At 39.0% G+C, this 65,188-nt stretch overlaps 1 protein-coding gene across 1 annotated transcript; it reads left to right on the top strand.

Moving 5' to 3' along the window:
• Nucleotides 1–30,140: 30,140 nt before the first annotated feature.
• On the top strand, nucleotides 30,141–60,447 carry LOC123394209 (phosphatidylinositol 3,4,5-trisphosphate 3-phosphatase TPTE2-like; the record flags this gene model as incomplete). The annotated part of the gene is made up of 9 exons (XM_045087973.1): nucleotides 30,141–30,454; nucleotides 31,432–31,488; nucleotides 33,826–33,894; nucleotides 53,647–53,697; nucleotides 55,182–55,346; nucleotides 57,025–57,144; nucleotides 59,348–59,447; nucleotides 59,589–59,652; nucleotides 60,377–60,447. Coding segments are annotated over exons 2-9 (687 nt in total), but the record flags the coding sequence as incomplete, so codon positions are not given.
• Between the last annotated feature and the right edge of the window lie 4,741 nt (nucleotides 60,448–65,188).

A 65,188-nucleotide genomic window follows, 5' to 3' on the forward strand; every position in this document is an offset into this window, starting at 1 on the left:
CCTTTTTGATTCTTTAGCCCTGCCCAGAGTGAGTGGACTTTGGAAACCTATGAGGAATCCACCAGTGAAATGTGAGATATGCATATATAAATTTAAAATGATATATATAATCTCAACATATACATGCATGAAAGAATAAAGAGAGAGACTGAGATTTGTAAAAGTCACTCTCAGGAGTATCTGTGGCAGTAGAGAGTCTTCAAAACTGCTTCTGAGTCTTCTCTGTAATGTATATATGTAACTGTCTTTTTTTTTTTTTTTAGATTTAGTTGAATAAAAGAATTCATAAGACAAATGCTTTTCCCCTAAGTAGGTTTGTCTCCTTTAGTAGCAGCCAAACCCTCAGATGAAAGTAAGGAGAAGAGAGAAAGCCCTGAGAACCAGGAATTTAAATGGATAAGAGGGATGGGTGCTTCCAAACTGAAACTGAATTTGAAATAGATTCTACCAGAAAAGGCTATTACACACTGGGAATAGGGTGACAGTATAGAACTTCTTATAAATTGATACATTATTAATAAGCCTAAGTCATTGGCATCTTTTATATAAAGCCTCATTTCTAATAAAGAATGAATTACTTGGTTCATTTAGGTGATAAGTAAATAATTTTTAAAGATTGACTGTTCATAAGTATAGAGCAATTGTAGGTATTTAAATGGAAAAAAAGTCAGTCTGACATTACATGTGGTGTCTATGTGCCTTTCTAATTCTTTAGCCCTGTCCCGAGTGAACGGACATCAGAAAACTATGAGGATTTCACCACTGGAATGTGAGCTATGCATGCATAAATTTAAAATGATATTTATAATCTCAACATACACTCATGGAACAGTAAAGAGAGAGACTGAGATTTGTAATAGTCAGTCTTGGGCATCCATGGCAATAGAGTATCTTTAATACTGCTTCTAAGTTCTTACTGTAGTGTATGTAGGTAACTTTCTATCTTCTTCTTCTTCTTTTTAAGATTTAGTTGCATAAGAGTGGAAGCCATAAGAGGGATGCTACTTTGCTTGAGTACATTTGTCTCCCTTAGTAGCAACCAAACCCTTAATGAAAGTAGGAAGACAGAAAGCCATGAGTACTAGGAATTTAAATAAATAAGAGGGATGGGTGCCTCCAAAATGAAATTGAATTTGAAATAATTTCTACAAAAAAGGCTGTTACACATTATAGTATAGAACTTCTTATGGATTGTATAGAACTTTTTATGGATTGATGGATTATTTATTTGTAGGTCTAACAAAGTCATTAGCATCTTTTTATTTTATTTTTTTGTGTTCCAAGATTCATTGTTTATACACCACACCCAGTGCTCCATGCAATACATGATCTCCTTAATGTCCACCACCAGGATCACCTAGTCCTTCACTCCCCTCCCCTCTAAAACCTTCTGTTTCTCAGAGTCCACAGTGTCACATGCTTTGTCTCCCCCTCCTATTTCCCCCAATTCACTTTTGCTTTCCTTCTCCTAATGTCCTCCATGTTATTCCTTACGTTCCACAACTAAGTGAAAACATATGATAATTGACTCTCTCTGCTTGACTTATTTCACTCAATATATTCTCCTCCAGTCCCATCCATGTTGATACAAAGGTTGGGTATTCATCCTTTCTGATGGAGGCATAATACTCCATTCTATATATGGATCATATCTTCTTTATTGATTCATCTGTTGAAGGGTGTCTTGGCTCTTTCCACAGTTTGGCAATTGTGGCCATGGTTGCTATGAACATTGGGGTACTTATGGCTCTTCTTTTCATTACATGTGTACCCTTGGGGTAGATACACAGTAGTGCAATTTGCAGGGTGATAGCGTAGCTCTATCATTACCATCTTTAAAAAAAGCCCCATGTATAATAAAAAGTGACCTACCTGGTTCATTTAGGTGCTATATACATGAATTTATTTTAAAGATTTTATTTATTTATTTGAGAGAGAGAAATCACAAGTAGACAGAGAGGCAGGCAGAGAGAAAGAGAGAGAGAGGGGGAAACAGGCTCCCTGCTGAGCAGAGAGCCCGATGTGGGACTTGATCCCAGGACCCTAGATCATGACCTGAGCCAAAGGCAGCAGCTTAACCCACTGAGCCACCCAGGCGCCCCTATATACATGAATTTTTAAAGGTTGACCAGATCAAATGTATACAGCAGTTGTAGCTATTCATATAGAAAAAAAGTCAGTCCAGAATTACATGTGGTATCTGACTATGTGCCTCTTTATTCTTTAGAAATGCCCTGACAGAAGTGAAATCAGATGGCTATGAAGTCAGCAGTAAATTGTGAGCTATAAATGAATAAAGATAAATATATATCCCTATGCACTCATATGAAAATATTTATATATTAAAACAGACACACACAAACATAAATGCACTGAGAGAAAGGGAAGTAAATGTCAACATTCACATGAACACCCATGACAATACAATTTCTTTGACTCTTTCTGAATCTTTTCAATGTAGCACCTATTGACAACTGTTTATCCTTTTTGGCTCCAGTTGCATTAAAGAAGAACAGGTCCTAGGAGGATCCTTCTTCCGCCTAGTGATGACCAAACAAAACCTTTCAGAGATTTCCAGAATGCCTGTGTATGAGACTTAGTTGATTGGGTGAAGAAGGGACAGAATGCTATTAAAGACAGGAGGAGGTAGCAGTAGGCAGGGGGCAGAGGAGGTCTCAGCATAAAGAAAGGAGCTAATGAATCCTGGATCCTTCACCCTCCAGAGCTTTGCCACCATGTGAAGCCACTGTCCCAAAGCCACAGTCACGTGGAAAGAGCCCCTGTTCCAGACCTGCCAGTTTCTTGACACCATCTGAGAGCAGGGAAGGCAAGCTTGAGAGGTGAAAGGTGGTGAAGGAGGGACTGGAGAAGCAGGAAATTAGATGGGAAAGAAGGAGGTATACCTGCAAATTGAGGGTGAATTTGAGATCAGTTCCACCATAACAGGCTGTTCCACACGGGCCAAGCTGAGTAGTTCTGTATTTGATCCTGGAATCATCTGTGTTTTTCTAGGTCCATAATACTTATTAAAAACATGTAAATCTTCATTTCTAGAGCAAACAAGATATTAGGTTTCAAATAATTGATTCACACGTGAACTTTCTAAGTGTCAGTGAGTTTATAAGTTCAACTAAGAAAGTAAGTCTGGAAGTCATGTGATGTCTTACCCTGTCTGTTTTTAATCCTTTAGTCCTGGCCAGAGTGAATGGACAGCCCCATCTACCGAAGGACTCTGCGAAGTGATGTGAGCTATGATGAATACATACATAAATAAGTACCTCTACACACACAAATACACACACACACACAAAAACATACACACACACAACATACACTGAGATTTGGGATGTTTGGTCTCAGGCTCACACATAGGAATACAGAGATCCTGTGATACTCTTTGTAACGTCTTCTCATGGTAAGGCACTCTATGTAATATTCTTTGTCTTTTGAAGGTAGGTGGAAAAAGGAAGAACAGGCTCTAGAGAGAGTCATTTCGATTCCTGGGTTTGTTCATATTTGTCCACCCTTGACGACTGTGGATAAGAGTGTACTAGATTGGGCAAGGGAGGAGGAAAATTTATTTGGATGTAGGATGAGTCAGCAGAAAGGATGCAGCTAATGGATCCTGGATTTGTCCCTCACCCTCCAGGGCTCGGCCCCCATGTGAGGCTGGTGCTCTAAACCTACCACCAAACTGGAAGGAACCTCTTCCTCGGGTCTTTAGCCACTAACCCTGCCTGAGGGTCAGGAAAGGCAACCAGGAAGCATGAAGAGTAAGCAGGCGATGGAGGAAATTGAGGGTCATGAAACGAGTTGGGGTCAAAGAGATCTGTACCTCTCAACTGCAGCTGAATTTGAAATAAATTCTACCAGAAAAGGCTGTTACACACTGGGATTAGGGTGACAGTATAGAACTTCTTACCGATTGATACATTGTTTATCTGTAGGCCTAACATAGTCCTTATCCTCTAAAATAAAGCCTCATTTCTAATAAAAGTGACCTACCAAGTTAAATTAGATGATATATGCATGAATTTTTAGAGATTGACCAGTTCACACGTAGAGAGCAGTTGCAGCTATTTAAATGGGGGGGATAAGTCCGTCTAGCATGACATGTGGTGTCTGACTATGTGCCTCTTTATTACTTTAGCACTTCTGTGACTGAATTGAAACAGGACATGGATGAGGAAATCACCAGCACATTGTGAGCTATAAGTGCATAAAGATAAATATATATTTATATGGACATATATGCACGTATATACTTATATACTTGTATGAACACAGACTAAAAAGACAATAAACAAGCAATAAAAATTTATCAAAATCATAGAGGAGAAGAGAGGCAGCAACCTCTTTGACCTTGGCCACAGCAACTTCTTGCTAGACACATCCCCAAAGGCTAGGGAAACAAAGGCAAAAATGAACTGTTGGGGCTTCACCAAGATCAAACACTTTTGTACAACAAAGGAAACCACCAACAAAGCTAAAGGGCAACATACAGAATGGGAAAAGATAATTGCAAATACCTTATCAGATAAAGAGCTAGTATCCAAAATCTATGAAGAACTTACCAAACTTAACACCCCAAAATCCAATACATGATATCCAGAAATGGGCAGAAGCCATGAACAGACATTTCTCCAGAGAAGACATACGGATGGCCAATAGACACATGGAAAAAATGCTGAGCATCACTCAGCCTCAGAGAAATGCAAATTAAAACCACAGGAGAGACCATTTCATACCAGTGGCAAGGGCTAAAATTTAACAACTCAGGGAACAACAGATGTTGGTGAGGTGGTAGAGTACGGGAACCCTCGAATGCTGTTAGTGGAATAATGCAAACCAGTCAGCCGCTCTGGAAAAGAGTAGGGAGGTTCCTCAGAAAGTTAAAAAGCATAGAGCTACCCTATAACCCAGCAATTGCACTAGTAGATATTCATTCAAAGAATACAAACATAGTGATTTGAAGGGATACAGGCACCCTAATGTTCCTAGCAGCAATGTGTCCACAATAGCCAAACTATGGAAAGATGCGAGACGTCTATGAACAGAAGAGTGAGTAAAGAAGATGTGACATATATATACTCAACCATCAAAAGGAATGAAATCCTGCCATTTGCAATGACGTGGGTGGAACTTAAGGGATATTTTACCCAATGAAATAAGTCAGTCAGCGAAGCACAAATACCATCCGATTTCACTCATACGGAATTGAAGAAACAAAACAGATGAGCATGGAGGAAGGGAAGGAAAAGAGGAAAACAGAAAAACCATAGGAGACTCTCAACTAGGGGAACAAACTGGGTTGCTGAAGGGGGAGCTTTTTGGGGGATGGGGTAACTGGGTGATGGGCATTAAGAAAGGCACTCAAGGTAATGAGGACTGGGTGTTTTATGCCACTGATGAATCACGGAATTCTTCCTCTGAAACTAAAAATACAGTATATGTTAATTAAATTGAATGTAAATAAAAAAAGAAATAGATGAAGTTTCCTAATATATTCTTTTTTTCCCCCATTTCATCGTTTCTTTTCAGTGTTCCAAGATTCATTGTTTATGCACCACACCCAGTCCTTACAATACGTGCCCTCCTAATACCCACCACCTGGCTCACCTAGCCCCCGAACCAGCTCCCCTCCATAACCCTCAGTTTGTTTCTCAGAGTCCACAGTCTCTCATGGGTATTCTTAAGAACATCTGCAACAATACCGTGTCTTTGACTCTTTCTTATCTTTCCAATGTAGCACCTATAGGCAACTGTTTATCCTTTTTAGCTCCAGTTGCATTAAAGAAGAACAGGTCCTAGGAGGATCCTTCTTCTGCCTGGTGTCTACTAACCAAAACCTTTCAGAGATTTCCAGAATGCCTGTGTATGAGACTTAGTTGATTGGGTGAAGAAGGGACAGAATGCTATTAAAGACAGGAGGAGGTAGCAGTAGGCAGGGGGCAGAGGAGGTCTCAGCATAAAGAAAGGAGCTAATGAAACCTGGATCCTTCACCCTCCAGAGCTTTGCCACCATGTGAAGCCACTGTCCCAAAGCCACAGTCACGTGGAAAGAGCCCCTGTTCCAGACCTGCCAGTTTCTTGACACCATCTGAGGGCAGGGGAGGCAAGCTTGGGAGGTGAAAGGCAGTGAAGGAGGGCCTGGAGAAGCAGGAAATTAGATGGGAAATAAGGTATACCTGCAAATTGAGGATTAATTTGAGATCAGTTCCACCATCATAGGCTGTTCCACACTAGCCAGGCTCAGTAGTTAAGATCTGTACTTGATCCTGGAGTCATCTGTGTTTTAGCTAGGTCCATAATACTTATTACAAACATGTAAATCTTTATTTCTAAGGAAAACAAGATATTAGGTTTCAAATATTTGATTTGCACTTGAACTTTCTAAGTGTCAGTGAGTTTATAAGTTCAACTAAGTAGTCTGGAAGTCATATGATGTCTTACCGTGTCTGTTTTTAATCCTTTAGCCCTGGCCAGAGTGAATGGACAGCCCCATCTACCGAAGGACTCTGCGAAGTGATGTGAGCTATGATGAATACATACATAAATAAGTATCTCTACACACACAAATACACACACACACACACACACACACACACACTGAGTTTTGGGATGTTTGGTCTCAGTCTCACACATAGGAATACAGAGAACCTGCGATACTCTTTGTAATGTCTTCTCTTGGTAAGGCACTATATGTAATATTCTTTGTCTTTTGAAGGTAGGTGGAAAAAGGATGAACAGGCTCTAGAGGGAGTCTTTTTGATTCCTGGTTTTGTTCATATTTGTCCACCCTTGACGACTGCGGATGAGAGTCTACTAGAGTGGGCAAGGGAGGAGGAAAATTCATTTGGAGGAAGGAGGAGTCAGCAGAAAGGATGCAGCTAATGGATCCTGGATCTGTCCCTCACCCTCCAGAGCTTGGCCCCCATGTGAGGCTGGTGCTCTAAACCTATCACCAAACTGGAAGGAACCTCTTCCTCGGGTCTTTAGCCACTAACCCTGCCTGAGGGGTAGGAAAGGCAACCAGGAAGCATGAAGAGTAAGCAGGCCATGAAGGGATTGAGGGTCATGAAACGAGTTGGGGTCAAAGAGATCTGTACCTCTCAACTGCAGCTGAATTTGAAATAAATTCTACCAGAAAAGGCTGTTACACACTGGGATTAGGGTGACAGTATAGAACTTCTTACCGATTGATACATTGTTTATCTGTAGGCCTAACATAGTCCTTAGCCTCTTAAATAAAGCCTCATTTCTAATAAAAAGTGACTTACCAGGTTAAATTAGATGATATATGCATGAATTTTTAGAGATTGACCAGTTCATATGTAGAGAGCAGTTGCAGTATTTAAATGGGTGGGAAAAGTCAGTCTAGCATGACATGTGGTGTCTGACTATGTACCTCTTTAATCCTTTAGCACTTCTGTGACTGAATTGAAACTGGACATGGATGAGGAAATCACCAGCAAATTGTGAGCTATAAGTGAATAAAGATAAATATATATTTATATGGACATATATGCACATATGTACTTATATACTTATATCAACACAGACTCACAAAGACACATACACAAGCAATAGGAATTCATCAAAATCCTAGAGGACGAGAGAGGTAGCAACCTCTTTGACCTTGGCCACAGCAACTTCTTGGTAGACACATCCCCAAAGGCCAGGGAAAAAAGGCAAAAACAAACTGTTGGGGATTCACCAAGATAAAAAGCTTTTGCACAGCAAAGCTACTGGGCAACCTAGAGAATGGGAGAAGATACTTGAAATACCTTATGAGACAAAGGGCTAGTATCCAAAATCTATGATGAACTTACAAAACTTAAGCCCCAAAACCCAAAATATGTAGTCAAGAAATGGGCGGAAGCCATAAACAGACATTTCTCCAGAAGACATACGTATTGCCAATAAACACATAGAAAAAGTGCTGAACATCACTCAGCCTCAGAGAAATGCAAATCAAAACCACAAGGAGAGACCATTTCATACCAGTGGCAATGTGTCTACAATAGCCAAACTATGGAAAGACCCGAGACGTCTATGAACAGATGAGTGAGTAAAGAGGTTGTGGTGTATATATACTCAACCATCAAAAGGAATGAAATCCTGCCATTTGCCATGACGTGGATGGAACTTAACGGATATTTTACCCAGTGAAATAAGTCAGTCAGAGAAGGACAAATACCATACGGTTTCACTCATGTCGAATTGAAGAAACAAAACAGATGAGCATGGGGGAAGGGAAGGAAAAGAGGAAAACAGTGAGACAAACCATAAGAGACACTCAACTATAGGGAACAAACTGGGTTGATGAAGGGGAGGTCTGTGGGGGATGGGGGAACTGGATGATGGGCATTAAGAAAGACACTCAAAGTAATGAGGAACTGGGTGTTGTAAGCAACTGATGAATCACTGAATTCTTCCACTGAAATTAAAAATACAGTATATGTTAATTAAATTGAATGTAAATAAAAAAAGAAATAGATGAAGTTTCCTAATATATTCTTTTTTTCCCCATTTCATCTTGTTTCTTTTCAGTGTTCCAAGATTCATTGTTTATGCACCACACCCAGTGTTCCTTGCAATACGTGCCCTCCTAATACCCAGCACCAGGCTCACCTAGCCCCTGAACCAGCTCCCCTCCAAAACCCTCAGTTTGTTTCTCAGAGTCCACAGTCTCTCATGGTTATTCTTAAGAACATCTGCAACAATACCGTGTCTTTGAGTCTTTCTGAATCTTTTCAATGTAGCACCAATAGGCAACTGTTTATGCTTTTTGGCTCCAGTTGCATTAAAGAAGAACAGGTCCTAGGAGGATCCTTCTTCTGCCTGGTGTCTACTAACCAAAACCTTTCAGAGATTTCCAGAATGCCTGTGTATGAGACTTAGTTGATTGGGTGAAGAAGGGACAGAATGCTATTAAAGACAGGAGGAGGTAGCAGTAGGCAGGGGGCAGAGGAGCCCTCACAGAAAGAAAGGAGCTAATGAAACCTGAATCCTTCAATCTCCAGAGCTTTGCCACCATGTGAAGCCACTGTCCCAAAGCCACAGTCACGTGGAGGGAGCCCCTGTTCCAGACCTGCCAGTTTCTTTACACCGTTTGAGGGCAGGGAAGGCAAGCTTGAGAGGTGAAAGGCGGTGAAGGAGGGACTGGAGAAGCAGGAAATTAGATGGGAAAGAAGGAGGCATACCTGCAAATTGAGGGTGAATTTGAGATCAGTTCCACCATAATAGGCTGTTCCACACTGGCCAGGCTCTGTAGTTAAGATCTCTACATGATCCTGGAGTCATCTGTGTTTTTGCTAGGTCCATAATACTTATTACAAACATGTAAATCTTCATTTCTAGGGCAAACGAGATATTAGGCTTCAAATAATTGATTTGCATATGAACTTTCTATGTGTCAGTGAGTTTATAAGTTCAACTAAGAAAGTAAGTCTGGAAGTCATGTGATGTCTTACCGTGTCTGTTTTTAATCCTTTAGCCCTGGCCAGAGTGAATGGACAGCCCCATCTACCGAAGGACTCTGCGAAGTGATGTGAGCTATGATGAATACAGACATAAATAAGTACCTCTACACACACAAATACACACACACAAACACATACACACACACAACACACACACACTGAGTTTAGGGATATTTGCTCTCAGGATCACACATAGGAATACAGAGATCCTGTGATAATCTTTGTAACGTCAATTTCTTGGTAAGGCACTCTATGTAATATTCTTTGTCTTTTGAAGGTAGGTGGAAAAAGGATGAACAGGCTCTAGAGAGAGTCTTTTTGATTCCTGGGTTTGTTCATATTTGTCCACCCTTGACAATTGTGGATGAGAGTCTACTAGAGAGGGCAAGGGAGGAGGAAAATTTATTTGGAGGAAGGAGGAGTCAGCAGAAAGGATGCAGCTAATGGATCCTGGATCTGTCCCTCACCCTCCAGAGCTCGGCCCCCATGTGAGGCTGGTGCTCTAAACCTACCACCAAACTGGAAGGAACCTCTGCCTCGGGTCTTTAGGCACTGACCCTGCCTGAGGGGTAGGAAAGGCAACCAGGAAGCATGAAGAGTAAGCAGGCCATGAAGGGATTGAGGGTCATGAAACGAGTTGGGGTCAAAGAGATCTGTACCTCTCAACTGCAGCTGAATTTGAAATAAATTCTACCAGAAAAGGCTGTTATACACTGGAATTAGGGTGACAGTATAGAACTTCTTACAGATTGATACATTGTTTATCTGTAGGCCTAACATAGTCCTTAGCCTCTTAAATAAAGCCTCATTTCTAATGAGAAGTGGGGGAGGAGTCAAGATGGCGGAGAAGTAGCAAGCTGAGACTGCTTCAGCTAGCCGGAGATCAGCTAGATAGCTTATCTAAAGATTGCAAACACCTAAAAATCCATCGGCAGATCGAAGAGAAGAAGAACAGCAATTCTGGAAACAGAAAAACAACCACTTTCTGAAAGGTAGGACCGGCGGAGAAGTGAATCCAAAGCGACGGGAAGATAGACCCCGGGGGGAGGGGCCGGCTCCGGGCAATTCAGGTGACCTCTGGAAGCTGAGAATGACCTCCAGAGACAGCCAGCAAGAAAAACAGGAACTTCAGACCTACAACTACCAGGATCTAAATCCTGCCAACAACACAAATGATCAAGGACACACAATTCTCTCTTAGAACCTCCAGAAAGGACCACAGCCCTGCTGATGCCTTGATTTTAACTTAATGAGATCCATGATGGACTTTGAGCCTAGAGAATGGTGAGGTAACAAATTTGTATTTGAGTCAGAGTTCCAAGTAATTTGTTATGAGGGCAATCGAAAACTAATACTGATATTGGTATCAAGAGCAAAGTACTACTGTAGCAAACTCTAAAAATATGGGAACGGCTTTGGAATTGAGCAGTGAGGAAAACCTGGAAGAAGTTCAAGGAGCATAATGGAAAAAGCCCAAACCGCCTTCAACCATTAGCGGAAATCTCTTGACTTTAAAACTGCTGCCCATGAGGGCTCCGAAGGAAACAAGGAACATGTTACTAGAGACCAGGAGGAAACAGGAGGCTAAGTAGCTGTAGAGAGCTTAGTGGAATTGTTGGTGGGTAGAAAACAACTTGTAAATGATAAACATGGACATTAAATAGAAGAGATTTCCAAGTAAAATGGAAAACACAGCCTCAGCTCTTGTTATTTATGGTAAAATGCAAGAGGAGGGAGGAAGATTGAGAAGAAAAGGGTTAAAACAGAACCAGGATATTGATACCAGAAACTCTCTGACGACTGTCCCCCAAATCATTGGCATTGATACACTTCTAATCAATCCATGCTAGCAGGTTAAATTAGATGATATATGCATGAATTTTTAAAGATTGACCAGTTCATACGTAAAGAGCAGCTGCAGCTATTTAAATGGGGGGAAAAAGTCATTAGGGCATGACATGTGGTGTCTGACTATATGCCTCTCTAATCCTTTAGCACTTCTGTGACTGAATTGAAACTGGACATGGATGAGCAAATCACCAGCAAATTGTGAGCTATAAATGAATAAAGATAAATATATATTTATTTGGACATATATGCACATATGTACTTATATACTTGTATGAACACAGACTCAAAGGACACATACTCATGCAATAGGAATTCATCAAAATCCTAGAGGACAAGAGAGGCAGCAGCCTCTTTGACCTTGGCCACAGCAACTTCTTGCTAGACACATCCCCAAAGACCAGGAACCAAAGGCAAAAATGACCTGTTGAGACTTCACCAAGATAAAAAGCTTTTGCACAACAATGAAACCATCAAAAAAGCTACAGGGCAACCTAGAGAAATGGAAAGGATACTTGCAAATACCTTATCAGATAAAGGGCTAGTATCCAAAATCTATGAAGAACTTACGAAACTTAACACCCCAAAACCCAATACATGATGTCAAGAAATGGCAGAAGCCATGAACAGACATTTCTACAGAGAAGACATACGGATGGCCAATAGACACATGGAAAAAATGCTGAACATCACTCAGCCTCAGAGAAATGCAAATCAAAACCATAAGGACAGACCATTTCATACCAGTGGCAAGGGCTACAATTTAACAACTCCGGGAACAATATATGTTGCTGAGGTGGTAGAGAAAGGGGAACCCTCGAATGCTGTTAGTGGAATAATGCAAACCAGTCAGCCGCTCTGGAAAAGAGTAGGGAGGTTCCTCAGAAAGTTAAAAAGCATAGAGCTACCCTATAACCCAGCAATTGCACTAGTAGATATTCATTCAAAGAATACAAACATAGTGATTTGAAGGGATACAAGCACCCTAATGTTCCTAGCAGCATGTGTCCACAATAGCCAAACTATTGAAAGACCCGAGACGTCTATGAACAGATGAGTGAGTAAAGAGGTTGTGGTGTATATATACTCAACCATCAAAAGGAATGAAATCCTGCCATTTGCAATGACGTGGATGGAACTTAAGGGATATTTTACGCAGTGAAATAAATCAGTCAGAGAAGGACAAATACCCTCCGGTTTCACTCATGTCGAATTGAAGAAACAAAACAGATGAGCATGGGGGAAGGGAAGGAAAAGAGGAAAACAGTGAGACAAACCATAGGAGACTCTCAACTAGGGGAACAAACTGGGTTGCTGAAGGCGGAGGTTTTTGGGGGATAGGGTAACTGGGTGATGGGCATTAAGAAAGGCACTCAAGGTAATGAGGACTGGGTGTTGTATGCAACTGATGAATCACTGAATTCTTCCTCTGAAACTAAAAATACAGTATATGTAAAATAAATAGAATGTAAATAAAAAGAGAAATAGATGAAGTTCTAAATATATTCTTTTTTCCCCCATTTTATCTTGTTTCTTTTCAGTGTTCCAAGATTCATTGTTTATGCACCACACCCAGTGTTCCTTACAATACGTGCCCTCCTAATACCCACCACCTGGCTCACCAACCCCCCGACCCTGCTCCCTTCTAAAACCCTCAGTTTGTTTCTCAAAGTCTACAGACGCTCATGGATATTCTTAAGAACATCTGCAACAATACCGTGTCTTTGACTCTTTCTGAATCTTTCAATGAAGCACCAATAGGCAACTGTTTATGCTTTTTCGCTCCAGTTGCGTTAAAGAAGAACAGGTCCTAGGAGGATCCTTCTTCTGCCTGGTGACTACTAACCAAAACCTTTCAGAGATTTCCAGAATGCCTGTGTATGCGACTTAGTTGATTGGGTGAAGAAGGGACAGAATGCTATTAAAGACAGGAGGAGGTAGCAGTAGGCAGGGGGCAGAGGAGGTCTCAGCATAAAGAAAGGAGCTAATGAATCCTGGATCCTTCAATCTCCAGAGCTTTGCCACCATGTGAAGCCACTGTCCCAAAGCCACAGTCACGTGGAGGGAGCCCCTGTTCCAGATCTGCCAGTTTATTGACATCGTCTGAGAGCAGGGAAGCAAGCTTGAGGGGTGAAAGGCTGTGAAGGAGGGACTGGAGAAGCAGGAAATTAGATGGGAAAGAAGTAGGTATACCTGCAAATTGAGGGTGAATTTGAGATCAGTTCCACCATAATAGGCTGTTCCACACTAGCCAGGCTCAGTAGTGAAGATCTGTACTTGATCCTGGAGTCATCTGTGTTTTTGCTAGGTCCATAATACTTACTACAAACATGTAAATCTTTATTTTAGGGCAAATGAGATGTTAGGCTTCAAATAACTGATTTGCACATGATCTTTCTAAGTGTCAGTGAGTTTATAAGTTCCACTAACAAAGTAAGAGTGTAAGTCACATGATGTATTACTCTGTCTGTTTTATATCTTTTAGCCCTGGCGAGAGGGAACGGACAGCCCCATCTACCGAAGAACTCTCCGAAGTGATGTGAGTTATGATGAACATACATAAATAAGTATCTCTACACACACAAATACACACAAACACACACACACACACACACACTGAGATTTGGGATGTTTGCTCTCAGGCTCACACATAGGAATACAGAGAACCTGTGATACTCTCTGTAACAATTTCTTTTGGTAGGGCACTCTGTAATATTTTTTTGTCTTTTGAAGGTAGGTGAAAAAAGGAATAACAGGCTCTAGAAAGAGTCTTTCTGATTCCTGCTTTTGTTTATATTTGTCCACCCTTGACAACTGTGGATGAGAGGCTACTAGAGTGGGCAAGGGTGGAGGAAAATTTATTTGGAGGTAGGATGAGTCAGCAGAAAGGATGCAGCTAATGGATCCTGGATCTGTCCCTCACCCTCCAGAGCTCGGCCCCCATGTGAGGCTGGTGCTCTAAACCTACCACCAAACTGGAAGGAACCTCTTCCTCGGGTCTTTAGCCACTAACCCTGCCTGAGGGGTAGGAAAGGCAACCAGGAAGCATGAAGAGTAAGCAGGCCATGAAGGGATTGAGGGTCATGAAACGAGTTGGGGTCAAAGAGATCTGTACCTCTCAACTGCAGCTGAATTTGAAATAAATTCTACCAGAAAAGGCTGTTACACACTGGGATTAGGGTGACAGTATAGAACTTCTTACAGATTGATACATTGTTTATCTGTAGGCCTAACATAGTCCTTAGCCTCTTAAATAAAGCCTCATTTCTAATGAGAAGTGACCTAGCAGGTTAAATTAGATGATATATGCATGAATTTTTAAAGATTGACCAGTTCATACGTAGAGAGCAGTTGCAGCTCTTTATATGGGAGGGGGAGTCAGTCTAGCATGACATGTGGTGTCTGACTATGTGCCTCTTTAATCCTTTAGCACTTCTGTGACTGAATTGAAACTGGACACGGATGAGGAAATCACCAGTAAATTGTGAGCTATAAGTGAATAAAGATAAATATATATTTATATGGACATATATGCACATATGTACTTATATACTTGTATGAACACAGACTCACAAAGACACATACACAAGCAATACAAATTCATCAAAATCCTAGAGGAGAAGAGAGGCAGCAACCTCTTTGACCTTGGCCACAGCAACTTCTTGTTAGACACATCTCCAAAGGCAGGGAAACAAAGACAAAAATGAACTGTTGGGGCTTCACCAAGATAAAAGGCTTTTGTACATCAAAGGAAACCATCAACAAAGCTAAATGGCAACCTACAGAAAGGGAGAAGATACTTGCAAATACCTTATCAGATAAAGGGCTAGTATCCAAAATATTTGAAGAACTTACCAAACTTAACACCCCAAAACCCAATACATGATGTCAAGAAATGGGCAGAATCTGTGAACAGACATTTCTCCAGAGAAGACATATGGATGGCCAATAGACACATGGAAAAAATGCTGCACATCACTCAGCCTCAGAGAAATGCAAATCAAAACCACAAGGACAGACCATTTCATACCAGTGGCAAGGGCTAAAATTTAACAACTCAGGGAACAACAGATGTTGGTGAGGTGGTAGAGTAGGGGAACCCTCGAATGCTGTTGGTGGAATAATGCAAACCGGTCAGCCGCTCTGGAAGAGAGTAGGGAAGTTCCTCAGAAAGTTAAAAAGCATAGAGCTACCCTATAACCCAGCAATTGCACTAGTAGATATTCATTCAAAGAATAAAAACATAGTATTTGAAGGGATACAGGCACCCTAATGTTCGTAGCAACAATGTGTCCACAATAGCCAAACTATGGAAAGATGCGAGACGTCTATGAACAGATGAGTGAGTAAAGAAGATGTGGCGTATATATACTCAGCATCAAAAGGAATGAAATCCTGCCATTTGCCATGACGTGGATGGAACTTACGGGATATTTTACCCAGTGAAATAAGTCAGTCAGAGAAGGACAAATACCATCTGATTTCACTCATGTGGAATTGAAGAAACAAAACAGATGAGCATGGGGGAAGGGAAGGAAAAGAGGAAAGCAGTGAGAGGAACCATAGGAGACTCTCAACTATAGGGAACAAACTGGGTTGATGAAGGGGAGGTCGGGGGGGGGGGGATGGGGTAACTGGGTGATGGGCATTAAGAAAGGCACTCAAGGTAATGAGGACTGGGTGTTTTATGCAACTGATGAATCTCTGAATTCTTCCTCTGAAACAAAAATACAGTATATGTTAATTAAATTGAAAGTAAATTAAAAAAGAAAAAGATGAAGTTTCCTAATATATTCATTTATTCCCCATTTCATCTTGTTTCTTTTCAGTGTTCCAAGATTCATTGTTTATGCACCACACCCAGTGTTCCTTGCAATACGTGCCCTCCTAATACCCACCACTAGGCTCACCCAGTCCCCCACCCCACTCCCCTCCATATCCCTCAGTTTGTTTCTCAGAGTCCACAGTCTCTCATGGTTATTCTTTTTTTTAAATTTTTAATTTTTTTTAATTTTTTTAATGTTTTTATTTTTTATAAACATATATTTTTATCCCCAGGGGTACAGGTCTGTGAATCACCAGGTTTACACACTTCACAGCACTCACCAAAGCACATACCTTCCCCAATGTCCATATCCCCACCCCCCTTCTCCCAACCTCCCTCCCCTCAGCAACCTTCACTTTGTTTTGTGAGATTAAGAGTCACTTATGGTTTGTCTCCCTCCCAGTCCCATCTTGTTTCATTGATTCTTCTCCACCCACTTAAGCCCCCATTTTGCATCACCACTTCCTCATATGGGAGATCATATGATAGTTGTCTTTCTCCACCTAACTTATTTCACTAAGCACTAGTTCCATCTATGTTGTCACAAATGGCAAGATTTCATTTTTTAGATGGCTGCATAGTATTCCATTGTGTACATATGCCACATCTTCTTGATCCATTCATCTGTTGATGGACATCTAGGTTCTTTCCATAGTTCGGCTATTGTGGACATTGCTGCTATAAACATTCAGGTGCATGTGCCCCTTTGGATCACTACGTTTGTATCTTTAGGGTAAATATCCAGTAGTGCAATTGCTGTTTCATAGGGCAGTTCTATTTTCAACATGTTGACGAACCTCCATGCTGTTTTCCAGAGTGGCTGCACCAGCTTGCATTCCCACCAACAGGGTAGGAGGCTTCCCCTTTCTCCGCATCCTCGCCAGGATCTGTCATTTCCTGACTTGTTGATTTTAGCCTTTCTGACTGGTGTGAGGTGGTATCTCATTGTGGTTTTGATTTGTATTTCCCTGATGCCGAGTGATATGGAGCACTTTTTCATGTGTCTGTTGGCCATCTGGATGTCTTCTTTGCAGAAATGTCTGTTCATGTCCTCTGCCCATTTCTTGATTGGATTATTTGTTCTTTGGGTGTTGAGTTTGCTAAGTTCTTTATAGATTTTGGACACTAGTCCTTTATCTGATATGTCATTTGCAAATATTGTCCCATTCTGTCAGTTGTCTTTTGATTTTGTTAATTGTTTCCTTTGTTGTGCAAAAGCTTTTGATCTTGATGAAATCCCAATAGTTCACTTTTGCCCTTGCTTCCCTTGCCTTTGGCAATGTTCCTAGGAAGAACAGCTGAGGTCAAAGAGGTTGCTGCCTGTGTTCTCCTCAAGGATTTTGATGGATTCCTTTCGCACATTGAGATCCTTCATCCATTTTGAGGCTATTTTTGTGTGTGGTGTAAGGAAATGGTCCAATTTCATTTTTCTGCATGTGGCTGTCCAATTTTCCCAGCACCATTTATTGAATAGGCTGTCTTTTTTCCATTGGACATTCTTTCCTGCTTTGTCAAAGATTAGTTGACCATAGAGTTGAGGGTCTATTTCTGGGCTCTCTATTCTGTTCCATTGACCTATGTATCTGTTTTTGTGCCAGTACCATGCTGTCTTGATGATGTCAGCTTTGTAACAGAGCTTGAAGTCTGGAATTGTGATGCCACCAACTTTGGCTTTCTTTTTCAATATCCCTTTGGCTATTAGAGGTCTTTTCTGGGTCCATATAAATTTTAGAATTATTTGTTCCATTTCTTTGAAAAAGATGGATGGTACTTTGATAGGAATTGCATTAAATGTGTAGATTGCTTTAGGTAGCATAGACATTTTCACAATATTTATTCTTCCAATCCAGGAGCATGGAACATTTTTCCATTTCTCTGTGTCTTCCTCAATTTCTTTCATGAGTACTTTGTAGTTTTCTGAGTGAAGATTCTGTGCCTCTTTGGTTAGGTTTATTCCTAGGTATCTTATGGTTTGGGGTGCAATTGTAAATGTGATTGACTCCTTAATTTCTCTTTCTTCTGTCTTGTTGTTGGTGTAGAGAAATGCAACTGATTTCTGTGCATTGATTTTATATCCTGACACTTTACTGAATTCCTGTACAAGTTCTAGCAGTTTTGGAGTGGAGTCTTTTGGGTTTTCCACATACAGTATCATATCATCTGCGAAGAGTGATAATTTGACTTCTTCTTTGCCGATTTGGATGCCTTTAATTTCCTTTTGTTGTCTGATGGCTGAGGCTAGGACCTCTAGTACTATGTTGAATAGCAGTGGTGATAATGGACATCCCTGCCATGTTCCTGACCTTAGCAGAAAAGCTTTCAGTTTTTCTCCATTGAGAATGATATTTGCAGTGGGTTTTTCATAGATGGCTTTGATGATATTGAGGTATGTGCCCTCTATCCCTACACTTTGAAGAGTTTTGATCAGGATGGGATGCTGTACTTTGCCAAATGCTTTTTCAGCATCTATTGAGAGTGTCATATGGTTCTTCTTCTTTCTTTTATTGATGTATTGTATCACATTGACTGATTTGCGGATGTTGAAACAACCTTGCAGCCCTGGAATAAATCCCACTTGGTTATGGTGAATAATCCTTTTAATGTACTTTTGAATCCTATTGGCTAGTATTTTGGTGAGAATTTTTGCATCTGTGTTCATCAAGGATATTGGTCTATCGCTCTCTTTTTTGATGGGATCATTGTCTGGTTTTGGGATCAAGGTGATGCTGGCCTCATAAAATGAGTTTGGAAGTTTTCCTTCCATTTCTATTTTTTGGAACAGTTTCAGGAGAATAGGAATTAGTTCTTCTTTAAATGTTTGGTAGAATTCCCCCAGGAAGCCATCTGGCCCTGGACATCACAGATATATTCAGAACATTTCATCCCAAAGCAACAGAACACACATTCTTCTCTAGTGCACATGGGACATTCTCCAGAATAGATCACATCCTCGGTCCTAAATCAGGACTCAACCAGTACCAAAACATTGGGATCATTTCCCAATTTCAGACCACAATGCTCTAAAGCTAGAACTCAACCACAAAAGGAAGTTTGGAAAGAACCCAAATACATGGAGACTAAACAGCATCCTTCTAATGAATGAATGGGTCAACCGGGAAATTAAAGAAGAATTGAGAAAAATCATGGAAACAAATGATAATGAAAATACAACGGTTCAAAACCTGTGTGACACAAAAAAGGCAGTCCTGAGAGGAAAATATATAGTGGTACAAGCCTTTCTCAAGAAACAAGAGGAGTCTCAGGTACACAACCTAACCCTACACCTAAAGGAGCTGGAGAAAGAACAAGAAAGAAACCCTAAGCCCAGCAGGAGAAGAGAAATCATAAAGATCAGAGCAGAAATCAATGAAATAGAAACCAAAAAAACAATAGAACAAATCATCGAAACTAGGAGCTGGTTCTTTGAAAGAATTAATAAAATTGATAAACCCATGGCCCGACTTATCAAAAAGAAAAGAGAAAGGACCCAAATAAATAAAATCATGAATGAAAGAGGAGAGATCACAACTAACTCCAAAGAAATACAAACTATTAAAAGAACATACTATGAGCACTCTACGTCAACAAATTTGACAATCTGGAAGAAATGGATGCATTCCTAGAAACATAAACTACCACAACTGAACCAGGAAGAAATAGAAAGCCTGAACAGACCCATAACCAGTAAGGAGATCGAAACAGTCATTAAAAAAAAAAAAAAAAAAAAAAAAATCATATGGTTATTCTTAAGAACATCTGAAACAATACAGTGTGTTTGACTTTTTTTGAATCTTTTCGATGTAGCACCAAGAGGCAACTCTTTATGCTTTTTGGCTCCAGTTGCATTAAAGAAGAATATGTACTAGGAGGATCCTTCTTCCCACTGGTGACTACCAATCAAAACCATTCAGAGATTTCCAGAATGACTGTGTATGAGACTTAGTTGATTGGGTGAAGAAGGGACAGAATGCTATTAAAGACAGGAGAAGGTAGCAGTAGGCAGGGGTCAGAGGAGCCCTCACAGAAAGAAAAGAGTTAATGAAACCTGGATCCTTCACCCTCCAGAGCTTTGCCACAATGTGAAGCCACTGTCCCAAAGCCACAGTCACGTGGAAGGAACTCCTGTTCCAGACCTGCCAGTTTCTTGACACCGTTGGAAGACAGGGAAGGCAAGCTTGAGAGGTGAAAGGCGGTGAAGGAGGGACTGGAGAAGCAGGAAATTAGATGGGAAAGAAGGAGGTATACCTGCAAATTGAGGGTGAATTTGAGATCAGTTCCACCATAATAGGCTGTTCCACACTGGCCAGGCTCTGTAGTTAAGATCTCTACATGATCCTGGAGTCATCTGTGTTTTTGCTAGGTCCATAATACTTATTACAAACACATAAGTCTTCATTTCTAGGCCAAACGAGATATTAGATTTCAAATAATTGATTTGCACGTGAACTTTCTAAGTGTCAGTGAGTTTATAAGTTCAACTAAGTAAGTAAGTCTGGAAGTCATGTGATGTCTTACCGAGTCTGTTTTTAATCCTTTAGCCATGTCCACAGTGAACGGACAACCCCATCTACTGAAGGACTCTCCGAAGTGATGTGAGCTATGATGAAAACATACATAAATAAGTATCTCTACACACACAAATATACACACACACACTGAGATTTGGGATGTTTGGTCTCAGGCTCACACATAGGAATACAGAGACCCTGTGATACTCTTTGTAATGTCTTCTCTTGGTAAGGCACTATATGTAATATTCTATGTCTTTTGAAGGTAGGTGGAAAAAGGAATAACAGGCTCTAGAGAGAGTCTTTTTGATTCCTGGGTTTGTTCATATTTGTCCACCCTTGACGATTGTGGATAAGAGTCTACTAGAGTAGGAACGGGAGGAGGAAAATTTATTTGGAGGAAGGAGGAGTCAGCAGAAAGGATGCAGCTAATGGATCCTGGATTTGTCCCTCACCCTCCAGGGCTCGGCCCCCCATGTGAGGCTGGTGCTCTAAACCTACCACCAAACTGGAAGGAACCTCTGCCTCGGGTCTTTAGCCACTAACCCTGCCTGAGGGGTAAGAAAGGCAACCAGGAAGCATGAAGAGTAAGCATGCAATGAATGGAATTGAGGGTCATGAAATGAGTTGGGGTCAAAGAGATCTGTACCTCTCAACTGCAGCTGAATTTGAAATAAATTCTACCAGAAAAGGCTGTTACACACTGGGATTAGGGTGACAGTATAGAACATCTTACAGATTGATACATTGTTTATCTGTAGGCCAAACATAGTCCTTATCCTCTAAATAAAGCCTCATTTCTAATGAGAAGTGACCTACCAGGTTAAATTAGATGATATGCATGAATTTTTAAAGATTGACCAGTTCATACTTAGAGGGCAGCTGCAGCTATTTAAATGGGGGGAAAAAGTCATTAGGGCATGACATGTGGTGTCTGACTATGTGCCTCTCTAATCCTTTAGCACTTCTGTGACTGAATTCAAACTGGACACGGATGAAGAAATCACCAGCAAATTGTGAGCTATAAGTGAATAAAATAAATATATATTTATATGGACATATATGCACATATGTACTTATATACTTGTATCAACACAGACGCACAAAGATACATATACAAGCAACAGGAATTCATCAAAGTCCTAGAGGAGAAGAGAGGCAGCAACCTCTTTGACCTTGGCCACAGCAACTTCTTGGTAGACACATCCCAAGGGCAGGGAAAAAAAGGCATAAAAGAACTGTTGGGGCTTCACCAAGATAAAAGGCTTTTGTACAACAAAGGAAACCATCAAAAAAGCTAAAGGGCAATCTAAAGAATCGGAGAAGATACTTGCCAATACCTTATCAGATAAAGGGCTAGTACCCAAAATCTATGAAGAACTTACCAACTTAACACCCAAAAACCCAAAACATGATGTCAAGAAATGGGCAGAAGCCATGAACAGACATTTTTCCAGAGAAGACATACAGATGGCCAATAGACACATGGAAAAAATGCTGAACATCACTCAGCCTCAGAGAAATGCAAATCAAAACCACAAGGACTGACCATTTCATACCAGTGGAAAAGGCTACAATTTAACAACTCAGGGAACAACAGATGTTGGTCAGGTGGTAGAGTAAGGTAACCCTCGAATGCTGTTGGTGGAATAATGCAAACCGGTCAGCCCCTCTGGAAAAGAGTAGGGAGTTTGCTCAGAAAGTTAAAAAGCATAGAGCTACCCTATAACTCAGCAATTGCACTAGTAGATATTCATTCAAAGAATACAAACATAGTGATATGAAGGGATACATGCACCCTTATGTTCCTAGCAGCAATGTGTCCACAATAGCCAAACTATGGAAAGACGTGAGACGTCTATGAACAGATGAGTGAGTAAAGAAGATGTGGCGTATATATACTCAACCATCAAAAAGAATGAAATTCTGGGGGGGAGGAGTCAAGATGGCGGAGAAGTAGCAAGCTGAGACTGCTTCAGCTAGCCGGAGATCAGCTAGATAGCTTATCTAAAGATTGCAAACACCTGAAAATCCATCGGCAGATCGAAGAGAAGAAGAACAGCAATTCTGGAAACAGAAAATCAGCCACTTTCTGAAAGGTAGGACCGGCGGAGAAGTGAATCCAAAGCGACGGGAAGATAGACCCCGGGGGGAGGGGCCGGCTCCCGGCAAGCGGCAGAGCAACCGCGCACAAAATCAGGACTTTTAAAAGTCTGTTCCGCTGAGGGACATCGCTCCAGAGGCTAAACCGGGGCGAAGCCCACGCGGGGTCAGCGTGGCCTCAGGTCCCGCAGGGTCACAGAAGGATCGGGGGTGTCTGAGTGTCGCAGAGCTTGCGGGTATTGGGACGGGAAAGCCGGCTACAGAGACAGAGCCGACAGTAATCTCGCAGCTCCGTGTTACCTTGAACCGGTCGCAGGCTCGGTGAGCTCGGAGCGCGGCCGGAGGTCAGGCAGATGGGAGTAACTGGGCGCTGTTCTCTGAGGGCGCACTGAGGAGTGGGGCCCTGGGCTCTCGGCTCCTCCGGGCCGGAGACCAGGAGGCCGCCATTTGTATTCCCGTCCTCTGGAACTCTACGGAAAGCGCTCAGAGAACAAAAGCTCCTGAAAGCAAACCCGAGCGGATTACTCACCCCAGCCCCGGGTAAGGGCGGTGTAATTCCGCCTGGGGCAAAGACACTTGAGAATCACTACACAACAGGCCCCTCCCCCAGAAGATCAACAAGAAATCCAGCCGAGACCAAGTTCACCTACCAAGGAGTGCGGTTTCAATACCAAGGAGAGCAGCAGAATTCCAGAGGAGGAGAAAGCCAAGCACGGAACTCATGGCTTTTTTCCTGTGATTTTTTTTAGTCTTGCAGTTAATTTAATTTTTTCTTTTTCATTTTTTTTTTTTTTCTCGCCTTCGGGTAAAATTTTTTTTTTTTTTAACTGTTACCTTTTTCTTTTTTAACGATTTTTTACTAGTTTATCTAATATATATATATTTTTTTTTACATTTTTCTTAGGTGTTTTCTTTTTTTAAAATTCTTTTCTTATCTTTTCTTTTTTTTTTTTTTTTTTTTTTTTTTTCTTTTTTCTCTCTTCCTTTTTGAACCTCTTTTTATCACCTTTCTCCCCACTCACGATTTTGGATCTCTTCTAATTTGGTTAAAGCATATTTTCCTGGGGTTGTTGCCACCCTTTTAGTATTTTACTTGCCCCTTCATTTACTCTTATCTGGACAAAATGACAAGACGTAAAAATTCAACACAAAAAAAAGAACAAGAGGCAGTACCGAAGGCTAGGGACCTAATCAATACAGACATCGGTAATATGTCAGATCTAGAGTTCAGAATGACAATTCTCAAGGTTCTAGCCGGGCTCGAAAAAGGCATGGAAGATATTAGAGAAACCCTCTCGAGAGATATAAAAGCCCTCTCTGGAGAAATAAAAGAACTAAAATCTAACCAAGTTGAAATCAAAAAAGCTATTAATGAGGTGCAATCAAAAATGGAGGCTCTCACTGCTAGGATAAATGAGGCAGAAGAAAGAATTAGTGATATAGAAGACCAAATGACAGAGAATAAAGAAGCTGATCAAAAGAGGGACAAACAGCTACTGGACCACGAGGGGAGAATTCGAGAGATAAGTGACACCATAAGACGAAACAACATTAGAATAATTGGGATTCCAGAAGAAGAAGAAAGTGAGAGGGGAGCAGAAGGTATACTGGAGAGAATTATTGGGGAGAATTTCCCCAATATGGCAAAGGGAACGAGCATCAAAATTCAGGAGGTTCAGAGAATGCCCCTCAAAATCAATAAGAATAGGCCCACACCCCGTCACCTAATAGTAAAATTTACAAGTCTCAATGACAAAGAGAAAATCCTGAAAGCAGCCCGGGAAAAGAAGTCTGTAACATACAATGGTAAAAATATTAGATTGGCAGCTGACTTATCCACAGAGACCTGGCAGGCCAGAAAGAGCTGGCATGATATTTTCAGAGCACTAAACGAGAAAAACATGCAGCCAAGAATACTATATCCAGCTAGGCTATCATTGAAAATAGAAGGAGAGATTAAAAGCTTCCAGGACAAACAACAACTGAAAGAATTTGCAAATACCAAACCAGCTCTACAGGAAATCTTGAAAGGGGTCCTCTAAGCAAAGAGAGAGCCTACAAGTGGTAGATCAGAAAGGAACAGAGACCATATACAGTAACAGTCACCTTACAGGCAATACAATGGCACTAAATTCATATCTCTCAATAGTTACCCTGAATGTGAATGGGCTAAATGCCCCTGTCAAAAGACACAGGGTATCAGAATGGATAAAAAAAAACAAAACCCATCTATATGTTGCCTCCAAGAAACACATTTTAAGCCCGAAGACACCTCCAGATTTAAAGTGAGGGGGTGGAAAAGAATTTACCATGCTAATGGACATCAGAAGAAAGCAGGAGTGGCAATCCTTATATCAGATCAATTAGATTTTAAGCCAAAGACTATAATAAGAGATGAGGAAGGACACTATATCATACTCAAAGGGTCTGTCCAACAAGAAGATTTAACAATTTTTAAATATCTATGCCCCCAATGTGGGAGCAGCCAACTATATAAACCAATTAATAACAAAATCAAAGAAACACATCAACAATAATACAATGATAGTAGGGGACTTTAACACTCCCCTCACTGAAATGGACAGGTCATCCAAGCAAAAGATCAGCAAGGATATAAAGGCCTTAAATGACACACTGGACCAGATGGACATCACAGATATATTCAGAATATATTTTCATCCCAAAGCAACAGAATACACATTCTTCTCTAGTGCACATGGAACATTCTCCAGAATAGATCACATCCTCGGTCCTAAATCAGGACTCAACCGGTATCAAAAGATTGGGATCATTCCCTGCATATTTTCAGACCACAATGCTCTAAAGCTAGAACTCAACCACAAAAGGAAGTTTGGAAAGAACCCAAATACATGGAGACTAAACAGTATCCTTCTAAAGAATGAATGGGTCAACCGGGAAATTAAAGAAGAATTGAAAAAAAAATCATGGAAACAAATGATAATGAAAACACAACGGTTCAAAATCTGTGGGACACAACAAAGGCAGTCCTGAGAGGAAAATATATAGCGGTACAAGCCTTTCTCAAGAAACAAGAAAGGTCTCAGGTACACACAACCTAACCCTACACCTAAAGGAGCTGGAGAAAGAACAAGAAAGAAACCCTGAGCCCAGCAGGAGAAGAGAAATCATAAAGATCAGAGCAGAAATCAATGAAATAGAAACCAAAAAAAACAATAGAACAAATCAACGAAACTAGGAGCTGGTTCTTTGAAAGAATTAATAAAATTGATAAACCCCTGGCCCGACTTATCAAAAAAGAAAAGAGAAAGGACCCAAATAAATAAAATCATGAATGAAAGAGGAGAGATCACAACTAACACCAAAGAAATACAAACTATTATAAGAACATACTATGAGCAACTCTACGGCAATAAATTTGACAATCTGGAAGAAATGGATGCATTCCTAGAAACATATAAACTACCACAACTGAGCCAGGAAGAAATAGAAAGCCTGAACAGACCCATAACCAGTAAGGAGATTGAAACAGTCATTAAAAATCTCCAAACAAACAAAAGCCCAGGGCCAGACGGCTTCCCGGGGGAATTCTACCAAAACATTTAAAGAAGAACTAATTCCTATTCTCCTGAAACTGTTCCAAAAAATAGAAATGGAAGGAAAACTTCCAAACTCATTTTATGAGGCCAGCATCACCTTGATCCCAAAACCAGACAAGGATCCCACCAAAAAAGAGAGCTATAGACCGATATCCTTGATGAACACAGATGCGAAAATACTCAACAAAATACTAGCCAATAGGATTCAACAGTACATTAAAAAGATTATTCACCACGACCAAGTGGGATTTATTCCAGGGCTGCAAGGTTGGTTCAACATCCGCAAATCAGTCAATGTGATACAACACATCAATAAAAGTAAGAACAAGAACCATATGATACTCTCAATAGATGCTGAAAAAGCATTTGACAAAGTACAACATCCCTTCCTGATCAAAAACTCTTCAAAGTGTAGGGATAGAGGGCACATACCTCAATATCATCAAAGCCATCTATGAAAAACCCACCGCAAATATCATTCTCAATGGAGAAAAACTGAAAGCTTTTCCGCTAAGGTCAGGAACACAGCAGGGATGTCCATTATCACCACTGCTATTCAACATCGTACTAGAGGTCCTAGCCTCAGCAATCAGACAACAAAAGGAAATTAAAGGCATCCAAATCGGCAAAGAAGAAGTCAAATTATCACTCTTCGCAGATGATATGATACTATATGTGGAAAACCCAAAAGACTGCACTCCAAAACTGCTAGAACTTATACAGGAATTCAGTAAAGTGTCAGGATATAAAATCAATGCACAGAAATCAGTTGCATTTCTCTACACCAACAGCAAGACAGAAGAAAGAGATATTAAGGAGTCAATCCCATTTACAATTGCATCCAAAACCATAAGATACCTAGGAATAAACCTAACCAAAGAGGCACAGAATCTATACTCAGAAAACTATAAAGTACTCATGAAAGAAATTGAGGAAGACACAAAGAAATGGAAAAATGTTCCATGCTCCTGGATTGGAAGAATAAATATTGTGAAAATGTCTATGCTACCTAAAGCAATCTACACATTTAATGCAATTCCTATCAAAGTACCATCCATCTTTTTCAAAGAAATGGAACAAATAATTCTAAAATTTATATGGAACCAGAAAAGACCTCGAATAGCCAAAGGGATATTGAAAAAGAAAGCCAACGTTGGTGGCATCACAATTCCGGACTTCAAGCTCTATTACAAAGCTGTCGTCATCAAGACAGCATGGTACTGGCACAAAAACAGACACATAGATCAATGGAACAGAATAGAGAACCCAGAAATAGACCCTCAAATCTATGGTCAACTAATCTTCGACAAAGCAGGAAAGAATGTCCAATGGAAAAAAGACAGCCTTTTCAATAAATGGTGCTGGGAAAATTGGACAGCCACATGCAGAAAAATGAAATTGGACCATTTCCTTACACCACACACAAAAATAGACTCAAAATGGATGAAGGACCTCAATGTACGAAAGGAATCCATCAAAATCCTTGAGAACACGGGCAGCAACCTCTTCGACCTCTGCCGCAGCAACATCTTCCTAGGAACAACGCAAAAGGCAAGGGAAGCAAGGGAAAAAATGAACTACTGGGATTTCATCAAGATCAAAAGCTTTTGCACAGCAAAGGAAACAGTTAACAAAATCAAAAGACAACTGACAGAATGGGAGAAGATATTTGAAAATGACATATCAGATAAAGGACTAGTGTCCAGAATCTATAAAGAACTTAGCAAACTCAACACCCAAAGAACAAATAATCCAATCAAGAAATGGGCAGAAGACATGAACAGACATTTCTGCAAAGAAGACATCCAGATGGCCAACAGACACATGAAAAAGTGCTCCATATCACTCGGCATCAGGGAAATACAAATCAAAACCACAATGAGATATCACCTCACACCAGTCAGAATGGCTAAAATCAACAAGTCAGGAAATGACAGATGCTGGCGAGGATGCGGAGAAAGGGGAACCCTCCTACACTGTTGGTGGGAATGCAAGCTGGTGCAGCCACTCTGGAAAACAGCATGGAGGTTCCTCAAAATGTTGAAAATAGAACTGCCCTATGACCCAGCAATTGCACTATTGGGTATTTACCCTAAAGATACAAATGTAGTGATCCAAAGGGACACATGCACCCGAATGTTTATAGCAGCAATGTCCACAATAGCCAAACTATGGAAAGAACCTAGATGTCCATCAACAGATGAATGGATCAAGAAGATGTGGTATATATACACAATGGAATACTAGGCAGCCATCAAAAGAAATGAAATCTTGCCATTTGCGACAACATGGATGGAACTAGAGCGTATCATGCTTAGCGAAATAAGTCAAGCAGAGAAAGACAACTATCATATGATCTCCCTGATATGAGGAAGTGGTGATGCAACATGGAGGCTTAAGTGGGTAGAAGAATAAATGAAACAAGATGGGATTGGGAGGGAGACAAACCATAAGTGACTCTTAATCTCACAAAACAAACTGAGGGTTGCCGGGGGGAGGGGGTTTGGGAGAAGGGGGTGGGATTATGGACATTGGGGAGGGTATGTGATTTGGTGAGTGCTGTGAAGTGTGTAAACCTGGTGATTCACAGACCTGTACCCCTGGGGATAAAAATATATGTTTATAAAAATAAAAAATTAAAAAAAAAAAAAAAAAAAAAAAGAATGAAATTCTGCCATTTGCCATGATGTGGATGGAACTTAACGGATATTTTACCCAGTGAAATAAGTCAGTCAGAGAAGGACAAATACCATCTGATTTCACTCATGTGGAATTGAAGAAACAAAACAGATGAGCATGGAGGAAGGGAATGAAAAGAGGAAAACAGTGAGACAAACCATAGGAGACTCTCAACTATAAGGAAGAAACTGGTTAGCTGAAGGGGAGGTCGGTGGGGGATGGGGTAACTGGGTGATGGGCATTAAGAAAGGCACTCAAGGTAATGAGGACTGGGTGTTGTATGCAACTGATGAATCACTGAATTCTTCCTCTGAAACTAAAAATACAGTATATGTTAATTAAATTGAATGTAAATTAAAAAAGAAATAGATGAAGTTTCCTAATATGTTCTTTTTTTTCCCCATTTCATCTTGTTTCTTTTCAGTGTTCCAAGATTCATTGTTTATGCACCACACCCAGTGTTCCTTGCATTACGTGCTCTCCTAATACCCAGCAACAGTCTCACCTATCCCCCCATCCCGCTCCCCTCCAAAACCCTCAGTTTGTTTCTCAGAGTCTACAGTCTCTCATGGTTATTCTTAAGAACATCTGCAACAATACAGTGTCTTTGACTCTTTCTGAATCTTTTCAATGTAGCACCAATGAATACTACATTCAATGTAGTATCCTTTTTGGCTCCAGTTGCGTTAAAGAAGAACAGGTCCTAGGAGGATCCTTCTTCTGCCTGGTGACTATGAAGCAAAACCTTTCAGAGATTTCCAGAATGCCTGTGTATGAGACTTAGTTGATTGGGTGAAGAAGGGACAGAATGCTATTAAAGACAGGAGGAGGTAGCAGTAGGCAGGGGGCAGAGGAGCCCTCAGGATAAAGAAAGGAGCTAATGAAACCTGGATCCTTCACCCTCCAGAGCTTTGCCACCATGTGAAGCCACTGTCCCAAAGCCACAGTCACGTGGAGGGAGCCCCTGTTCCAGACCTGCCAGTTTCTTGACACCATCTGAGGGCAGGGAAGGCAAGCTTGGGAGGTGAAAGGAGGGCCTGGAGAAGCAGGAAATTAGATGGGAAATAAGGTATACCTGCAAATTGAGGGTGAACTTGAGATCCGTTCCACCATAATAGGCTGTTCCACACTGGCTAGACTCAGTAGTTGAGATCTGTACTTGATCCTTGTGTCATCTGTATTTTATGGACCTAGCAGGTCCATAATACTTATTACAAACATGTAAGTCTTCATTTCTAGGGCAAACGAGATATTAGGTTTCAAATAATTGATTTCCATGTGAACTTTCTAAGTGTCAGTAGATTATAAGTTCAACTAAGAAAGTAAGTCTAGAAGTCATGTGATGTCTTACTGGGTCTGTTTTTAATCCTTTAGTCCTGGCCAGAGTGAATGGACAGCCCCGTCTACCGAAGGACTCTCTGAAGTGATGTGAGCTATTTTGAATACATACATAAATATGTATCTCTACACACAGAAACACACACACACACACACACACACACACACACACACTGAGATTTGGGATGTTTGGTCTCAGGCTCACACATAGGAATACAGAGATCCTGTGATACTCTTTGTATCATCTTCTTATGGTAAGCCACTATATATAATATTCCTTTTATTTTGAAGGGATCTGTAAAAAAGGATGAACAGGTCATACAATCATTTCTTTCTTCTAGGCTTCACCCTTAATACTAACAGCGAAACTGATAGGAAACTAAAATTGACTCTTTCTGTTGCTGTACTTCAGTGGGTTAGGGAAGAAAAATATCTTTTTGGGAAGGAGGGTAGTATTAAAGTATAAGCAGTAAATGGTTTGAGTTGGCAGGATGAAGAGAATTCTTTAGCAGAAAAGATTTGAACTAATAGACCAGATCTGTTTGTGTTTGCCAGCATGTGCAACTGGTTCCCCAAGGCTGGACCTATCATTACATTGGATAAAATCATTGACTAAGACCTGTGGTGTCTAAGATACCATCTGAAGGTTAGGAAAGACATTCATAGTTCCTAAAGAGCACAGATGGACTAGAGGGCCTTTAGGTATTTAGGTTAATCAATAGAAATGTATATCTACACTGAGGTAAATGAATAAGTCCCACCATGAGAGGATGTTGTACACTAGGTCAGATCCAGTAGTAAAGAACTATATTTAAACTTTTAGTCATTAGTTGTTTTTTTTTTTTTTTTTTTTTTTTTTTTTTTTTACAAGTATGAGGTATTCATTATGAATGTATAAAGTCTCATTTCTGGGGGAAATGACATATCAAGTTTCATATAACTGATTGATGTGTAAATTTGTAAAGAGTCAATTATTTTGCAAGTTAGAGAGTAATGTTAAAATTTGAACCAAAATATTTAATTTAGAAAATCATGTAGTCTGACTGTGTCCCTTTTTCATCCCTTAGTACTACTACCATGAGTGAATTTACATCGGGAACTTCTGATGGAATCTCCAAGGAAATGTGAGATATGAACAAAACTATCCACATGTAAATACAAGTATGGGGCAGGGAAGAAAGATTGAGATTTGGGAGATTGATTTGCAGGAGGATCCATGAACTTTAGAGTCTTGGACACCATTTGTAACTTTCTATCCAGTTTGAGTGGAATTTAATAAAAGAGGAACAGGCCATAAGAGGGATGCATCTTATTCCTTGTCTTTTTTCTCCCCCTCAGTTAGTGGCCACCAAAACTCCTAGGAAACTATCCTAATGCTCCATGTGTAAGGCTCTACTATAATGGAAACAAGAGAGCAGAAAAAGCTATTTTGGAGCAGGGAGAAGGTTCAGGAGTAAAGAAATGTACACAAATTTGATTCATTAAGGTTTTTCCCACAGGACTAGGATTCTAATTATAAGCATAGAAAGCCTTATTTGTAGGGAGATATTAAATGCCAAGTTTCAAATGACCAGTTAGGTTAACTTTTAGGTCAACTAGACTGCAAATTGTAGCATAGTATAGATCATTTTCATCTATAAACAAGTCTAGAGAGGCATGAAAAGTCTTAAAATATGCATTTTTAATTCTTTAGCAATGACCAGATTCAGGTGAAAAAGCTAATTTGTGTTGCCCCTTTGATGAAAGGTGAGATATAAACATATGGAGATAGAGGAAGGGAGATACTGAGATTTGTGGAATTAAGGAAAGTATTCATGGCAATGAGTTTCTTTGGTACTTTATCTAAAGTCTTTGCAACTTTCAGTATGTAACTTTCTTTCTCTTTTGCATCTTTTCTGGGGGAAAAAGAACAGATCATAAAAGGAAATAGTCTGTTACCTTTAGTAGCATCCAAAACACTTAGGAAAGTACCAGATTGCCCAAGTATGAGATTCAATGTACTCCCTAAGTATGTGGGCCAAGAGAAGACAGAATTGAATTTGGAGCAAAGAGGACTTAGTGGTGGATAGGGAGCATAGGACCCCTCAGCAGAAAAAAAAAAAAAAAAATGGAGCTAGCAGACGCTGGATGTATCTCTGACCTCCCAGAGTGCTGTCAACATGTGAGTCTGGTGCCCTAAACTTACCATCGCACTGAAGGCAGGTTGGCAGTTACCTGACCCTTTCTGAGGTGCAGGAAAGGCTTCTAGGTTGGGTTAATAGGTGGTTTAGGGACTTGAGAAGGCAGAAAATTACAAGGGCAAGCAAGGTGAGTATCTGCAAACTCAGCTGAATTTGAAGCAAATTTAATCACAAAATGGTATGGGTAATTAAAAGAAGTGTACATAAACCTGATTTATTAATTTTTTCCACAGAACTAAGGTTTTCATTACAAACAACGTTCATTTCCAAGGAAAAATTATATAATACTAGGCTTCAGTGAGCTGATGAAGATGTAATTTTTTGGGGTCAACTACATTATAAATTGTAGAGTAATTGTAACTAATTTGTGTTTAAAAATCACTGTAGAAAGACATGGAGTCTTCCTATGTGTATTTTTAATCCCATAGCTCTGATTTTAGTGTGTTGAAAAAAGTAGCCACCAACGAAAGGTGAAATATAAATATGTAAAGGGAGAGGAAGGGGGATACTAAAGTTTTTGAGATCTAATTAGTTATGAAGTCCTTGTCTCCAAAAGTTATTTAAATCCTATCCAGGGAAAAGATATCCATGATATTTGAAGAGTAGAAGGTGGTAGAGGGACTGAGGTTCTAAATAACTAATTGACATATTTTTAAGAGTTCAGTCAGTTTATATATTGTAGAGCAAATGTATCTAATTTCAACCTAAAAAAAAAGTAAGTCTCTGAAGTCACTTGGTTCCATGTACAGTTTTAATTCTTCATACTGACCTGAATAAAGTGACACCAGAAGTATTTGACTACACTTTAATATATTTCAACTTTCAATGATGGTGCATGAAAGACTACTGATGTCATTTATTTGGGTCAGTGCTATATATACATTGATCTCTCTACATAGAGAGAGAGCCGAAGAAAGAGGGACACAGAGGAAGACAGGCAAAAGACCGAGATAGGAGATAGACTGAGGGTGTGGGGGCGGGGAGGAAAAAAATAGAGAAGGGAGAAGGGTGGGAGGAGGGAGAGAGAGAAGGAGGGAGGTGGGGGAGAGAACGCTAGAGAGATTCACAAAATTTGATCTTGGAAATACCCATGAGAATACAGAGTTTTCTGGACAACAAGTCTAAAGTTTTTTCTAAATATTTAGGTCGTCCAGTGAGCTAAGTCATGTTTACCATATCCTTTAGATTCAAGGAATTGTTTTTGTTTAAATAAATTATCACATTGCTGTTACATGTAGCAAATCTCTAATGACATGTTTTTGCATTTGTTGGCGGTGATAGTATAATGGAACGACTCTCCAGGTTCCATGATGAAGATACTGAAGACAGTGTCTTTCTCAATTCAAATGAGTAAGTCAGTTTGAAGTTTTGAGGAAGGGAGCCATCAGTGGATCTCTTATTTTTGTAAAGGTAGATCTTGTACAGAGGCAAAGAGAAAATCTGAAAAGGTATCAAAATGTTTGAGAGGGGATGTATACAATAATGACTCAAATTGAATTTGCAGATGAGTACCATGCTTGGAAAAAATATTTCTAAAGTTTCACAAATAAGTGTTCTTCTAGTTTAAAAATGTGAAAATATTTTTTAATAGATAATAATTTTAGAGTAAAGTTTTCTTAACAGAGGGTTTCAGAATGCTACTTATTCCTTAGTTGTGTTCCTTCCTCATTTTTCTTCTGGATATATTTTGGTACCCAGAATATATTTTGTGGATTTTTTCTATGAGCACGTGGGACCCAACAAAAGTTGGGTAGTTTTAATCAATTTTCCCTCTGGTCTCCTATAGCTATTATTCTGTAAGTTGTTATATTGTTAATATTTTCCAGAATTTGGAGTAAATTTTTAAATGCTTTTTCTTTTTTAGATTTTATTTTTAAGTAATACCACCCTGATTGTGCCCCATCAGTCTCATCTTGCCTGTTTTTAAATTTTTTCCCTTATTGTTGAGTTTTGAGAGATCTTGATATATGCTGAATACAAGTTTTTTTTTAATTTTTTCAATTTATTTATTTTCAGAAAAACAGTATTCATTATTTTTTTCACCACACCCAGTGCTTCATGCAATCCATGCCCTCTATAATACCCACCACCTGGTACCCCAACCTCTCAACCACCCGCCAATTCAAACCCCTCAGATTGTTTTTCAGAGTCCATAGTCTCTCATGATTCACCTCCCCTTCCAATTTACCCCAACTCCCTTCTCCTCTCTAACACCCCTTGTCCTCCATGATATTCGTTATGCTCCACAAATAAGTGAAACCGTATGATAATTGACTCTCTCTGCTTGACTTATTTCACTCAGCATAATCTCTTCCAGTCCTGTCCGTGTTGCTACAAAAGTTGGGTATTCATCCTTTCTGATGGAGGCATAATACTCCATAGTGTATATGGACCACATCTTCCTCTACAAGTTTTTTTATCAGATGAATCTTTTACAAGTATTTTCTCCCAATCTGTGTTTGTCTTTTTGTTTTTTTAATAGTGTCTTTTGCACAGTGGAAATTTTAAATTTTGAGGAAATCTAATTTTTTCTCATGGTAGGGCTTTGGTGTTCAATCTAAGAAATCTTTTCATAATCCAAGGTGACAAATATTTTCTGCTTTCTTCTAGAAGTTTCACAGTTTCAGGTCTTACATTTAGCTATATGGATCCATTTTGAGTTAATTTTTGTGTACGTTGTGTGATACAGGTTGAAGAGCATTCTTTGTGAAAATGTATGTCCAGTAACTCCACTATGGTTTCTTGTAAGATTCTCTTTTGTCCATAGAATTGCCTTTGCATTTTTGTTGAAATCAGTTGCCCATATAAATCTATAGGGGTCTATTTCTGATCTCTCTTTTGTTCTACTCTTCTGTGTGTCTGTTCTTTCCTTAATACCACATTGTCCTATTTAACTTTAGAGTAAATGCTCAAATCACGTAGTGGCATTACTCTGCCTTTCCATTCAAATTTTACAATCAGGTTGTCAATATCTATAAAAAATAATGCTGTGATTTTTAAAAAGATTTTGTTGAATGTATAAATTGGTATGTGGAAAATTAACATCGATATTGAAATTTCTAATAATGAACATGATACATTTCTTATTTGGACCATGTTTTCTTTTCTTTCATCATGTTTTATAATTTTCAGCATGCACATCTTGCATATATTTTGTTAATTTATACCAAAGTATTTCATGGGCTTTGGTGCTAATATAAATGGTACAGTTGCTTACATTTCTATTTTTCAATGTTTTATTGCTCATCTATAGAAATATAATTGAATTTTATATATTGGCCTTTACTTGGTAACTTTTTTAAATTTACATTTTAGTTCCATTAACTTTTATGCAGATTCCTTGGGATATTCTTGGTAGAACAAGCATATCATCGGCAAATAGGGGGAGTGTTATTTCTTTCTTTCTAATCTTTATTTCTGTTACTTCCTTTCTTTGCCTTATTGCACTGTCTAGGGCCTCCAATACAACTTTGAATAGAAGAAAGTGTGAACTGACAGCCTAAATTCCTAATCACTGGAGAAAAAAGTCAGTCTTTCACCATCAAGATTGCCATTAACTGTAGCAATGGCTATGGCTTTTTGTAAATGGTGCTTGTCATGTTAAGGAAGTTTCTTCTATTTGCAATTCTGCAGTTCACTGAAAGTTTTTTTTTAAAGATTTTATTTATTTATCAGAGAGAGAGAGAGGAGGAGAGAGCGAGCACAGGCAGACAGAATGGCAGGCAGAGGCAAAGGGAGAAGCAGGCTTCCCTCTGAGCAAGGAGCCCGATGTGGGACTCGATCCCAGGACGCTGGGACCATGACCCGAGCAGAAGGCAGCTGCCTTAAAAAAATAACATTTTTTTATTGGATGAAGAGGCTGTCTTTTTTTTTGTGGAAATCTCATTCTTTCCTGCTTTGTCGAAGATTAGTTGACCATAGATTTGAGGGTCTATTTCTGGGCTCTCTATTCTGTTCCACTTGATCTATGTGTCTGTTGTGCCAGTACCATGCTGTCTTGATGAGACAGCTTTCAAATAGAGCTTGAAGCCCCATGGATGGAACTAGAGCGTATCATGCTTAGCGAAATAAGTCAAGCAAGAGAAAGACAACTATACATATGATCTCCCTGATATGAGGAAGTGGTGATGCAACATGGGGGCTTAAGTGGGTAGGAGAAGAATAAATGAAACAAGATGGGATTGGGAGGGAGACAAACCATAAGTGACTCTTAATCTCACAAAACAAACTGAGGGTTGCTGGGGGGAGGAGGTTAGGGAGAAGGGGGTGGTATTATGGACATTGGGGACGGTATGTGCTTTGGTGAGTGCTGTGAAGGGTGTAAACCTGGTGATTTACAGACCTGTACCCCTGGGGATAAAAATATATGTTTATAAAAAAATAAAAAAATTAAAAAAAAAAAATTTTTTACATTGTGAAAATTAATAAAGGAAATCTCACTAAAACAGATTTGTGAAGTTTGGCAAGGGGAGCTCTCATACCCTAACACTTGCAGTCAGTTGCACATCCAACAGAAAGAGACTGCAAATCAATACTAACACAGCCCAGCCAAGAGAAATTGTCACAACTCAACCAATGAAGAACCACTATACTTAAGCCCTCCAATTTATTCTCTTACTTTTACTGTTTACAACCAACCAGTTTATTGTTTACTTTTAGTTTATAACAACCCCTTCCAACTTCCCCCTTTCCTCTTTAAAAGAGTGTTTCTCTCCTTTGTGGTTTTGCCATAGCTTGCTTGTCCTGGATTGCAATTCTCTGCTCTTCCCAAATGAATCCATTTTTGCTGGTAAAATAACTGGTAATTTTATATTTTTTCTTTTAAAATATTTTTAAATTTAAGTTTATTTTTACTTAGTGATCAAAAATGGGATCCAAAAAAAAAAAAAAAAAAATGGGATCCAGGGAAGACCCCCAACAGCTCTGAGGCTGGTGAGCAAACAAACAGGTGCCAGTACCCACAGAGCCAATTCCTGAATAAACTCATTTTTGCTGGTAAAATAACTGGCAGTTTTATTATTTTTATTTTTTAAAATATTTTTTACATTTGAATTCAATTTAATTAACATACACTGTATTATTAGTTTCAGAGGTAGAGTTCAGTGATTCATCAGTTGCGTATAACATCAAGTGCTCATTCCATCAAGGGCCCTCCTTCATGACCATCACCCACTTACCCCATTGCCCCGCACCAACCCTCCAGTAACCCTGAGTTTGTTTCCTAGAGTTGTGAGTTTCTTATGGTTTGTTACCCCCTCTGTTTTCATCTGATTTTTCCTTCCCTTCCCCTATGTTCATCTGTTTTGTTTCTTAAATTCCACATATGAGTGAACTCCTATATTTGCCTTTCTCTGACTTATTTTGCCTAGCATAATACCCTCTAGTTCCATCCACGTCATTGCAATAGCAATATTTCATTCTTTTTGATGGCTGAATATTATTCCATTGTATATATACACCACATCTTCATTATCCATTCATCTGTTGATGGATATGTGGACCCTTTCCATAGTTTAGCTATTGTGGACATTGCTGCTATAATCATTGGGGTGCATGTGCTTCTTTGAATCACTGTATTTGCATCTTTTGGTTAGATACCTAATAGTGCAATTATTGGGTCGTAGGGTAGTTGTATTTTTAACTTTTGGGGGAACATCCATACTCTTTTCCAGAGTGGCTGCACCAGTTTCCATTCCCACCACCAGCATAAGAGGGTTTTCCCTTTCTCCACATCTTTGCTAACATCTGTTGTTTCCTGAGTTGTTAATTTTAGCCATTGTGACTGGTGTGAGGTGGTATCTCATTGTGGTTTTGATTTGTATTTCCCTGATGGCAGTTCTATTTTTAAGGTTAACATTACTTGGTGATCAGAAATGGGATTCAGAGAAGACCCCCAACAGCTCTGAGGCTGGTGAGCAAAGAGGTGCTGGTACCCACAGAGCCAATTGTGCTCACTGCTTTCTTGCCCACCCTGGGGTTTGAGGGTAAGTTTTCTCCTGGATTTTGAGCTTTACACTTTGTGTTCAAGCTCTTCAGACTTTATTCAGGATCTGTTTCAAGGTCTTGTGTTTTGTATTTGTGTTTTTTTATTTGAAAGTACTCATTTGGCCTTTGGTCCAACTCTTTTTCAGAACCAGACTCTCCCTGTTGGAACTGTGCATTTGAACTGTGTTGGCCTTTGGTCTGACCCCCTTTGGGGACTGGACCATTCCATGAGGAACTGTGCCTGTTGGAATTACACAAGCCTTTAGTCTGACTCCTGTTTGGGATCAGATTGCTCCTACTGAACTGTGCTATCCTTTGGTCTGACTCCTTTTTGGAACCACATTTTACTACTGGAACTTTGCTGGCTTTTGGCCGGATTCCTTCTAGAACCACGCTGCTCCTACTGACACTGCTGTTTAAGAGTTTATCTCTTTGCTCTAAAGAAAAACCTCTAAGAAATGGGATGCCGGTCATCAAAACGCTCTGAGGGCTGCCTCCTCTTTTCCTCCTTCACCACTATGGGCACTCTGTTGGTTTTATATTTTCAAACTATGGTCCCTTCACATGTAATTTATCACTAAGTGTACTGACCTGACCAAAAATAATTTATAACTTAAGTGGCCTTATAAGAAATTTTAATATCCCCAAACTTGTTTTACTCAAAATTAAGTTAGAAAGTCATGGCTCCATGTGGGCCTGGGACCCAGGAGTTAGGGGCAATAACAGGAGGAAAGTGAACAAACCTCAATGACAAAGTTTCTACTCAAAAGTTTGCCTCAGTTTGAAAATATGACTCTTGGTGAGGCCCAAGGTCTGTACTGATACATCAGCTGCTTTTGCAACAGCTCCTTTCTGGTGTCATGCACGCATCTCAAAATCACCATCAGGCCCAAAACTGCACTTGCCCTCCCCCTCATCACCCCATCTGCTTCTCCTTTTCTATTCCATCTCGGTGAGCACAGCCCCCACCCACTCCATCCTCTGGCCTCAGAAACCTCAAGATGGCCTTTGACCTCTCCCTTATCCTCACTCCTGCGTTAAACCAGATCCTGCTTATTATTTTGAATTTCTCCCCTGCCCCATTTCCTCCTATTTGCATCTCTATTTCTACTGTCCTAAATCAGATTATTACTACCTCTTGCCTGCCATGAAACAATGGTCACCCTTGGGTTTCTGTTCTGCCAGGACATCCCACACATCAACCAAAGAGGGCTAGTTTGCTGAAAAACAACAACTCAGATAATATGCTTCCTGCTCAAAAACCTCTACTCTCTCCCTACTACAGATGGAAAAAAATATAAATTCTTAAACCAAAATTTTAAGATCTTCTTTGTGATGAGCTGAATTGTGTCCCTCCACCCCAAATTCATATGTTGAAGACCTAACCCTCAGTACCTAAGAACTTGAATAAACATTTTCCCAAAGAAGACACACAAATGGCCAACAAGTACATGAAAAGATACTCAACATAACCAATCATCAGAGAAATGCAAATTGAAACCACAATGAGATACTAGTTCACACCTGCCAGGATGCTATTATCAGAAAGAGATAACAAGTGTTGGCCAAGATATGGAGAGAAGGGAATCCTTGTAAACTGGTGCAGCCACTGTGAAACACAGTATGGAGATTCCTCAAGAAATTAAAAATAGAGCCACCATATGATCCAGCAGTTCCACTTCTGGGTACATATGCAAAGGAAATGAAATCACTATTTCAGGAGCTATTCATACCCTCATGTTCACTGCATATTATTCACAGTGGCCAAGGTATGGAAACAAACTCAGCATCCAACAACAGGCGAATGGATAAAGTAATGAGGCCTATATACATAAACGATGGCATATTGGCCTTTTAAAAGAAAGAAATCCTCAATGAAACAAGATGAGATTGGGAGGGAGACAAACCATAAGTGACTCTTAATCTCACAAAACAAACTGAGGGTTGCTGGGGGGAGGGGGGTTGAGAGAAGGGGCTGGGGTTATAGACATTGGGGAGGGTATGTGCTTTGGTGAGTGCTGTGAAGTGTGTAAACCTGGCGATTCACAGACCTGTACCCCCGGGGATAAAAATATATGTTTATAAAAAATAAAAAATTAAAAAAAAAAAAGAAAAGAAAGTCATGGCTCCAAAACAAACAAACAAACAAACAAAAAACTGAATGAGATACCTCCTTTAAATGGTACCTTGAGGCTTTCAGATGTTTTCAGGACTCTGTTTTGCCTCTTTGTGAAATACTATTTCTTTATTTTTCAAAAAATTTCATTATATTCACTTAGCCAACATATAGTACATCATAAGTTTTTGTTGTAGTGTTCAATGATTCATTACTTGTGTATAATATCTCTAAATTAATTGAGGCAAACAAGCAATTGAAAGGGGTCAAAATGGCTTCTGAGGCCTCACCCCATTCCCTGGGCCACCCACCCCTTGGTTGCAGACAGTAGAAGTCACCTTGTGCTCAGGCCCCAACTCTGGTGTCACTTTCCTCTATTCTCTCTATAGAACTTGCATTTTCCTCCTAATGTATCCCCATTCCTCCTCTCCTGAAACTATCAAAACCTGCCTCTTTAAAGTTAAGTCTAGTGAGTACCTAAATAAACCTCAGGTTTCCCATATTCCCTTGACTAAGTCCAAAATGAGACCCATAATTAAAGTTTCTTGAAGTGACTGGTACATGCATGCAGCAGTCCATCTTGATGACAGCACATGCCAGGGGCGATTCTATTTTGCAGAACTGCTTGTCTCATTTGGAAACTCTCCAGTGAGGAGGGTGACTGCCTTATGGGTGGAATTAAAGGTGGTAGTCATGTGTTTGGCTAAAGCTTATACCTGCATTCTACATCAGTGGTCAGCCACAGAAGGGGAGAGAATGGACAGGGGTTGGAACCACCAAGATGTTCTGTTGGTTCTATGTCAGGCCCTGACCACCTCCCAGTTGGTAGGCTTCTCCTATAAGTGGGTGAGTATGTGGCCTGGCAGGTAGGGGCACCCCATATTCAGCACTTAGTCTAGTTATAGGGTAAGTAGGGCCTGCCATGAGTACCACATGCCCAAAGCCATCCCCACAGAGAGGGGAAGGCACCAACAGGAGTGGATGCTTGTTTCCATAGTCAGGTACCAGCAATGATGAGTAAAGTGTAACTGCATTGTTGTGTGGGGATCCATCCTACATTATGACCTGTAGCATCTGTGGTCCTGTTGTGCCTCTCTATGCAAATGGGACTATTCCCATGATTTGAACCAATGTTGCATTTAATCACCCCAAAAAACCCATTTAATCATCCCATTTAATCATCCCAAAAGCCATCCCATACCTATTCTATACGTAGAATCTTATTTAACTGTTCCCATATCAAGGGGAAAATTTTGCTCTTTGTGTCTTCCTGGGCAGGGAGCCTGGATACCTAGTGAATATGGGTCCATCCAAGTAGGGGAAAGAAAGTGTTATACCACGTATAAAAGCATTCCCAAGTGCTTTGGAGGGCAGCTTAAATTTGTCAAAGGAGGCCCATGGTCGCTGATAGGGGGAGTTCACTACACACCCAGTAGTTGGTCTTTTTCTATAAGAAGTTGTGGTCAGGGTCCATTAGGTAAATGGGTTTCCTGTGCAGAATCTAAGGGCAAAAAGTAAGATGCTGAGTAGGCACCAGAAAAGGCTAGTGACAACTGACCTATAGAATCAGGAGGGGTGGGTGTTCCTGGATAACCCCACCCCTGGCCTCAGTCTAGCTCCAAACTGACTGTACCAAATTGTTAGCTCCTTTTCTGCTACATGGCAGGACAAACTTGGAAAGGATAGTGGGGTTATAATAATTCTCTGTAGGGCCGTTATGATAGTATCCCTTTCATCATGAGAGGCCTATTGGGGGGGTGCATGTGCTTCTTTGTTTTCAGTGGATGGGGGGTGAAGAAAAATGGGGGGGGTGGTTGGGGTCTTATTCTATCCCTATCCTACAGGACTGAAAACCCAAAACACTGTACACTTGTTTGTCATTTCCAGCACTACATAGTTACATGTTCTGCTATAGATAGATCTTGTGGCAAGGGCAGTAAAAGGTTATCTTGTGTCCCTACATGCAGCAAAGAGCATCTTCCTGCATGCTGTCTACTTGTATTCTAAGGGTGACATCAGGGGTCCTTGAGCAAGTAGAGTATAGGCACTATTGGAATGTATATATTTATTTAATGTCTGTATAACTGTTGACAGGTGGTGTTTCCAAAAGGCCAACTGAGCTGTACTGGGATTACATGGTAGATGAAGATGCCAATGGACATCTTGAGCTTTGGCCCCCTTTGCACTTTATGTCCTGTGAAATGGGAGCCTTGGTTGCTGTCAGTATCAGTGGGCACCCTGTATGTAACACACAGCTGTTCCAGGCCACAGATGGTGGCCTTCTGTGTGGCATACTTGGTGGGGTTGGCTTGCAGGAGTCCTGAATAAGTGTCATGCATGTCAAAGCCTAATGTCAGCCATCAGAGAGTGGCAGGGGACCAGTCAATCTGCTATCTCTGAATGGAGTGCTCTGTTTTCTTCCCCACTACCTGTCTGTGTCTCTTGACAAAGGTCATGGTTGTTCCTGGGCACAGGTTGGGCTTTGTCGGTAGATGGTTACAGTGTCTTGGTAATGCAGTGGTAAGTCCCAGTTCTTAACACCTGCCCACAAGGTCTGTTGTCCTCAATTTCCCATGTTGTATAGCTAGGTGGCATTGTCTTCTTTTGGCAAGTCTTCTAGGAGGCAGATGTGGCCCAACTCATCGTTCTGTTGATTACCAGGTGGGGTGTGTGCAGTGTGTGCATCTACATGGTAAACAGTAGTGTTCATACCTTGTATGCACTGGAGTTCCACATGTTGATTCCCCAGCATGGGTGCCCTGTCACCATCTAGTCCTGTGCCTTCCATTGAAGAAATCATATGGTTGGTCCCTTATAGATTTCCCAGATTCTGTGCATAGAACAATGGAATTGGGCTCATGAAGTGCTTATGTTGTTTGCAGTTCAGCCCATTGACTTCTATGTCTGGCACCAGAGTCCATTAGATAGTTTCAGTTGAGGGTTGGATGGCAGTAGCTGTCCAGGTGCAGAGGTCACACCTTGCTGACCCTTGCTGACTCTACAGGCATGATCAGGGATTGGTAACTGTAAAGAATGGCAACTGTGGTGGCTTTGCAACCTCAGTTAATGGCTTTCCTTCAGAGGTGACATGAGTCAACAGGCCAAGAATGGAGTGTGGCTCCACACTAAGAGGGCTATTTGTCAAGGTACTGTGTTGTTGCAAGTAGGCATGCCATTTAGCTGCAGTCTGGATTTGGGCAATATCTGACTTGGGCTCTTGGAATGTATCCTTTAGCCATGCTGCTATAGGATGCTGAGTGCAAATGGTCACTGGGATCCTGTTAGTCATGTCTTCTACTTGCCGTAAGGCATGGTAATTAGCCCACAGTTGTTCTAAAATGCATTATCATGCTTCAGTTCCTTTCCATAACAGTGACCAGAAGCCTTACAGTATGCATTTGTGCCCTTGCCATTGCCATAAATTCCATCAAAACCCTTCTGGGTAACTGACTCCATCCAGTCAAGTGGCTGCCCCTGTACATGAACGCTTAAGTCTTGGATCTGTGTAACAGCCACCTTGGCTTCTTCAAATGCTTCTCTTTCCTTTGAAGACCAATCCCAATGGGCTTCTGTTCTTACAAATCTATAAAGGTGCTGAAGCTCTTGAGCCATGCAAAGGATAAATGGATACCAAGAGCTTAAGGAACCTAAGAAAGTTTGCAGCTGTGTTATGGTGTGGTGAGATGTGGATATCCTTGTATCTTATCAATAACTGCTACAGGAACAACTTCTTTTAAAAAAAATTCTAGTATAAGTATAAGTAACGTGCAGTGTTTAATAGTTTCAGGTGTACAATACAGTGATTCAGCAATTTTATACATTACTCAGAGCTTATTATTTTAAATGTACTCTTTAATCCTCTTCACCTATTTTACCTATGCCCACCTACTTCTCCTATGGTAACCGTCAATTAGTTCTCTATATCTAAGAGTCTGATTTTTGTCTTTTTATTTCCTTATCTGTTTGTTTTGCTTCTTAACATCCACAAATGAATGATTTCATACAGTATTTGTCTTTCTCTGACTTATTTTACTCAACATTATATTCTCTAGATCTGTATATGTTGTTGCAAATGGCAAAATTTCATTTTTTATGTCTGGATAATATTCCATTGTATGTATATATATACCACCTCTTCTTTAGCCATCCATTTATCAATGAACACTTGGGCTGCTTTCATAAATTGGCTACTGCGAATAATGCTTTAATGAACATAGCAATGCATATATCATTGGAATTCATGTTTTTCAAATACAGTTGTGAAATTACTGGTTCATATGGTAATTCTATTTTTAATTTTTTGAAGAACTTCCATCTGTTTTCCACAGCAACTGTACCAGATGGTATTGTCACCGATCGTGTTCAGGGTTCCTTTTTCTCCCCACCCTCGCTAACAACTGTCATTTCTTGTGTTGTTGATTTTAGCAATTCTGACAGATGTGAGAAGATATCCCATTGTAGTTTTGATTTACATTTCCCTAATAATGTCTGATGTTGAGGATATTTTCCTGTGTCTGTTGGCCATCTGTAGGTCTTTTTTGGAGAAATGTCTGTTCATCTGCTCATTTTTAAATTGGATGTTTTTTTGGTTTTTAATGTTGAGTTGTATTTGTTTTTACATATTTTGGATAATCCTTTAACAGATATGTCATTTGCAAATAACCTCTCCCAGTTAGCAGATTGTCTTTTTGTTTGTTTGCTTCCTTCATTTTCCAAAAGCTTTTTATTCTGTTATCATCCCAATAATTTAATTTTGCTTTTGTTTCCCTTACCTTAGGAGATATATCCTGGAAAATGTTGCTATGGTTGAGGGCAAAGAAATTACTGCCTGTATTTTCTTCTATAGCTTTTATGGTTGAGGTCTCACATTTACGTCTTTAATCTACTGCAAGTTTATTTGTGTGTATGGTGTAAGAAAGTGACCCAGTTTCCCTCCTTTTCATGTAGCTGTCCAGTTTTCCCAACATCATTTGTTAAAGAGACAATCTTTTTCCCCATTGTATATTCTAGTCTCCTTTGCTGTAGATTAGTTGACCACAAAAGCCTGGGTTTATTTCTGGGCTCTCTAATATGTTCCTTTTGTCTACATCTCTGTTTTTGTGCCAGTACTATACTGTTGTGATTACTATAACTTTGTAGTATATCTTGAAATCTGGGATTGTAATATGTTCCACTTTGCTGTTCTTTGCAAGATTGCTTAAGTCATTTGAGTTCTCTTGTGGTTCCATACAACAGTTTAGGATGCTTTTGTTCTAATTCTATAAAAAATGCTTTTGATATTTTGATAGGGATTGCATTAAATGTATAGATTGCTTTTGGGTAGTATGTCTATTTTAATAATATTTGTTTTCCCAAACCACAAGCATGGAATATCTTTCCCTTTGTTTGTGTCATCTTCAACTACTTTAATCAATGTTTGAAAGTTTTCAGAGTATATTCTTCCTTCTCCTTGGTTAAGCTTATTCCTAGGTATTTTTTACTCCTTTTGGTGCAGTTGTAAATGGGATTGTTTTCTTAACTTTCCTGCTACTTTATTAGTGCTTAGACATACAACAAATTTCTATATGTTAATTTGGTATTCTAGGACTTTAATGACTTCATTTATCAGTTCTAGGAGTTTTTGGTATAGTCTTTAAGGCTTTCTATATATAATATTGGATTACCTGCAAATAGAGACTAACTTTCTCCTTACCAATTTAGATGGCTTTTATTTTTTTTTTTCTTGTCTGATTGCTATGGCTAGGACTTTGAGCACTATGGTGAATAAAAGTGGTGAGAATAGACATCCTTTTCTTGTTCCTGACAGGGGAAATTCTCCCAGTCTTTCACCATTAAATATAGTATTAGTTGTGGGTTTGCATATATGGCCTTTATTATATGGAGGGATATTTCATCTAAACCTGTTTTGTTGAGTTATTATCATGAATGGATGCTATATTTGTCGAGTGTCTTTTCTGCATTGATTGAAATGATCATATATGTATCATCCTTTCCCTGGTTGATGTGTTGTATCACAGTGATTGACTTGAAATATTGAATCACTCTTGCATCCTTGAAATAAAGCCTGCTTGGTTTTGATGGCAAGTTCTTTTTAATCTATTGTTGGATTTGGTCTGTTAGCATATTGAGGATTTTGGATCTATGGTCTTCAGTGATATTGGCCAGTAATTCTTTTTTGTAGTGTCTATCTGGTTTTGGTATCAGGGTAATGGTGGCCTCATAGAAGGAATTTGGAAGCTTTTCTTCCTCTTCTATTTTTGGAATAACTTGGGAAGAATAGTTATTAACTGTTCTTTAAATGTTTAATGGAATTCATCTGTGAATCCACCTGGTCCTGGAGTTTTATCAGGAGTATTTTCAATGACTTAATCAATTCCATGCTAGTAATTGGCCTGTTCAAATTTTCTATGTCTTCCTGATTCAGTTTTGGGAGGTTCTATTTCTAGGATTTATCCATTTCTTCTACGTTGTCCAATTTGTTCACATATCATTTTTCATGAGATTTTCTTATAAACATTTGTAATTTTGTGGAGTTGTATCTCCCCTCCTTCATTTCTGAATGTATTTATTTGTGTGTACTCACTGCCATGTCCTCTTTCACTCTCACTCTAGCTCTTTCTTTTTGAGTTTGGCTAAAGGCTCATCAATCTTCTTGATCCTTTCAAAGAACAAGCTCCTGGTTTCATTAATCTGTTCTATTGTTTTTAAGTCTCCATTTCACTTATTTCTACTCTAACCTTTATTGTTTCCTTCCTTCTGCTGGCTTTGGTTTTGTCCTTTTTCCAGCTCCTTTAGGTGTAAGGTTAGGTTGTTTATCTGAGGTATTTCTTGCTAATTGAGGTAGGCCTGTATTGATATAATCTTTCATCTTAGTACAGCTTTTGATGCATCCCAAAGATTTTGGACCATTGTGTTTCATTTTCATTTGTCTTCATGTATTTTTTAATTCCTCTTTGATTTCTTGGTTGACTCATTCATTGTTTAGTCAGCATTGTTTAGTTATTTTTAGTTTAAATTTTAAAATTTGATTAAATTTTTTTTTAATTTTTAATTTACTTTTTAAAAAATTTTTTCAATTTATTTATTTTCAGAAAAACAGTATTCATTATTTTTTCACCACACCCAGTGCTCCATGCAATCCATGCCCTCTATAATACCCACCACCTGGTACCCTAACCTCCCACCCCCCCCGCCACTTCAAACCCCCCAGATTGTTTTTCAGAGTCCATAGTCTCTCGTGATTCACCTCCCCTTCCAATTTACCCCAACTCCCTTCTCCTAACACCCCTTGTCCTCCATGATATTTGTTATGCTCCACAAATAAGTGAAACCATATGATAATTGACTCTCTCTGCTTGACTTATTTCACTCAGCATATTTTTTATTTATTTTCGGCATAACGGTATTCATTATTTTTTCACCACACCTAGTGCTCCATGCAATCCGTGCCCTCTATAATACCCACCACCTGGTACCCCAACCTCTCACCCACCCGCCAATTCAAACCCCTCAGATTGTTTTTTAGAGTCCATAGTCTCTCATGGTTCACCTCCCCTTCCAATTTCCCCCAACTCCCTTCTTCTAACTCCCCATGTCCTCCATGCTATTTGTTATGCTCCACAAATAAGTGAAACCATATGATAATTGACTCTCTCTGCTTGACTTATTTCACTCAGCATAATCTCTTTGAGTCCCATCCATGTTGCTACAAAAAGTTGGGTATTCATCCTTTCTGATGGAGGCATAATACTTCCATAGTGTATATGGACCACATCTTCCTTATCCATTCGTCCATTGAAGGGCATCTTGGTTCTTTCCACAGTTTGGCGTCCATGGCCATTGCTGCTATAAACATTGGGGTTTTAAATTAAAAAATTAAAAGAAATTTTTTTCTTGTGATTATATTTCTGGTTTTGTACTATGTGGTTGGAAAAGATGCATGATATGATTTCAATCCTTTTGAATCCTTTGAGATTTGATTTCTGGCCTAACATGTGATCTATTCTGGCGAATGTTCCAAAAATAATATGTATGCTGCTGTTCTAGGATGGAATGTTCTGAATCTATGTGTTAGGTCCCTCTAGTCCAATGTGTGATTTAAAACTACTGTTACCTTGTTAATTTTCTGTCTGGATGATCTATCCATTGATGTAAGTGGGATGTTAAAGTCCCCTACTGTTATGTTATTACTCTCAATTTCTCACTTTATGTCTGTTAATAGTTGCTTTATGGATTTAGGTGCTCCTAGGTTGAGTACCTAATTGGTTATATTTGGATGCATACAATTATGCCTTCTTGTTGGTTTGTTCCCTTTATGTTTATGTCTCTGTCTCTTGTTACAGTCTTTGTTTAAAATCTGTTTTTCTGATCTAAGTATTGCTATCCTGGACTTTTGCTTCCATTTGCATAGTAAATATTTTTCCATCCTCTCACTTTCAATCTACATGTCTTTAGATCTGAAATGAGTCTCTTGTAGGCACCATTTACAGATAGGTCTTGTGCTTATCCATTCAGTCACCCTGTGTCTTTTTATTAGAGCAGGTAGTCCGTTTGCCTTCTAAGTAATTATAAATAGGCATGTACTTACTGCCATTTTGTTACTTGTTTTATTTTTTATTCTTTTTAGATTTTATTTATTTGAGAGAGAGAGAGAGAGGAAGTGAGAGAGAGCATGAGCAATGCCAGGGGAGAGGGATAAGCAGACTCCCATCTGAGCAGAGAGCCAGATGTGGGGCTTGATCTCAGGACCCTGAGATCATGACCCGAGCAGAAGGCAGATGCTTAACTGACTGAAACACCCAGGTGCCCCTTTGTTACTTGCTTTGTAGTTATTTTTGTAGTTCTTCTCTTGCTTTCTTCAGTTGTGGCTTAATGGTTCATAAAGTGATATGCTTGGATTCCTTTCTCTTTATTTTTTTGCATAATTACAGGTTTTTGATTTGTGGTTATCATTAGGTTCATGTCTAACATCTTTTGCATATGGCAGTCTATATTAAATTGATGGTAGCTTAAATTTGAACCCTTTCTAAAAGCACTATATTTTTACACCTCCCACCACATGTTATGTATGTGATGTCAGACTTTATATCCTTTTATTTTATGAATCCCTTGACTGATTTTTATAGGTGCAATTGATTTTACTGCATTTTGCTTTACCTCTATACTGGCTTTATAACTAATTTACTACTTATTATGTTTGTAATTATATGTGAAATATTTTCCTTTCATGATTTTCTAATTCTTGATAATGGCCTTTTCTTTCCACAAAAAGAATTTCCTTTAATGTTTCTTGTAAGACTGGTATAGTAGCAATGAACTCCTTTCACTTTTTTTTTTTTTTTTTTTTGAAGAACTATTCATTTCTCCTTCTATCCTGAAAGAGAGCCTTGCTGAGTAGAGTGCTCTTAAGGGCAGGTTTTTTTCTTCTCAGCACTTTGAATATATTATGCCACTTCTGGCCTCAGAGTTTCAGCTGAAAAATCAGCTGATAGACTTATGGGGTTTCCCTTTTATGTAACTGCTTTATTTTTCACTTGCTGCTTTAAGATAAAATCTCTTTACCACTACCTTCTACCTTTTTAATTGTTATGTATCTTGGTGTGGACCTCTATGTATTGACTTTATTGGGGGCTCTCTGTGTCTACTGGATCTAGATGTCTGTTACTATCCCCAAATTTGGGAAGTTTTCATCTGTAATTTCTTCAAATTTTGCCCCCTTTTCTTTCTGTTCCCCTTTTGGGATTTCTATAATGTGAATGTTAAGTTATTATGTTTGATGATTTTGCTGAGTTCCTATCCTCTTCATATTTTTATTCTTTTGTGTTGTTGTTTAGCTTGATTGCTTTCTGTTACTCTATGTTCCATCTTGCTGATTGATTCTTCTGCCTCCTATGCTCTATTTATTCCCTCTAGAATATTTTTAATTTTGGTTATTGAGTTCTTTACCTCTGGTTGGTTCTTTCTTATATTTTATAGCTCTTTTTTGAAGGTCTCCCTGAGATCCCCCACTCTTTTTTTAAGTCCAGAAATTATCTTTATGACCATTAATTTGAGTTTTTTTTTCTTTTAAATCAAGCATATTGCTTATCTCTGTCTCATTTTAGCTCTTTTGCTCTTGTTTTTTCCTGTCCTTTCATTTAGGACACATTTTTCTGTTTCCTCACTTTAAGTAACTTCCTGTGTTTGTTTCTATGTATTAGGAAAGTCAGTTATGTCTCCTGACTTTGAAAGTAGGAACCTTATGAAGAAGAGGTTCTGTGGTGCCTGTTTACCAGAAACAGGTGCTTCAGGGGTTTCTCCTATGTGGATTCCATGTACTCTACTGTTGTAGGCTAAGCCTCACTTTCCTTCAGTCCAGTTGGCTACAATGGCCTGTTGGCTACAATTTGCCTGTTGTAGGCTGGCTTAGGTCACTCTGCTGTCAAGGGGCCAGTCTGGGACTGCCGTGGACTTGCAGTTGGGTGGTATCAGCAGTCAGACAAGATGCCTGCCCTTAACTCATTTGCTGGGGCTGCAGTCACACTGAACTCAGGGCACTCTCCCTGTGCTGCTGAGAGGCTTTGGTTGGTAGGTGAGACCTGCAGACTAACGAGATACCAGCCTCCAACCCATCTACCAGAACTACAGTGACCCCAAACTGTTGGTTTATCTCCCTGTGCTGCCCCCTGGCAGGTTCTTGTTGACAGATGGGTCTGGCAATCTGATCAGATGCCTGTCCTTATCTATCTGTTTGGGTGGCACACGCATTGATTGACAGGGCACCCTGCACTGCCAATTATAAGGTTCAGCTGTTGGGCCTACAGTAGAACTAATGTGTGTAGTTATCTTCCCTTTCCCTTTACCTTCCATCCTTAGGGCAGGTGTCATTTTGAAGGCAGCCCCTCTAAGTTGGGCATGTTGGATGTGGCAGATCCACAGGAGAATACAAGGGTAGGGGACATGCTGTTGGCAGGGTAGCTGTAAAGTATTTTCACTGGTTCCTATAAGTGCCAGGCTATCTAGGCTAGGGAGGGGGCAAATGGTCCCACCAGCTCTTTTGTTCTTGGGGAAGTCTAAGGATCACTGCTCTCCAGCACATACTCTGAGATTAATAAATAAATCTCCTTCACTATACCCCAGATACTTTTCAAACTGCTGCTTCTATGCTTATCTCAGTGGGATTGCTTGTTTTTCTTGCTCCTTAAGGGCAGGGACTCAGTTTCCTATTGCCCTCTGGCTCTCTTAAACTAAGCCGACTGATTTTTAAAGTACCCCAAATTAAGTCCTGCTGGTTGCACAAACTCACAAAGTTAAACCCTACTGGCTTTCAAAGCCAAATGTTATGGGGCTTGTATTCTCATTGCATGTCCCCCAAGTCTGGGGTAACTTCTCTGGAGTCTCCTTCTCTCTCTTTTCCATGTTTGTGGGGTCCCTCTTATTTGCAGTTAGTCTTAGCAGAAGTTTTGTTTCCCACTGTATCTCCACCCCACCTCCACTTTTCAGTGTGGCCTCCTCTCTATGATGACCTGTGGAAGGTCTCTTCTGTCAGTCTTCAGGTCATTTTCTGGGTTAGTTACACTGACACGGCTACTATATTGGAATGTCCAAGGGAAACTTAGGATCCTCTTACTCCATCACCTTCCCAGAAAAAAATAGGGAAATTAAAGCCTCCCTTTCATGCCTTGTGATTCTGTCAGGCATGGGTTCTGTATTGTCACTTTGTCAAGTAAATTCTGAAATATTGTTACATTTCCTCACTACCCAGAGATCCACTCAGTGTGTGATCAGAAGGGTGTGTTTTAAGAAAATGGCAGCCTCAGGGCAATTACCCTCTTTTGGCCAATCAGTTTTGTGTCCACATTAGCTTCAGTTTCCTAAGCCTGGGCAGAGGTGGTGACCGCAGTGGGGGGAGGGAGAAATTTTTCAGGCAGTGGGGAGCTCTTATATCTCAGGTTAGCCTAATAGCATTCATCAGTACTGAATTTTAGCAGGACCCAGTTCTATTCATCTGTTCACTCCATTGGCCAGTCTAATCTTGGGGTGCAGGCTGTAAGAACTGCTTTCACATTAATACTACTTGGGGTGAAATTTGGGTCCTGTGTTGTAGACTTCAGCAGGGCAATAACTTGCTCACCTTGTCTCCAGGCATAGCTGGAGGCTCCATCAAACAGACTTCTCCTCCTCCTGTTAATGGAAGGATCCCAGTCTCTAGGGTGTTTCTCCTTTGAAATGTATCTTACAGGGGCACCTGAGTGGATCAGTGTGTTAAGCCTCTGCCTTCAGCTCAGCTCATGATCTCAGGGTTCTGGGATAGAGCCCCGCATCAGGCTCTCTGCTCAGCAGGGAAACTGCTTTCCCCTCTCTCTGCCTGCATCTCTGCCTACTTGTGATCTCCCTCTCTCTGTCATGTAAATAAAAAAAAAATAAAATTGTTAAAAAAATAAGAAAAAAGAAATGTATCTTACTAAAATTCTGTATCTCCAAAGTGCACTTGCCACTCCAATGTGTTTCTCATTAATGATTAAGTGTTGTGTTCCTGTGTGTCTTTTTTTCAAGAGATGAATGTTATAAGACAAGAGTATCATTTACTGAAGGGCTTTGTTTTACTGCTATGGAAACAGGTTTGGCCAAGGTTTGACGACTTGCACAGGATCCCACAGTTCATTAATGGGAGAGTTGGAACATTGATCTCTTCTACCCTGCCTTTCTGTCTCCATGTTATCTTGCTTTAGTTAATGAACCCAAATTTAATAATACCATAAACTTGGGACTGGGGCTTTACAGGCAATGGAAATATTACTAAACATAGTTTTGAGTTTTATTTGCATTTATTCTACATATGAAAGTTTTAAAATCATGAAGCAGAACATTGAAAATCTTGGTAAAGAACATTTTGTTGTGAAACTTTGGAAGAACTTTCAAACTATATTGTCCTTTGTTATTGGCTAAATTTATATTATGTATTAGAAGAAATCTGTGATAAACTTGAAACTCTGGAATTTAATTTCTACTTCTTTTTGCAGCAGCATTATTAGTAGAATTTTGTACTCACTGGTATCATCACTCACGTTCAGGTATGTGAAACCCTAGAAAAGGAGATAATTACACATATCGTTAAATTTGTTTTTTAATTTCTTTTCAGCATAACAATATTCACTGTTTTGCATCACACCCAGTGCTCCATGCAATACGTGCCCTCCTTAATACCTGCCACCAGGCTCCCCCAACCTCCCACCCCCTGCCCCTTCAAAACCCTCAGGTTGCTTTTTCAGAGTCTATAGTCTCTCATGGTTCACCGCCCCTTCCAATTTCCCTCAACTCCCTTCTCCTCTCCATCTCCCCATGTTCTCCATGTTATTTGTTATGCTCCACAAATAAGTGAAACCATAGGATAATTGACTCTCTCTGCTTGACTTAGCATTAAATATTTTTAATAATAAAGTACCTCAGGGGGGCACATTTTCACTGTCAATATGTTGCTAAAAAGTCCTTGTGCCTCATTTAATGTAATTTGTCTTGAAATTTTAGTTTAAGCTGAACATTAAGAATTGCAAAGAAATGGTATCTAAGCCTGATAATAACATATTAGTATATTTTTTCTACCTGTAAAAGTAAATTAATGAAGGATGCTTTTTAAAATCCAAGTGTTTGTATTAAACACTTTATTTGTCTAGAAGTACTCCTAATTCTGGAAACATTCTACTTGGACTTCTCTATGTGACTGTAAGATTTCCGGCCACTATATAGAGTCACGCAAAATACTTGCTTTCTTTTAAATGTATTTAAAATTAAAATTTATTTTTAATTTTTATTATGTTCAGTTAGTCACCATATAGTACAAAAATTATTAAAAATTTATAATATTTCAATTTGCATTGGAATTATAAAAAAGTATTTTGAGGACTAATACATTTATCTTCATAGATTATACAAGTAGTGTAATCAGCTTATGAAGAATGTGTTTAGAATATATGAAAGCAAGATTTAGGAAGTACTTTAGAGTTCAATCATGTATGTATTTATGGAACTGAATTCCTTCCCATGTGCCCAGCACTGTGCTAGAAGCATCTATTAATATATAATCTCACTGATAAAATCTCTTACTAGTCAAAGTGGACTTTTAAGGGCATGTTAGTCATGCTCTCACTTGGTTTTTATTGCTAAATTTGTGAAAGTTAGCAATACAAATGAGATTCTATCTATTATGAGATATTGGTAGAAGCCCCTTAAAAAAATTTCGCATTTAAGCTGACTTTACACGTTGAGACATGTAATTTTAATTCAGGTTGCCTGTGCTATCTTGAAGCATTAATCTGATGTGTCCTTTGTAAAAGGGCATGATAACATGAAATGTTGGTATGGGAATTTTAATTCTCTAACAATTGCTTCCATTGGGTAAAAACTTAGTAATTGTTTTGAGATTCTAAGGCAACACAGTATTCTGTACCAGTGGACAATTTAATCCCAAGTGACATTTTGGTATATATCATTGGCCTAAATGTAGTCTAAGTTTAAGAGTAAAAAAACACTTTATCTTTATTCTGTTTCTCTGTTGTAGAATATTTGGAATTATGCTCGTCTTTGTGGATCTGTCTCTCATCATTACAGACCTGATTGTCGCTAATAGCACAACATATATTCCTTTGGAATATCATTCAATTTCTTTAGCTATTGCTTTATTTTTTTTGATGGATGTTGTTCTTCTTCGAGCATATGTAGAAGGGTAAGTTTGATTAATTGTTTAAAAGCATGTGAAGCTATTTTGTACTGCTATGAGCAACATCCCAAAATAATTACCAAGGCAACCCAACAAATGTGTCCCTCTTTATCAAAGTATTTCTCCTCAATGCAAATGATGGGTATTAATCCTTTCTTATGGCCGAGTAATATTCCATTGTATACATGGATTGACATGGATGGAACTGGAACGGATTATGCTAAGTGAAATAAGTCGAGCAGAGAAAGACAATTATGATATAGTTTTCCTTATATGTGGAACATAAGGAATAGCATGGAGGACATTAGGAGAAGGAAGGAAAAATGAAGGGGGTGGAATCAGAGCAGGAGACGAGCAATGAAAGACTATGGACTCTGGGAAACAAACTGAGGGTTTCAGAGGGAGGAGGTTAGGGTTGTTTTAGTCTGATGATGGGTATTAAGGAGGGCATATATTGCAATGAACACTGGATGTTATATGCAAATAATGAATCATGGAACACTAGATCAATAACTAAGAAAAAGAAATGTAAAAAGAAAAGAAAATCTATTCCCCTTGGAGGAATGGTCAACAAGAAAACAATCCAAATTCTAATTTCTCCTGGATTGGGCTTTAGTATTATTGTTGCAGCTGGCACTCTAGTTTCCAACAATATGTTGTAGATCCTTCAACAGGTAAAGATTAAAGAGATTGCAAAGTGGGTCCAGGCAACTATTGTGTCTCTGTGTGCACATTATTAAGAGGAAAATGTGTGTGAGCTATGAATATAAATCTCAACAAGAGTTGAATCTAAATAAAATCTGACAGTGTATCAATACTAGATAATAGGTCATGAACAATCACCTACCTCGGGTTGAAAGAATATTTATGTTGAAGTACATTAAGAGATCTGTGGCATGCTCATCCCATCAGTAAAGCTTGGTGGTCAGGCAGCAGCTGATTTTCTTTGCTTGCTGGATTTATGAAAAGGTGAACGAAGCGGGCCTAGCCCTGGAAGATGTCAACAGTGAGAGTCAGGGACTAATTCCCCAGTCTCATTTCATGTAGAGCATTTCAGAAGGCTACTTGTTTCCTCTTCTGCTGAACTTCTATCCTCCTACTTCAGAACCAAGGACAGTTTTTACCCCTAGGTTATTCAGAGCCTTAGAGGAGCTACCCCTGAATTCAAAGAAGAGTTCCTTGGAGCACCAGTGCTCCTGGCTAAAGGAGCCAGTGTTGGGGAGAAAGGCAAAGTGGTTAGAAGTTCAACTTTTACAGGGGAAATCCCAGCCTACAGGGATTCTACTGTAGGCACAAAGCCAGAGTTTGCAAACCAAATTACTGGACTGCACAATCCTCACAGCCCACTTGCTCTAAGGCTGTGACACATTTAGCTTCTGTTGCTCAGTAATATTGCCAAACAGCCCACCTTTCTCACCCAATGCGTGAAGGTATTGCTTGCCTCTTATTCAATGGTTTGGTTCTATCTCTTACCATACTTAAGTTGCCATATTAATGCTTTTGTCACTTGTATTTATAAAACAAGATACAATTTGGATGTTTTCCTCCTTAATCTAGTCTAGTATGCATTTTAAAGAATCCATTAAACTAGAATTGTTAATGGAATAAGTCAAATAATTTGTTTTTAAAATATCTTTATTTCTTTGGGACAGCACACATTAATATTTTCTGTTTTATACTACAGGATAAAATACTATTTTTCTGATGCACTTAACTTTTTGGATGCTGTCATTATTGTAATGACTCTATTGATTGATATTATTTATATGTTTTTTGACTTTAAGTCTCTTCAAACTACCCCCAGGTAAGATATTTATGTTTATTTCTCTTAAAGTTTAATTTCTTTTCTTTTTGGGGGGTGGGGGTCTTTTTCTGTATTTTTCCTTTTGTATAATCTTTTGAAGTCTGAATGTGCTGATCCTGAACCAAATAAGCTACCAAAAATGAATATTTAGACAAATTTCCACATACTTAGAAACTAAAAGATGGTTGTATTTAGGGAAGAGTGAAGGGTATACAGATTAAGTACCTTTAGCTGAATAAAGAACATGGAGCCTCCAAAGAAGAAAGTTGGGACTTTGCCTCTTGTACTCACTTGAGCTTCTCTACATTTTGAAATTCCCACTGAGGTTTAAGAGGTTATTGCCTTTGTTCTCCTCTAGGATTTTGATGGATTCCTGTCTCACATTTAGGTCTTTCATCCATTTTGAGTTTATCTTTGTGTATGGTGTAAGGAAATGATCCAGTTTCATTCTGCATGTGGCTGTCCAACTTTCCTAGTACCATTTATTGAAAAGATGTTTTTTTCCCATTGGAGATTCTTTCCTGCTTTTTCAAAAATTGGTTGATCCTAGATTAAGGGTCCATTAAAAAAAAAGATTTTATTTATTTATTTGACAGACAAAGATCACAAGTAGACAGAGTGGCAGGCAGAGAGAGAGAGGGAAGCAGGCTCCCTGCTGAGCAGAGAGCCAGATGCGGGACTCCGTCCCAGGACCCTGAGATCATGACCTGAGCCAAAGGCAGTGGCTTAACCCACTGAGCCACCTAGGCGCCCTTAAGGGTCCATTTTTGGGCTTTCTATTCCATTGATCTATGTGTCTATTTTTGTGTTAGTACCATGCTGTCTTGATGATCACAACTTTGTAATACAGCTTGAAGTCAGGCATTGTGATACTCCTGATGGGCATTAAGGAGGGCATGTGATGTGATAAGCACTGGGTATTTTAGGCAACTAATGAATCCTTGAACATTGCATCAAAAACTAATGATGTATTATATCTTGGCTAGTTGAATTTAAATTTAAAAAAGAAATTCCCACTGAATTTCCATTGAGCTTCAATTACAAGTTCCTTACACATGAAATCCCTGGGTTTTTCCTGTAACCAAGAGAGCACTAGTTTGAACATATCCAAAATTTGGGTGACTCCCAAGACTTCTCTCAGAAAGAACAAATGGAACAGAAAGCAAGGTGACATAGGTAAAATCATGGTAGTGGGATTTTGCAGTATAGCTAAAATGAAGAAAGCTGAGGCAACATTAGAACCGTTTAGGTATCAGGGAACTAAAATGTGTATGAGAGACTGAAAATGTCCCCCTCTCCCCTGCTTTTCCTCTTGCTACAGTAGCAATGAAGAAAAGGAACATGTATATTGAGATATAGATGTTGGGTGGCTCACTCATTAGTCCCAACATCTTGATCCTCTGTAGCCCAACAGCTTAGGATTCAATTCATGTCCCAATAAAATGTGATGTCTATCATAGGCTTTTGGAGTTGTTTTAAAATAACTAGATCCAGTATGGTCCTCTGACTGGCAACCTCAGTATCACCAAAGAACTTGCTAGAAATGCAAGAGGAAAAACACCTCAGGTCCTACTCCAGACCTACTGAATCATATGCACACTCAAGTTAAAGAAGCACATATTCAAACCACCCAGTTCTCTGCCATCATGTTTTTTTCTGGTGGTAGGAAAGCCACCAGCTAGCACACTTGGGAAATATCTTGATCTGCTGCCTGCCTGATAATGGGTTAGCAGCTGTAGTGAGCCTCGTTACTGATGGGAAATACACAGGTGAACAAGAACCATTTTGACAGAAGAAAGTTTTGATGTGAAAATGATGGGGAAATGCTCATCTTAAATCACAAAAGTTCAATCTGCAAATTCTAAGTCTATCATATAACTATTTTTCTCCCCCAGAGTTTCTCAACCTCTGCACTACGGGTACTTTGGACCAGAGTTCTTTTGTTATAAGGGCTGTCCTGTGCATTGATGTTTAGTAGCATTCCTGGCTTCTACCCACTACCTACAAGTAGCATGCCCTCATACAGTGTGACAACCAAAAATATCCCCAGACATGGCCAAGTATCCTATAGGGGGGTGGTTAGGAGGCTTGGTTGGGGGGGTGTGTGTGCAAAATCACCCCTGGTTAAGAACTACAGCTCTAGGCTTGATCCATATTGACAAAATCCTATTTCTAAAGCAAAAATGAATCTCTTTACCATTAGATTGACTATTTTCTTTCGACCTCTACGACTTGTCATTCTTGTAAGAGTTTTTCATCTGGCTCATCAAAAGAGACATCTTGAACAGCTGGCCAGAAGGATGGTAAGCAGGCAAAATATGTTTATGATTCAGAATATGTTTGCTTCAGGAAATACTGACAAGAGTTTTAGATATCTATATAATATTCTTTATTTTTATGATGATTTTTCATCTCATAAGTTAATGATTGTTTTCAACTCTCAGGTTTCAGGAAACAAACGGCGGTACAGGAAGGATGGATTTGACCTAGACCTCACTTATATTACCGGTTTGTAAAGTTTAACTGTTGATTTACTTGTATTAACATCAAATATTTCTGGTGTGTGAGTAAATATGTTCATCTTGTTCTTGCTTTGTCTGAGCCATGTTCTTTCAAAGCATTCTTTATTCATGAAGACATGAGCCACTATGGTGGCACAACATATTTGTAGTTTATCCCTGACAATGGAAAATCTGCATTGTCCTCTCAAATCAGGGCTGCTTGGTTACCTTCCAGGAAATTGAATGGATTTCCAGTTAGCTCCCTTTGTTTGGTTTGGAATTTGAGTTCTAGTGTTTTTCTGGGGTACAAGGATTTCAGAAAAACCTGTTCCATTCCAGAAACTGTGGAGAATAAGAGATCTCAGTTTTCTGAGTCAGGAACTCTGGAAGGCACCCTGAGAGTTCCCACCATTGCTGGAACCCAGATTTCTCATCTTTTTTGTTGTTGTTATCTACTTAGGAAATAAATTCTCACCACTGGTCAACATAAATCTGTCCCATATGGTGGGAACCAGTTGAGTCTTAAGAACACTGTGTGAGTTTAACGGTCATTATAGCAGATAATTTAATATGTTTTCTTGATTATACTGAGAAGTAGCTTTTTTCTCCATCATTCTTAATCCAGAAAGTTCTTTTCTATGTAAAAGGAGTCCAATTGTATATAAGTTAAGTTCTCATATATTGTTTCACTTTATAATGACATTCATAGTAGTGACTATTTTGGCTTACAGAGCGTATCATTGGCATGTCATTCCCATCTTCAGGAAAGGAGTCTTTCTATAGGAATCCCATTGAGGTAAGTGTATTTAACAAGTGCTCATAATTCTCAGTAAACATAGACTGTGGAGTCATAAGTTTAATATTGGCCCAGAGATGGCAGTGTTCCAAAAATTTACTCTTTCCGGTAAAGAATTATAATGGACTGAGAACAATTAGTTTTTGCTGTGTAATGGACCACCCAAAAAATTAGGGACTTATAACACCAACCATTTACTTCGTTTATGATAATGTGGCTTTTGAATTTAGGTTGGGCTTGACTGGGTGGTTCTGCTGATCAGGGACAGATTTGACTAATCACAGCCGGGCTGATGCATACATCTGCAGGTAGCTACTTGGCATCCGAGGATTGGCTATTCTAAAATGGTGTGGTTGGAGAAGTACCTGGGTGGCACAGTTACTTAAGGATCCAACTCTTGATTTTGGTTCAGGTCATGATCTTAGGGTCATGAGATTGAGCCCAGTGTTGGGCTCCACACGCTCAGCACAAATTCTGCTTGAGGTTATTTTCCCTCTTCCTTTGCCCCTCTCCCTGCTCACTCACACTCATGTACTTTAAATAAATAAGTAAAATCTTAAAAACAAACAAACCAATAAATAAATAAATAAATGGGATGGTTGGATGTCTCCATGTGGTGTCTCATGCTCCAACAGACTAGTTCAGGCTTGTTCACGTGGTAGCAGTGGCAAAGGTCCCACAAACAGCAAGCAAAAGAATACAGAGAGCCTTGACAGCCCAGGTTCAAACTAGTATAATGTGGCTTCTATGTCATTCTGTGGTACAAAGAAAATTTACAATTCAGTCCAGATTCAAGGAGTAGAACAGACTGCATCTCTTGATGGCAGGAATTGCAATAAGTTATGGTCATTTTTATAGTCTTATCATAAGAGAAAAGGATGAGAATTCTTTAAATAAAGTAAATGTTCTTAGGTTTTAAGTTATAGTGGAAGCATACTGCCTTAGATTCTGTGGATTAAGTTATTTCACCCTTCCATGAAGATGACAACAAAGACAAGGAAGCCACTGCCCCTTTTAAGCCCAAAGCCAAGTCAAAGGCTTAGAAGATCAAGAAAGTGCTGCTTTCTTGAAAGTCATCCACGGTCATCAAAAACAATCGGCAGATCACCTACATTCTGATGTTGTATCTCTGAAGGCAGCCCAAATATCCTCAAAAGAACACCCCCAGAAGGTGGGGTTATGGACATTGGGGAGGGTATGTGTTATGGTGAGAGCTGCGAAGTGTGTAAACCTGGCGATTCACAGACCTGTACCCCTGGGGATAAAAATATATGTTTATAAAAAATAAAAAATTATATTAAAAAAAAAAAGGGTTTGTTGGGAACTAACCCCATCACAATTCAAGGAATATATGTAGTCAGAAAGAAACTGCCTTGAGAGAGATGAACTCAGTGATTATCAATTGAAAAAAAAGTATCGATTTTATTCATCTCTTAGACAAACAGAAAAATAAAACATTTTCCCCCATGGAATAACATGTATATAATGATATAAATGTATATTATACATAATTTTATAATTTATAATGATATAAATGTATATTATACATAAATATACAGTGTACAATAATATATATTATATATTAAATAATAGTCATAAATATATAATTTGATATTACTATAATAGGATAATATATTTCCCTCTTAGAGTAGTACGTGTTTAAATATGTATCATATATTACGTAGTAAGTAATTTATATGTAATTTACAATTACATGTAAATTATATGTAGTATATTCTATTTATAAATATATATTGCATATATATTTATGTATATACTCATCTCCTAAAAACACAAAAATAACATTTTCCCCTTAGGATAATATACGTGTATTTATATGTAATATATGTTAAACTACACAATATAGGATATATAATTATGTATATAAAATATGGAGTTATATACAATACATTTAGTATAAGTTATATAAATATACGTTCTGTTTATGGACATATATAAATTCATCTTTTATAGAAGCAGGAAAACAAAACCTAGAAAAACAGATGTATATTTAGATATAGTTATATCTAACTATATTTTTATATTTATATATAAAAATAAAACATATATTAACATGTACCTATAATCAAATTTAATATACACAGTATATATATTATATAAGTACATATTTTTAGTTTATACATTATGTAATTATATTATAAATTCTATAAATTTATAAACTAGATAATTTATAATATATCATTGAGTTGTATATTATATATAATAGTTTTTATATAATCATATAACATGTTATATATTTTACATAAAACATATTATATTGAATGGTATATTATGTATATTATATATTACATGGCATATACTATATTACATATAAACACATATTATTCTAAAGGGATAAATTTTATATTTTCCTGTAAGAGATAAATATAGGTAATATGTATTTATAAGTAGTATGGAACTAACACAAAGACATATAATTCATATGGTAAAATGTTGAAACTGACCAAAATATGAAAACTGCTAAAGCTGTCAGAAAAAGACAAGACAAAAAGCTTTCGTGTATATCTATAAACTAAAGGTGACACTCTCCAAAGGTTTAAAAATTGTTATTGCTACTTCCATTTAAAAATAAAAAAATTAAAAAAAAAAAAAAAAAAAAAATTTAAAAATTTGAATTCTAGGGGCATCTGGGTGACTCAGTTGGTTAAGTGTCTTACTCTTGGTTTTGGCCCAGGTCATGATCTCAGGGTCCTGAGACTGAACCCTGGGTCAAACTCTGGGCTCATGGAGGAGCTGGCTTGATGGTTCTTTCCATCTCCCTCTGCCCCTTCCACCACTCATGCATGTGCTCACTCTTGCTCTCTCTCCCTCTCTCAGATAAAAGCTTTTCTAAAAATAAAATAAAAAATTTAATTCTAAATTAAAAAAAAATTATATACAAACCAAAATTTAACCGGTGGCCCCAGCCCCCTCCAAAAAAAAAGAAAAATCAGTACTAAGCAAGACCCAGAACAGTTCATAATTTACAGTTCTGCATGAACAACTCTCTTAGGACTTATCCAATAACGTACTTTATTTTACAATCTGCTTATCTTGTAAAACTAATTTTGCCGACTTTATTTCATTAAAATTTCATACAGTGTAAAAGTAGAACTGTACGTAAATAATCCATCTAGAACTTCTGTAACATCGTCATTTTTTTCTGTAGATGATTCTGAGATTGTCTCATTTTACTGGTATTGGACCTTACTCATTCTTTTGTCTCCTGGCAGTTAGAACTACTGCTTCCAAGGCCTGTATTTTCACTGCCTTCAGGAAATAAATCTTTCTCAGCTTGAAACAGATGAGGTTCATCCATTTGATTATTTTTCCTCAGAAGTTTCATCTCTTCATTCATAGTTAAATTTTCCCAGTCAACATTGAGTATGATCTTTATTTCCTTTATCTGTTTGATCTTCTTTTTCTAGCTCCTTTAGATATAAGGTTAGATTGTGTATCTGAGACTTCTACTTGAGGTGGGCCTGTATTGCTCTAAACTTCCCTCTTAGAATAGCTTTTGGTGCACCCCAAAGATTTTGAACCATTGTGTTTCATTTTCACTTGATTTCCTCTTTGTCTTTTGTCCTTTGTCTTTGTTTTTGTCCCTTTGTCTTTTCCTTTTTATCTTTTGATTTCCTCTTTAATTTCTTGATTGACCTGTTCATTGTTTAGTAGCATGTTACTTAATCTCCATGTATTGGTGATCTTTCCAGAATTCTTCTTGTTGTTGATTCTTAGTTTCATAGTTGTAGTCAAAAAAGATGCCTGCTGTGACTTGGATCTTTGTGAATTTGTTGAGACGTGTTTTGTGGTCTAATTTGTTCTCTGTTCTGGACAACATTCCATGTGTCCAGAATGTATATTCTGCTGCTTCAGGATGGAATGTTCTGAATGTATCTGTTAATTCAATATGGTCCCATGTGTTATTCAAAGCCATTGTTTCCTTGATGATTTTCTGTTTGGATGACCAGTTTATTGATGTAAGTGAGGTGTTAAAGTCCTCTACCACTATTGTATAACTCTCAGTTACTTCTTTTATGTTTGTTATTACATGCTTTATGTATTTAGGTACGTAAATATTTACAACTGTTATATCTTCCTGTTGTATTGTTTGATTTATGATTATATAGTGTTCTCTTTGTCTCTTGTTACAGTCTGTTTTAAACTCTATTTTGTTTGACGTAAGTATTGCTATCCCGGCTTTCTTTTCACATCCATTTGCATGCATTCTCCATCTCTTCACTTTCAATGTGCATGTGTCTTTAGGTTTGCAATGAGGCAGCATATAGCTGGGTCTTGGTTATTTTTTCCCATTCCATCTCTTTATGTCTTTTGATTGGAGCATTTAGTCCATTTACATTCAAAGCAATTATCGATGGATATGTATTTGTCATTGTTACTTGTTTCATAGTTGTTTTGGTAGTTCTCTCTTTCTTTCCTGCAGAAGATGTAACATCTTCTGCATATAATAGACCATATTGAGTCAATGGTCACTTAAGTTTGAATTCATTCTTTACTCCTTTCCTCTCCACAATTTAGGTATGTGGTGTCATACTTTACTTTTACTTTCTAAGTATGCTCACTGTTTTTTATAGTTATACTTACTTTAACTGCTTTTGTGCTTCCCACTTTTCTTACTCCTGCTGATTTTTGAAATTCCATGTTTTAAGCCCCACTGGTTGTAAGAACTCACAAAATTAGGCCCTTCTGGTTTTCAAAGCCAAATGTAATGGGGATTCATCTTCCC

Source organism: Mustela putorius, unplaced genomic scaffold, assembly GCF_011764305.1.
Source record: "Mustela putorius furo isolate JIRA1106 unplaced genomic scaffold, ASM1176430v1.1 tig00001975_pilon_pilon_pilon, whole genome shotgun sequence".
Taxonomy (NCBI): Eukaryota; Metazoa; Chordata; class Mammalia; order Carnivora; family Mustelidae; genus Mustela; species Mustela putorius.